We start from the raw sequence: 72,089 nt of genomic DNA on the forward strand, positions 1-72,089 counted from the left end.
GAAGAGGCAGTCATTAACTTGCAGTACAGTCTCAGATTCATCTAGGCAAGCACATGTTACTGCTGGGGAGAGGGGAAAAGGATACCCTCCCTCTCCAAACCGGAAATCCAAGGAAGAGGCCGCCTGAGGCCTAAGGGATGAGAGAGAAAGAGCAAAAGGAGAGGAGGGAAAGAGAAAAAGAGAGAGGGGAGGGAGCAAGACGGGGGTGAAGGGAGATTGGAGAGAGGAGAAAGAAAGGAAAGAAGGAAGAAAAAAGGAAGGAAGGAAGGAAAAAAGAAAGAAAGGAAAGAAAGAAAAAGAAAGGAAGAAAGAAAGAGGAGAAGATGGAAGAAAGGAAAGAAGGAAGGAAGAAAGAAAGAAGAGAAAAAGGAAGGATGGAAAGAAGGAAGGAAGGGAGGGAGGAAGGAAGGGAGAGAGAGGGAGAATCGTTTTTCCTTTTAAGCTCACTGAGTGGATGGTTTCTCATCCTCTTTGGAATATTCCCACCATGCCCCCCCGGCTAACCATAAATGCCCTACACTCAGGGCATAAGGTCAGGGCACATGTGTTACCAGAAGTATCAGGAGTGCATACTTAAGACTCCTGATACTCCATGAGGTTAGCACCCACAGCCCTTAGGCAAGAAGTTTGCCAGGAGGGCTCCCTTGATTATTTCCATTTCTCTAGGCTGTATTAAGACAGACATTAAGACAGACATCCTGACAGAGAGGTGGTGGGCTCAGAGTGCCAAATGAGACATACATTCTCTTTTAGGACACAGCCAGTGCAGGAATTTGTTTGCTTAACCATCCACATATGTTACAAGAATTTTGTTTTTCTTTTTTCTTTTTCCAAAGAGGGAGAAGGGAAGTAGGAAGAAGAGAAAATAGATTTTTGTTTGTTGGAAAAATTATGATGCCATGAACATTCAGGATCTGTCTGTAATGATGAACTAGGGCTGGGACCAACTCTCAGTATTCTGAGACTTAAATTATATGGCCCAAAATGGGGGAGGAACTTGCCCAAGATCACTTTGGTCCAAGGTCAAGGACTAACCTGTCGATCTATGTTATCTCAGGTCAACCTTCCTACAATGGCCCATAGCTCAGACATTCCCAGGTGGCTGGGCCTTCCCTGGGAGGTCCTATAGCCCTGTAGAATCGTTCCCACCAAATTCTATTACTGACTGGTTTCCCTCCTATTTTTCCCCAAACACATCTCAGTCAAGCCATGAGTGAGTCTTGGCTTTTCCACCCTTCCCCCTACTTTCCCTTCCCTCCCAAGCTTGGAAGTCTATGGTTCTAGTCCAAGCACCATTCCATTGCTTCAGAGTTTAATTCTAAGGAAAATCAGTCATTTTTCAAGAGGAGGTGAGGAACAGTGAGAAGAATCCTGAAGAAGTCATCAGGAAACCTGGGATCCATCCCCAAATCAGCCACTAAATTTAGGCAAATTCCTTTCCCTCTCTAGGCCTTCATTCTACAATCTGTCAAATGAGGAGATTGAGCTAGTCACTAAGGTCCCTTCATGCTTTGACAATCCTTGCCTCTTCATCTGTGTAATCAGGAAGGGGAAGATAAATTAGATAGTCTCTGCAAGTCCCTTACAGCTCTCAGTTCTGTGATACAAAGTATAGAATTGGGTAAAAGTCCACGTGACAAAGATCTGGAGATCTTAGCAGACTACAAGCTGATTGAATCAACAATGCTGCATGATTCCATGACCCAGCAATGTGGGAAGGCTTCGATGCTTGCTTGTCATCCTGTATGACAAGCCCCTCTGCTCCATAGAGGACTTACACCATATTTTACAGGCATACTGTCTCCAAGATTACCTTCCACCTACTCTATATTTTTATGTTCTGTTTTATACATGTCATCTTTCCCATTAGAATATAAGCTCCTTGAGGGCAGGGGCAAGTTTGTTTGTTTTCAGTTTATCTCTAGCACTTAGCATAGTACATGGTACATGGTAAACTTAGTAAGTGTCGATTGATCGAAGGCTTCTAGTAGGTCTTTTAACCTTTCATGGGTACCATTCCAGACCTCGGGTTGGCTACGTTATTCCTTACTCACAAACCACCTTCTTTTCCAATCATTATTTTTTTATGTTATCCTTAACACCATTTTTTGAAGCCGAGTTCAGCCTACTTACAAACACATTTTCCCCATCGCCCTTTGAGCCACTGGCAATTGAGATTCTTCAGAGATTGGAGTACAAGCCTTATCTTTGTAATTTAACTTTTTTTTTCAATTAACAAGCATTTCATGTCCTTTCCTGCCCACCTGCCCACCACTGGTATGAGGGGGAGAGAGGAAAAAGAAGAATTAAAGAAAAACCCTTACAACAAAATATACATAATCAAGCAAAGCAAATTCCCACACTGGCCATGTCCAAAAATGTATGTCTCATTCTGCATCCTGAATTCATCACCTGGGGGAGCAGGAACATGCATCACCAGGAATCCTGGTTAGTGATTACATTGAGTTCCTTACTCTTCCAAAGTTGTTTATCTTTATGATGCTGCTATCATATAATTTATTCTTCTGGCTCTGGTTACCTCATTCTGCTTCGGTTATTAAAAGTCTGCCCAGGCTTCCCCGAAACCTCTCCTTTCATCATTTCTTACGGCACAATAGTATTCTATTACACTCATCTGCCACAATTTATTGAACCATCCCTCCATTGATGGGCATCCCCTCAGTTTCCAATTCTTTGCTACTACAATCAATCAATCAGCATTTCTTAAGAGCCTACTATGTGTCAGGGACTGCACTAGAGATATAAAAGAAGCAAAAGATAGTCCTTGCCCACAAAAAGCTTACAATCTAATGGAGGAGACAACAAGCAAACAAACATATAAAGCAAACTATATACAGGATAAATAGGAACTAATTAACAGAAGGAATATACTAGAATTAAGAGGGGTTGGAAAAGATTTCCTGTAAAAAATAGAGGGGGAAAAAGGGCCATCATTACAAACAAATGCTTTTGTACAAATAGATCCTTTTTCTCTTTCTTCAGTCTCTTTAGAGTATAGACCTAGAAATGGTATTACTGGGTCAAAGGGTATACACAGTTTAGTAATTTTGGGGTGGTAGTTCCAAACTGCTTTCCAGAATGGCTGAACCAATTCACATCTCTATCAACAGTTCATTAATCTGCCTATTTTCTTCCAGTATTTGTCATTTTTCTTTTTTGTCATCTTTGCCAATCTGATAGATGTGAAATGGGACCTCAGAGTTGCTTTAATTTGTATTTCTCTAATTATTAGTGATTTAGAACCTTTTTTTCATATGGTTATTAACAGTTTAGATTTCTTTCTTTGAAAACTGCCTATTCATATGTATTGAGCTTTGATCGATCGAGGAATGGCTCTCATTCCTAGAGATTTGAATTATTTCCTTAAATGTCGTAGAAACGAGACCTCTGTCAGAGAAACTTGATACAAAGATTTTTTTTCCTAGTTAACTATTTCCCTTCTAATTTTAGGCATATTTGTTTTGTTTGTATAAAAACTTTTTAATTTTAATTTAATTTTATGTACAAGCTTCATTAGGAAAGCATTGCAGAGAAGAATCATGAGATTAAGAGCATCATTATTCAGAGAACAAGGAAAAGAAGAGAGAGGGAAAATGAGTCTCCAGAGAAAGCTTGGTCTGAAACTTAACTAAGCTATATCAGCCTAACAGCATTTATAGGTAACATTAAGACAAATAAGCAGATGTCACGGGTTTCTCAGTATTGCTTTAATGGTCTGTCCTGACCATTTATACACATCTGGATTCTACCTTCTCAATACTTATTGTGCTACATAAGATAGTCAAAATGGCCATTAAGAAACTCAATCGAAGGAGAGGCTTGGCCTAAGTACACGCAGAATAAATCCAGGCTATTGTGGAAAAACCATTAAAGATGAAGTTCTAAGACATCTCAAGAAAGGAAAAAGACCAGATAATTAGGAGGGAAAGAAAAAAAAATAACAGGCAGAAGTACAGCATAGTAACCAAATAAGCTGGTTTGATAATAAAGGCAGCTGGGTGGCATAGTATCAAAGTTGGTCCCAGAGTTAAGAAGACATGAGTTCAAATCCAGCTTTAAATACTACCTAGCTGTGGGACTTAGTGGAAGTCCTTTAACTGTCTGCCTCAATTATCTCACCTATAAAAGAGAAATAACCATAGCAATGACCTCCCAAGGCTGTTGTGAGAATCAAATGAGATGTTCGTAAAAGTACTTTTTGAACCTTAAAGCAGTATATAAATGGTAGCAATCATCATAGACTGCATCGAGAGGTGTGATAGCCCATTTTTTATTCCCTGTCCTTCTTGCCTGGAATGCTGTTGTTCTTCCTCACCTCCCCCTTTTGGACCCTCACAGATCCCTTCAAGGCTCAGCTCAAGCTCTATCTCCTTTGAGAGGCCTTTTTAGCTTCCCCTGGTTGTTAGCAACCCCTCTAATCACTGCGTATTTTTAAATGTATCACCTATTAATTTATCTGTGAACATGTTGTATAACTTATTTGAATGTAAGTTCCTCGAGGGCAGGGATTATCTTACTTTTATATCCATATCCTCAGGACCTAGCCCAGTGCCCGGACTACAGCAGATGTTTAATAAACGCTTGTTAATCGACTGGTTGAATGTCCAGATGTCAGGAGATGACAGTGCTCTTGTTCTCTGACCTACACGGACTATGTCTACATTATTCTCTTCAGTGCTGGGTGCCATATTTTTGTATGCCACTCATGGCTCTGTGTTATATTGTATGTATATCATATGACCCTTGGGGCATTGCAGTAGTGAGCTCTTCCAATATTGTGGGCTCCTTGAGGGCAGGGACTGTCTCTGGCCTCTTTTTGTATCCCTAGAGCTTAGCACCCTGCCTGGCTAAATGTTTTTTGATTCCTTGATCGATTGATCTCATATATTGCCTTCCTTAAGCCTATGCAACAACAAGAAGAAAAGTAACGCATCACTCCATTAACCCAGAAGACAGTGCAATATCTGATTGTCCACCAACTGACATTCTCCTTGAACCATCAGCCCAGGAGTCACCTTAGTTCTCTGGTCATGTATGGTGCAGCCTCCCCAAAAGGCTGCAGTATTTCCACTGGCCACCAGAGGGCACTCAACCTGCAAACCCCTGAACTACACCAACCATTGTCACTACTGTTGGGCCAGTAGGCTTCAAAGGTTAAACAAAAGGATGATATGAAATGTGGCTCCAAATGATTAAAAAGAGGAAATAAATAACTTTCGAGTTCACACTCTGAATTCCTTATTGGTCGCGTCTGTCCATATCCAGTACCTTTCCATCAGGGGTACTGGGTACTGATCCTGGGTATTTGAGGCCTTCTTCCCTTCTTGTATTCCAGTCCTTACTTCTATTTCACCTTCCCTCTACAATGCTGTCCTCTTTTCCTCCTTTGGTCCTCATCATCAAAGATAATCTTGGGCCACAGCAGCCTTAAGCCACCATGCCCCAACAATCCCCCCTCCCAAATTAAGCTGCCACTGAACTACTTGATGGGCAGAAGGCACCAGCTGGACTGCAGGAGCTCTCTGCACCCAATCCCCTGCTTGGCAACCAAGTCTCTATCTGCCGGACAAAGGGAGAAATAAAGGGAGTCCAGATCGGTCTGCACACCCTCCCAGGCCTTGTTACTTCTTCGTTCTCTTGAACATTGCAAGGTGGTGCTCCCCAAGAGTACTGTCAAGGGGAAGAAGGAAGGACACTGTGACCATCAGAGACCCTGGCAGCTGCTCTCTCCCTGAACCATTGCCATTATCCCCTCTGGGCCCAGGATGGGAAATGATGATTCCAATAGATGATAGAGCAATGCATAGGCATAGAAGAATTTACCAAAAAGGTTAATGTGATCATGGGCTGTGTTAGAAGGGTTATAGCTTCCAGAAACAAGGGAGTGGTCGTGTCCCTATACCCTGCCACTATTAGACTTCATCTAGAGGATAATGTTGAATTCTGGGTGCCATAATTTTAGAAGGACATGGATAAGCCAGAGAATGTCCAGAGGAGGGTGGCCAGGTTGGTAAAGAGTCTTCTGTCCATGACATATGAGAATCACTTAATGGAACCGAGAAAAGAAAACTCAGGAGGAACATCATAGCTGAATTCAAGTATTCAAAAGTCTGACGTGGAGAAGACACTAAACCATTTAATCCCAGAAGGCAAAACCAGAAGAAGTAGTAAAAGTTTCAAAGAGGGAAATTTGGATTCAATATAAGGGAAAGCTTCCCAGCAATGAGAGCTGCCCCAACATGAAATGGCTGTCTTAGGATGTGGTGGGCTTGGTGCCCTCGGAGGTATTCAAGCGGAAGCTGTATGACTACTTGTTTGGTAGGTTATACCAGGGAATCCTTCGTGTATGGGATGTACTAGATGGTTACCAAGGTTCTTTCCAACTATTAAATTCTGTCAGATTGGATTATTGGATTGTTCTTCTTGGGAGGGAGAGCTAGAGGGAGTGAGGCAAATCTATGTAGGAATCACAGAGAATCAGGTCTAAAAAAAGTAAGGAAAATATTCATGGAATCAGAGAATTTCAGACCTCAGAGGCAGCCAAGTTCATCACATTGAGCAGAGGCTGAAAGTCCCCTCAGAGATGTTGCCTATTCTTGATCAAGTATGCAAGAATGATCATTATCCTTAATGGGTCATTCAGCCTCTGCTTGAAGACCCTCAAGTAGGAGGACCCACTACTTCCTAAAGTAATACATTGTAAGAAGTTCCTAATAACTCTGATGCTACTGAGTATATTCTACCATATTACATTGCTGAGTATATTCTACCATATTACATTGCCAATCTTTTCAGAACAATGTCTGTCCATCCATGCCTCTGCCATCTTATCTGGTTGTGACATTGATTTCTTGTACCCAAGTACAAGATTTTAAATTTATTCCTATTTAATTGCATCTTCAGTCAGCTCCCAGCTCTGACATCCTATATTCTAAGAGCCCTCCCAGCTCTGACATTTTGTGTCCTAAGAATCCTCCCAGCTCTGACATCCTGTGTCCTGAGGGCCCTCCCAGCTCTGACATCCTATATTCTAAGAGTCCTCCCAGCTCTGACATTTTGTGTCCTAAGAGTCCTCCCAGCTCTGACATTTTGTGTCCTAAGAGTCCTCCCAGCTCTGACATTTTGTGTCCTAAGAATCCTCCCAGCTCTGACATCCTGTGTCCTGAGGGCCCTCCCAGCTTTGACATCCTATATTCTGAGGGTCCGTCTAGCTCTGACATTCTAAGATCCCTTCTATCTCTGACAGCCACGTGCCCCACGACGGCCCATCATTAAGGATTCTCACCAGGGAGCTAGTCGTTGCCTTGGTAACTTGTAGTCCTCTCCTTACATTTATTCAGCAAATATTTACGGATAGCTCTATCTGTGAGATCCAGTGGGCGGAAGGTGTCTGAAGAAAGGAAAGCTGGGACAAGCATCAGAGTTTCTGTTTTCTAATCCAGCCTCTAGACTCCTGGCTCCTGAGAGTCCCAGAGTCCAGACTGCATCCTTGCCCAATCGTTCTTTATAAATCTGCCAAAAGCACCCTTCCTAAGGCACACATCTGACTGGGCCATTCCTCTGCTCAAAAACCTTCAGTGGCTTGCCCTCAGGATAAACTATAAAATGCTCAGCCTGGCATTAAAATTCCTCCACAAATTGACTCCTACCTATCTTTCTAGACTTATTTCATAGCCCTTATCTTCATGGAACCTCCACTTCCCCCAATTCACCCAAACTGTTAGGTGAATGGCAGCATCCCCATCCCCCATCATGACATCTTTGCAAAGGCTGGTGCCAATCTCTGGAAGGAGGAAGGAGGGGAAGGGAACAAGCACCCACTAAGCACCAGGCCCTGTGCAGAGCACTTAACAAATATTATGTCACGTGACCATTTGATCTGGAAAGCAATTCTTCCTCACTTCCACCTCTTGAAGTCCCTTCTTTCTTTCAAAAATCAGTTCAGGTACTTCCTCCCCAAGGCAGGGATTTTTGAACCTGAGTCCATCAATTTTTTTAAACATTTTGATAACTGTATTTTAATATAATTAGTTTCCTTTCCAATTCTACATGTTATTTTGTGCATTTAAAAGCTGAGAGAAGGTGCTTGGGCCTCATCATCCTGCCAGACTGGTTCAGTACACAAAAGAGGTGGTGATGGTGGTGGTGGTGGTAGTCGTGGTAGTAGTAGTAGTAGTGACAGTAGCAACAGTAGCTAGCATTTATAGAGTATTTTAAGGATCTCAAAGTCTAATAGGGGAGATAACATAAAAACAATTATGTAATAGTAATAATAGTTAGCATTTATGTAAATATATATACAAATATATACAAAAACATTACAAAATGTTTTAGCATTTAGAAAGCACGTTACAAAATATCACCTCGTTTCATCCTCACAATAACCTTTGGAAGTAGATATTACTATTATCCACATTTTTACAGATAAGAAAACTGAGGCAGAGATTCAGTGATTTACTCAAGGCTGCACAGCTAATATGTGCCAAATTTGAACTCAGTACTTCCTGACTCCCAATCTATCTACTGCACTGAGATCTTACAAGCAAGATAAATTGTAAATAATTTTAGAGGGAGGGGCCTGAGACTGAGATCTAAGGGAAGTAAAATGGAGATGAGGAGGCATTCAGGGTATGGGGGACAGTCTGTGAAAATGGCTACTGCCCTTCATTCTCAAAGAGGACCAAAATGGATGGAGAGTTGAATTCGAGGAACATCAAAGAGGCCAGTGCCACTGGATCACAGAGTATATGAAGAATAATAAGGTGTGAGAAGAATAGAAAGCAAGGAAGAAGACAGGTAAATGAAGGCTTTAGAGACCAGGAGGCAATATGGAGCTGCTGGAGTTCATCAATAATGATAGCTAGCATTAATATAGCAATTGACAAATACTTTATCATCATAATCCTGGGAGGTAGATGCTATTATAATCTTCACTTTGCAGAAGAAACTGAAACAGACAGAGGTTAGGCCATACAACTAGTAAATGTTGGAGGTTATATCTGAACTAGCATCTTCCTGATTCCAGGTCTATATTCTGTGCCACCTTCACTATCAATAATTCAAAGGGAATTGGGGGGGATGACAAGGTCAGATCTATCTTTTAGGAAGTTCACTTTGACAGCTGAATAGAGTGTGGACTGGAGTAAGGAGAGACTAGGTAGGGAGACAAACCAGTAGACTAATGCAATAGTTCAGGGCTTGCACCAGGGTGGTGGCAGTGTCAGAAGCGAGAATGTGGGTGTATACAAGAGATGCTGTGAGGACAAAATCAACAGAACTTGGCTATGGATTGAACATAGGTTTGAGAAAGAGTGAAGAGTCCAAGAAGATGCCCAGGTCGCAATGTCAAAGGCTTCAGAGAAGTCAAGAAGGATGAGAATTTTTAAAAGGCCATTAGATTTGGCAATTAAAAGATTATCATCAAATTTGGAGAGAACTCTTTCAGTTGAATGGTGAAGTCAGAAGCTAGACTACAAAGAATTAAGAAGAGAGTAAAAGGATATGAAGTGAGGGCACCAACTGTAGACAGCTTTCTCAAGGAATTTAGCCAAGAAAGGAAGAAGAGGTCTCTGAGGTCAATAGCTAGAGGGGATGGAAGATCAACTGAGGGATTTTCGAGGATGAGGGAGACTTGGGTGTGCTTTTGGACTGATAGGAAAAGATTGAAGAGAAGTGAAAGAATGGGGATGATAGAGGGGACAATCTGCTGAAGATGGGATGGAATGACTCAAGGATACATGTAGAGGGCTTTGTCTTGGCAAGAAGGACCACTCTTTGTGTGAGATGGGTGAAGGAGGAAAGAGTGGTAGAAGGCATCTGAGAAATGAGATGAATAGGGGAGAAACTGGAGCCCATGGCAAATGACCTCAATTGTTTCTGTAAAAAAAAGAGATTTTTGTATCTAGGGAAAAATAAAGTAAAAAGCACACAGCAGAGAACAAAAGAAAACCTACAAGGAAGCAAAGCTGGGTAGCTTTGAAAACAATGTCTAATATTTATTATATGGGTTTTCTTGAAATGGGAGTTTGTTTTATATTGAATCCACTCTTGTGTTCTCCTGTAAATTTACCCCCCCAAAAAATGTGGCAAGGTTCTCAACTGAGAGAGTTGGGGATGGGGGAGCCATGGGAGTTTTGAAGAGGGATGAAAAACTGCTGTGGAGAATGGGATAGTGAGTCAATTAGGAAGGTCAGAATGTAGAAGTGTTTTTAGGAAGGGGTGAGAGACGTGGAGACAATGAACAAAAACGATTTTTCCCCAAGATTTTGACTAACAAAGGGAGGAGAGATAAAGATGAAAACCATCTGAAATGAGAGATCTATTGAGGAATTTTTTTTTTTATTTTATTATCTCCTTAGCTGCTTGACCTTTTCTTTCTGCTGACAAACATGACCAAATCTTCCCCATCTTTAAAAAAATTCCTCAATAGATCTCTTTCATTCTTTGGATACTGCAATTTATACTTCACATAGCCTCCATGAAATTTATAGTCTTATAGAGTTGTTTGGGGTGAAACTAAGAGATTAAGAGACTTGCCCAGGGTCACACAGACAAGATCAAGGAAATATCTACAACCAAAAAAATGTGGGAATTTGTTTCTTTGACAAAGAAGCTTGAGGTCTTTAGAAGTACTGTACTGAACAGCTCTCCAACCTGCTTTGCTCTTCCTGTTCATTTCTAAGACTCGTTCACTATCTAGTTCACAGCCCTTCCCTGGTGTCTGTCCCAAACATACGTATGAAAGGGATCTGGGCTGTTCATTCAATTGCATATCATGGTCTGTATGATGGACATTCTTCATTTATTTGGTTTTTTTCCAGTGTGGATAGTTAAGATTGAATGAGTTCTTGAGAAATTATGGAGAAATTAGGAGGCTCAGCCATGTTCCAGGGCTTTATGCCATCGGCACAATGTCATCCACAAAAGGAGAATGTGAAGGAGCTTGTCTCTGGAAATCCCTTCCACGTTTGGACTCTGAACTTCCTCTATGAATTGTGTGAACACTCTTGGCAAGTTTGTTTCCCTATTTCATACCTTGCTTATTGTTATTAATCAGAGAGTTGTTGAACAATATTATCTCCATTATTAAACATCTTTCAAAGAACCCTGTATGATTTTCATGTATACCCACATATTTCAAAGAATCCTGTATGATTTTCATGTATACCCAGTAGATACCTGGTGGGATAAGAGATAAGGTGACATTTTGGTCTTGTAACAGGACATTAGAAATAAGGTCCAGTGGCAGACAGAATAGTCAACATCCCCCTCATCTTCTGGAATTTTGCCTTGAACAAAAGACTGGCAGAAAGATAACTTCCTTCCCACCCTGAAGGAGATATGAGGCAGAGAACCAGGAAAGTGGACAAGTATGAGAAAAAAAAAAGTGCATAGGAGGAATCAGCCCAAACAAACAGCTTGGTTGGAGAGCAATCACCATGGAAGCAGAAACAGAGATATAGCAATGAGGTTGCCAACACCAAACTCCAAGGCCACAAGGCATGTTTGGGCAAATCCTGTTTTTGCAGGGCTCACTCAGGGGCAGACCCAAGGCTGGTGGCTCATCCCTCCTCCCTCCCCTCTTCTCTTTGGCATCTCCTTTCCTTGAAGAGAATGTACCTGTTTCCTAAATTTCCTGTTTATTGAATTTGTTTGCTTTTTAAGCTTTTCTGTTTACTTTTTCTTTAAGTATAATAAAGGTAGTTAACCATTACATTTCTAGTTACTAGGCCATATCACTGCACAATTGTGGCAGAGAGAGACAATAAAACTTCCCTCCCTGGGACAGAAGAGATTTAAAACTGTGGCATTTGCTTGGAGCCCTATCGCCCTCGTTGAAGATACAGAGCAAACAAAAGAGAAGTATATTTCATTTGTTTTTGCTTTAAACTTCAGAGGTCAGAGACAGAATCTTGGACTTAGCTCTTTCTAGGCAAATGTATCAGGTTTGTTTGTTTTTTTTTTTTTTTGGCTTAGACTATGACAATTTGGTTAACAACACTAGAAAGCCAGACATTGACTACTTCCTTTTCCAAAGAGTGTTTGAATGTAAAATTCAGCAACAGTATAACTGACAGTATGGTGTCTGTACATATTGCTAAGACCCTCAATAAAAAAAAAAGGTTTTGCTAAGAAATCTTAGTCCTCATGGAACATATAAGTTAGCAGACTGATGGAAAGCTATCCCATAACTAGTTTTAGAGAGAGTGAACAACTTCCACATTTACAAAATAATCCCCTTTATGTCTTTAGACAATAAACTGTAACCACTTATTGTCCATAGGTGAATTACTTGGCCTTTTGTCAATTCTAATTATGCAGCCTTTCTTTGACACACTTGATCACTCTTTCCTCCCTGGTACTCTCATCTCTACATTTTCAGGATATCACTCTCTTGGTTCCCCTCCTACCTCTCTGACCATTCTTCTTTGTTCTCCTTTGCTGGACCCTCATCCAGGTCATGCCCACTTACCACAAGTGTCCCACAGGACTCTTTCCTGGTACCCCTCTCCCTCTATGCTACTTGGCAAACTCATGAGCTCCCATAGATTTATCATCTTTATGTTGATGATTCTCAAATCTACCTGTCCTGCCCCAAACTTTCTGCTGACTTCCAGTCTCACATCTCCAACTGCTTTTCAGACATCTCAAAATGGATATCCAGTAGACATCTTTAACTCAACATGTCCAAAACTGAACACATTATTTTTCCCCTAAACCTTCCCCGAGCCCCCCAGGATGGAAACCTGTTTCAAACTCAATTCTCTTCCTTCCTCCTCCACACCCCCATCCAATCTGTTAGCAAGGCCTGTTCATTTCACCTCTGTGGCATCTCTCCAATATGACCCCTTCTCTCCTCTGACACTGCAGCCACTCTAATGCAGACCCTCATCAACTGCTGGGGTGCCTGGCTACCTCAAGTCCATCTTCCACTCAGCCACCAAAATGAATTTCCTAAAGCACAGATTTGACCATATCACCTCCCCCACCCAGTGGATCCCAACCACCTCCACGATAAAATCTTATTTGGCACTCAAAGCCCTTCATAACAGACTCCTCCCCCTGCCTTTCCTGTATTCTAACACTTATAGCTCCTTCCTCTTCAATCCAGTGACACTGGCCTCTTGGCTATTCCTTCAACTTTTAGACACTCCCCTTAATGTGTTGAATATTTTCACTGGCTGTCCCCCACACTTGGAATGCTCCCCTTCCTGTCTTCTGCCTTCCATAAAGTCCCAACCAAAATCCTATCTTGTACAAGGAGGCTTTCCCAACCCTTCTTAATTCTGGTGTCCTCTATTAAAATGATTTCCTATTTATACTGCATGTAGCTTGTTTGTATATAAAAGTTGTTTGCTTGTCCAATAGATTGTGAGCTCCTTGAAGGCAGGGACCATCTTTTGCCTCTTTCTGTATCGCCAGTACCTGGCACACAGTTGGCACTTAATACAAACTTGTTGTCGATCGGTCATATCTGGCTCTGCGTGACCCCTTCTTGGATTTTCTTGGCCAAGACACTGAAATGGTTTGACATTTCCTTCTCATTTGACAGATGAGGAAACTGAGGTTAAGAGGCTTAAGTGACTTGCCGAGGGTCGAACAGCTGTAGTACGTGTCTGAGTTCATATCTGAACCCAGATCTTCCTGATTCCGGGCCAAGCACTCTTGCACCACCCAGCTGCCCATATACACACTTGCTGACTACTCCTAGACAGGGTTCAGACTTATCAACACTTCATTTAACAAAAAGATGACTGCCTCAATCAGACAATTTTAGTCAACATTCATTAAGCAACTATGTACTGAGCTGGCTGCTTAGCTATTCTCAGCAATACGATAACACAAGAAAATTTTGAAGGACTTTCGAGGAAAAATGCTATGCACCTCCAGAGAAATAACTGATAAGAGTCTGAATGCAGATCAAAGCACTTTTCAAACTATTTTTCCTGTTGGTTTTTGGCTTGTATTCTCTTTTGCAACATGGCTAACATGGAAATGTTTTGCAAGACTTGCACATGTATAATCTTTGTCAAAGTACTTGCCTTCTCAAAGGGTGGGGGGGAGGGAATTTAGAATTCAAAAAACTTTTTTAAAGATTTTTTACATGTAATTGAGAAAAAAATAAAAACATTCTTTTTGAAAATAAAGCTGATCACAGAAAAGCTCAGTCTATTGATATTGACCAGACCAGTGTAGCTGGGGAATTTAGAAAAGGAGCAGGTAAGCTAATATTGACATACATAAGTAAATGTCTGCATGTAATTGCATGTTCAATGATGCACATTAATTATTGCTTGTTTTAAATATGCTTATTTAATTTTGTCTACATGAATGAGCTTCAGGGTTAGGCACAAATCATGTATACAATTCTTCTCTTAGTTATGAAGTTTTATCTTCACACGTAAGTTAGCTGTTATTCTGCATATGGGCCTATTGTCATTTAGGGCAGCTAGGTGGCTCATTTGAGCACTGGGCCTAAGATCAGGAAGACCTGAGTTCAAATTCAGCCTCAGATACTGGGTAAGTCACTAAACCTGTTTGCCTTAATTCACTGGAGAAAGAAATGGCAAACTGCTTCAGTATCTTTGCCAAGAAAACCCCAAATTGGGTCCTTCACAACTGAAATGTTTGAACAAAAACTAGAACTGCCTGCTATGCATGTTTGCTTGCATTGTAACACGTGCACAAGTATGTTGCATGATTTAGCCCCACAGTCACTTGAGCAAGTCCATACATTGTTGTCTGAAGAGGACCATGATGACATCAGGGAAATGACGACATGACTTGCAGTTGATCGGAACATTTGTTAAGCACCTACTAAGCGCCAGGTGCTGTGCTGTTGCTAAAAATGCAAGTCTGAAAGAGTGCCTGACCTCAAGAAGCTTATAATCTAACAGAGGAGGATAATGCATAAAGAAATGGTCCCTTTCTTTTGAGGCCCCGGGGCCCATGGTCCTGCCCTCAGAGGGGTAGAAGGTACCGATGTGAGTACCAGGTAGATTTAATCAAAGGCTGTTCTCCACACAGCTGCCAGAACACACCTTTATCCACACACAGGGCCACACTGATCTTCTCCATCTTCAGTAACTCACTTTTGCTAATCAAGGCTGAACTCTTCTGCTGACATTCCAATTTGTGTCTGATTTATTTCTCCCAGTAGAATGGATAACCTGTGGTTTGAGGAAAGAGACCCTTTGTTCCTTTAGTCTTTGAATGCCCAGCACCAGGCACATAGCTATGCAAAAAACTGACATACAATCTTGTTCAGTTCTACACTGGTTTCATTTTTGCTTTGAGTAGGCGCTTGATTTTCTTATTCTCTAGCAAACCTTATTGCTAGCCGACACCCATTCCCCAAACACACTAACTTTGCTCAGAGACCTCCAGATTTAAAATTGGAAGAGACCTGGTTTATTACAACTACCTCTTTTAATCGATATCCTAGGCTCATTTGTCTCAACATTTGCTTAGTGATTTTCCACAATCATGTCAGACCCTATCACCCCTACTGAATAGACTAGAGGGGACCCCATTAACTGACCCTACATACACTCCTCCTTGATACTTAAACCTTAACAAATCAGCCCCTTCCCTTTATCCTAGTACTCATCACTCCTTAAAAGGTCCACATCATACTCGCCTGCTATCGCTGGTACAGCTGCTGGCATACTAAGAATTTGACATGCAGAATTACATATGTAGTTCAAGTGACACAAGTTAATATGCTAAGGCTGGGAATTGAATCTTGGTTTTCTAAACTTAGTAGCCACCTTTTCCAATGCACCTGCCTATAAATTCCTCCTTCGGTCTATTGAATTCCCTCCCAAACTTTACAAGTCCAAGTCAACCACTAGTCTTCTCTTCTGAAAGCCTTTCCTGACTCTTTCAACCCCATAGCATTTTACACTGCTAATCCACTGTTCTGTATTCTAAAGTGACCTGCTCCAATTGTTTCCCACTACAAAAAACTTAATGGGTATTGTTACTGAGACCCCAGTTTCCACATTTAACTTCTCTACCCTTGTGTACCCTGAGTTCTTACTCTTTAGCACCACTACCCACTTAATGCTATTATTCAATCTCTGCTGGGGGTTTGCTGCCTGGGTGACATTGGACAAGTGACTGATTTATGTGGAAATGTGAAATTCATGCCCTCAATGTTCTTTCCATATTAGGAGCCAGGATCTAAGGCTGATGGAAAGAACCCCACTCTGGCTATTATTGGGGGGGGGGGGGTTCCCACAACTAGTGAGGACTGTCTAGAAAATGATGTATTTCACAGGTGGAATTCCAGGATCCAAGAAGAGAAAGGAGAATACATTAGAATACATAAGAATGGAGACTGGGTAAAGATTGGGGGAAAACTGCACAGCCCATTTATACTTTGGGGCAAGTTTTTCTTCTACTCAATGAGTAGCCAGCTCCCACTACCCCCTATTACGACTTCTTCAGGACAAAATGTTGATACTACCGAACTTCTGTAGAGGCTAAGACAGAGCAACGCTGACAGCTTAAGAAAAGAAAAAAGGGCAAGGAAGTGGCTAAATCTGGAGAAAATATCCCCTGTAGCTGTAACTACTGCTTGGTCACCTAGGCAATCCCTAAGACCAAAAGTGCAGATGGGCTGCATGAACACTCAGCTACAGAGACAACCTGCAAGGTTCAGTCTCCAGTAAAACAGCTCCCTTCAAAGGTATTGACTATTAAAGGACCATTTACTATCTTCCCAGATTTTAAGATCTGTCTTGGGTGTCAAAGCAATGCCCACTCCACAGGAACTGCCCTTGAAAATTTCTTTTTAAAAAATTTCAAAGAACATTCATTAACATCTCTAATATGAAGCTCCAGAACAAAAATATAAACAAGCATAAAATACATTCCAGACATGGAAGGGAAGGGAGGGGACTCTGAAGACTGACTCACTGATTATCAGAAATAGTGTGACTAGTACCCAAGCCAGACTGGTCATCTGATACCAGATCCAGAATTCTTTCTCCCAAATCACACTGTGCTGCTAATGTGTTAGTTTATTTTAAACACTTTAAGACACACATTATGAAGCTGAGAAGTGTTAGATGGACAGGTCGGTTAAAAATCCACTCATTTCTTGACTCTGAGCCTGATGTCATGCAAGGGTGGTACAAAGTTGGTGGCACTCAAGCAGAATCAGAGGCTCAGTAGATGTAGTAAGGGAGGGAGGCAAAAGGACAAATATGTGCATTACTCCCCATGACCATAAAATTGTATGTCAGAAAATAAAAAGTTTTAAAATCCACTAAACTAAACGGGAGGCAGCTGGATTTACATTTAAGAGGAAGAACAGTAGCAAAAAAACAAAACAAAAACAAAAACAGGCACAATAAAAAGATAGGAAAATCAGAAGCAAAGAATACGAAGAAATTTATTGAAGCACAAAGTACAGACTGGCCAATAACTGCTTTCTACAATCCCAACAGTAAATAAGAGCTACAGGAAGGTACAAAGTTTGTTATAAAATAGTTTTAATTCAATTCTTTTCGCATTACAAACATTCTCTGAAACAGGCAATGGAATTTGTTTGTGGTCACCCTCCCCCCACTTTCACAATACTGAACCTGGAATAGCTGTTATCAAAATATACAATACATCTGTTCACCATAAAAAAAACTGGGTTTTGCTGCCCCCTCATGTCTTACAACAGGTATAAAAAAATTATAAATATGTACACCCTTTGTTACTCACATTCTTTACATGCAAACACAGGGATCCAAAAGACAGACCCACAGTCGCCTGGGTGCTGGCCTTGCAACAGATTCACTTGGTATCTGGCAAAAAAATAAAAACCCCTGCCTGCTTGCTGGCTGAGTTATTTTAATGCAAAATCAAAAATCTTACAATAGAGACTAACTTCCTCACTTGCATTCCAACGGAACAGCCAATAGTAAAGCCAAATTAAGTCTGAGAGCTTGTCTCCAGCTGTGCATGTGGGTTCACATGAAATTGCTTGGGGGTGGGGTGGGGGAAAAGCAGGCCAACCAGGAAGGCAAGAGACTTTATCCCAAATAGTTGGGGAGTGGTGATGGGGAATAGGGCAAGCAGTAACAAAACAAACAAACAAAAAACCACAAAACACAAAACTGAAATGCAGATTCCTGCAAAAATCAGTTCCCAAAGGTGACTTGGTTGCTCCTAGAAGCCTTTCAGCTAAACCAGCACAGGGGATTAAGCAACAATTTTTTAAAGGCTGTCACAATAAAATATCACTGCTCTTACAGTAAATTTAGTATCCCACTCCTTCCTACCGGCAAGATGGAAACAGACAACTACTACCCACATATTATGCCAGCAACCCAAGACAAACTCTCACTTAGCTATCACATCCTTCCTTCCAGCACAGTTCACACCCACAGGAGTTTAGGGAGGAACTAAAAAAGGTTAAGACTTCAAACCTTCAGTGCTGGGCCAGCCAAGAGATCATGACTACCAGCACTAAAAGGCAATTAAAAAAAAAACAAAACTTTGGTCCACAATTTGCAGAAAAAAAAACCCTGAAAAATGTATTAAGAGATCTGTTTTGCAAAACAGGTTAAAAGTTAAACAAAGATGTAAGGCAACATTGGATTTTGTGAAAATAGAAGGCAGAACGGTATGGGGAGAAGCAAGGACCATACAGTTAAAAAGGCCACCTGAACATAGTACAAGTTGGCTCAGCCCACTAGATGTACTTATCTGCTGCAGAATTTACAGATGTTTCTTCCCTAAGTTCTGAATCTGAGGGGGTGGGTATTAAAAAAAAAAAAGAGATAGAGAACTTCAGCCTGGGTCCATTCACTCAATCCAACTCTTCAGAAGCCACTGTTGTTTGCTGCTTTGAACATTTATATCTACTTTGCCCAATCTATCTTGAAATCCAATTAGTTTCCCTTTACTGATCAACCTCACAGCAATGACCGCAGCTTGATAAATCAAAACTAAATTCCTGCCCTACAATTTCACTTAATTACCAAAGAATAAAATAAAAGCACAGTATACAAGGGTAATACCACAAGAGTAAATTTAGATTACACTTATACCATTTTTAATCCTCTTCTATAAAAGTTACTTAAACTATCTTTTGCATATAAATGAAAAAAAAAAAGATTAGAATATTTGGTCAACTGGAATATTGCTAGGCACAGATGACAGCAACTGCATCAAAAGTATAATACAAGGATTCAAACAAATGCTGAAGACAAGCAACAGGGACGATGGTAGGAACTACTTGGTTTCAAGAAAGGTCAAACTGGAGTCATAAATATGCCTCAGCTTAACATATCACTAATGGGGGGCTTTACCCTACAAAAGAAATCCCAAGAATCACTAAATGCACCTACAAATTTGGAAAAATTCATGCTGATTCATCTTCAAAAGGGTTCAATCAATGATGAAGAAAGTATAAGAAGCTTGATCAAGTCATAAAAGGCAGGGGGCTCAACTGCTGTCAACACTGGAATAAAAACGTATGACAAGGGAAATTGACTTGCTTAGACCTATTTGCTTGGTCAATGTTTCTAACCAACCCCACTGACTTCTGCTGGAAACAGAACACCGATGGAGGCACATTGGAAAGATACATGATACTATGTAGATTATGAGACAATTCACGGACAGTAGAGACAATGCCCAATATTTTCTTTATCCACTTGGCCAACTTCTCATCTGCTCTGAGCAGAATGAGCTTCTCCTCATCCCCCTTCAATGCTCCAAGCTCAAAAACCTATCTTTCTGCTGATATACCATGGTAGTTCCCTGCTTCCCCACTCTCCCAAAAGAAAAAAAAAGTTTAAGGCACAGGATAGCAGAATCCAGGATTAGGAGCATGATCCTAAAACCCAGGACTGGACAGGTTAGAGGACCCATCCTATACTTTGCAAGATCCTGACTCTCAGGCGACAGAGTGATCACACAGTGGTTTGGGGTCTTTAAAGGCTTGACTGGGTAAAGAAAATTAAAAGGCATCAATGTGAAACCTGATAAACTTGTTAGGATTCTTTTAAGGGCATGGGGAGAAAATTCCCAGAGCAGTTTCCAAAAAAAGCGTAAACTTAACTTGTGATTTTTTCATCATGTAGCTTTTGTACAGTCACCAAGATTGTTATCCCACCACCGCAAGGTTAACAATGTGAATTAGATTTAATTTTTTTAAAAACAGGTAAACTGATTCACTTAAAAAAATAAAATCTCTGGTCTTTTAAGGTCACTTCAGCTGCTTTTAAAGTGGCTTTTTAAAATCTGGAATGATGGAAGTGATCCCAGGTGCTCAGCCTTTTACAGACCAGGCTGAAACCCTGGGGTTCTCGTCAGTCAGGTTCATTCTGTCTCGTGCCTTCCCAAATTTTAAATGGTAGACTTTGAGAAGGACACACGAAGGTGGTGGTTTTCTCCAAGGTCATGGTTATGAAGGTCAATAAGGGACTGAATGGCCTCTTCCACTGAACCCATCTGGATCAGAGCCATCTTCCGGTCCTTTCTGCCAAGACAAAAAAAAAAAATCACAATTGCTTCATTAAATTGTAAAACGTTGGGAAAGTAGTAGATTCTCCTCAGGAACCTGTTTCCTCCTGCATCTAGCAGTGCCTGGGACAGGTGAGCACTTAATTGCCTTGATTCCAACTATGAGAGAGCTTGTGAAAGGTTTTGTTGTTTAGTGGATATCAATCGTAGTTGATTCCTGGTGAACCCATTTGGGGTTTTCTTGGCAAAAATACTGGTATAGTTTGTTATTTCTTTCTCCAGCTAATTTTGCAAATGAGGAAACTAAGACAAGCAGAAGTTAATTGCCCAAGAACACACAGCTCATAAGTATCTGAGTCTGGATCTGACTCCAGGTGCAGCACTCACCCACTGTACTTTCTCTGGGAAGTTATTTTAGGAATTCAAATGGATTACACACAGGTCCCTATTGTGCTTTCCTCTCAATATGCTAATTTCTAATTTGAAAGATATTTGTTTAATATTTGTTTACTTACTGGAAGAACTTGAATCCTTTGACCATTCCACCATTACTTGAGAACAACATCTTAAGGTCTTCTTCAGATATAGAAGGCCTGAAAGTGAAAAAGATGATCTTTTACCATTTGCTACCTTTACTTCATTCCCATCCTCCATCTCGGCAAATACTGAAGAGAGAACTAGACAATCAAATCTCCCTTCCTTGATAGATGGCCAGTTTCTCACTTAACTCCAAGTAAATTACACTTTGGCTGACCTGGTCTCTTAAGCAAGCTCCTCCTTACATAAAATCCATTAACTCCACCCTCACAACCCACCCCTTGTTGCAACAGCTCATGTGTTATCTTGCCCAGGACCTGGGATTATGATGGTACAAACCAAGTCTTCCAATGAGCTCAAACATAACCTTGAAGAGCTGACCCCAGTACTGAAAGATTAACTAACCTGTCCAAGGTTTAAGCAGCCAAGTAGCAGAAGGAACTAGCCCCTTGGCTGCTCACTATTCACTGAGTCATGCAGCTTTTCTTTGGCTCTACTGGGGGAAATGGAGGACTAAAGAGGGGACAGAACCCTTTGCTTTCGTGGCTGCAGACAGTGGTAAATTGAGAATCTCATGCTTTGTTCACCTGGTCAGACACAAGGCCTTAATTCTACTCAAAATTCAAAAGCCCTTCCCCTGCTGGAAGGTGAAAACATTCCCCCACAAAATACGGCTTTAGTAGAAGATCTTTAGTAAGAAGCATGCTTCCAACCAAACTACTTTGATAGCAAGTTCTGAAAGTCATTTCCTAATTTCTACTAAGACTATTCTCACCCAGTAGTAATATAATGGTTGTTTTGTAAATACAATGTCCGTTCCACCACATATAAAATATATTATTATATATATGGTTTTCCCCCCAGAACAGCTTAGATTGATGACTAAATTCAATTTCTGGTGTTCCCATAACTTCCCAAACTGCCCTACCTCCTAGTCTAAATGTTTTGTGAACTGTGGTGTGTAATTCAATTCTATAACCACCTTCCCAACACAAGGCACTGAAATAGACAACTCAAGACATTCCAACAAATGTTGGTGTATACTTACGGTATATTAGAAAGGTGCAGTGTAGCAGATGGAGGGAAGATATTTTGAAAGTTTTTGGAGCCCGGTTTCTTGAAACGGTGGAGGGGTGAGTTTCCATAGTCTTTAGTCAAACCTTGGTCTTCCTGTCCTTCACGGGGAAGTTGAACTGTCTGGTGCTTGGAAAGAGTGATTCTGATTGGCTTCCCATGAAGTTTCTGTCCATTTAGATGACTCATAGCTGAAAAAAGTGAGATAAGAGTAGGTTGTTTGAAGACCTCCCTTTGTTTCCAATATGGAAATGTCATTCAGTATCTTTTGAAGAAAATCACTAAGCTTGGTCTATAACAAAAGACTTCTTTATCTTACTTTACCATCAATTCAAAAATTCAAAGAACAAAATTTAGTCACTACAGTAATTAATGCCCTGAATTAAGTCATTCAAAAAGTCCTCCAATAAGACCACTATAAAATAGAACACCAGGTCTACACTATGCCACATTGGCTAAAAGCAATCCTCCCCTCCTACCCTATAAAAATGGGGTCCATTTCTGAGGGTTTTCCAGATTATGATGACAATGAATGAAGCAGCCTTACCAAGCTGGGCTTGGTTTCCATCTGCCATCTGAACCAAGGCATTCTCTTTCTTATTGAATAAGATCTTCACTCGCTGGACATCACCATAAACGCCTTCAAAAATTCAGGAAACAAGACAATCCTTAGGTAATTAACAGGCTAGCAAAACTTGTTTAATTACAACTTCTATGAATTAGCTCGAAAAGGAAAAATAAAAACCCCAAAAGAAAATCCCATTCACAACATGACGAGTCGTATTTCAACGAACTTTACAAATTTATTCTGCTAGTTGTAGAAACCTCTATGTAGCAGAATTGTAGAATACTGGATTTTAGTAAATTAAAATGTAAGCCTAACTACCAGAACTGTCAATCTAGCATGCTACCGATATACTTCTCTCTTAAAGACATGCAAAGCAGTAAACCATGCACATCTAAGGGATCACAGTAAAATAAACATAAAAGGCAAACTATGATAATATAAATGAAATTATGCATTCAAAATGGCAAACTGCAAACAACTGGACATTTGAGGCATCAAAAGTAATCTCAAATAAATGAAAACAAAGTAATAAAAAGTGTGAATAATAACATACCGAAAAGAATAAAGAGGCATTGGGGTGTAACTCTCTTTAGAGAACAGCAGAGCAAGGCAGCGGAGGGACAGGGGAGAAGGTAAGGAATCGAAGGGGAGAGCGGAGGTTGCACAAATCGTCCACCACGAGGAAGGGCAGTCCCCGCAGGAAATGGCGAAATTGGTTGATGGATGATGAAGTTTTCAAGATGGTTAATATTGAAGGGCAGGTTGGTTTCCGAAGAGCAGGGTTTTTTGGAAGGGGAATTTTTATTGTGTGTTTTGTTTTGTTTTGTTTTGTTTGTTTCAAGCAACAACAGGAAGCAGAAGTACCGTGCAGTCAGTTGGCAAAGAAATTCCGGATCAAGGGTAGGAAAAAAAAATTGGGAAAGGGGAAGGGGAGAAAAGAAAAAAAGTAGCAAAAAACACAGGTCAGTAAATACATAAGGAAATATGTAGTGTTCCATCAGTAAGATATAGAATACTCTATACAATACTTGTTCACAGAAAGTTATTAGGTTTTTCCTAGTGGAACACAATGATAAAGAAAAGTATCTTTACTTGATATACACAGAGGACAAGAAACAATATTGGTGCAGAGTGACTTTCTAAAACGCCAAATTGTTTTTCATAAAAGTGGCCCAAAGCATGACTCCTGCTATAAATTTGGCTTCTTGCGTTTTTTTGATTTTCAAAGAATACTGTTTTAAAACAGTGCTGTAAGATTTTGCATGCACCAACGGCACAATGCAAGCTGAGAAAAACTGGAGTCATAAATTAAGTAGGAAGCACTAGCTTACTCTTCCTTTAGCTCCCCCAGAATTCGATGTTTTAAGCAGGTCACTAGATAAGCAAACTCAGTTCTAAGATGATCCCACTGATAACCCAAGTTTGAGTTATAGGGAAGAGGGGCAGAGGGAAGAAAGGGCTAACTAGCCCCCTTTCTGATACTTTCATCTTAACTTAATTTTTCCAGTTGAGTTCCCACCTACATCATTAAACTCACTCCACAAAAACATTGTCTCTTACTAACTGGTTACGAAGATAAGTTTCTAAAAACATCGATTACACAAGCGATGAATGACAAGGTTCGAGTCTGTTAGTTTACAGCTTCTCTACAAGTATCTGTCTTTCTAGCTCAAAGATAAGCTGGATGGATAGTAAAAAAACTCAAATGTAAAAAGGCATGACATAGTCAATGGTTCCTCTTACTAAAAAGTAGAGGCTCGAATCTTCTATTAGCAGATAGCAGATTGGACTCATGTTTAACCCAATCTAGCACTGAAGCAATTAACAGACCAGGAAAAACGAATTTCAGTCATTTATTACTAAGGAATCCTGGCCCTCTTCTAAATACTCCATATCTAGTGTGTGCATAAAGCCATGAGGATCATGATCCCAGATGGAAAGGGATCAATTAGAAATGGGGGAAGGGAGAAGTCAAGGAAGGAAGATGTGTTCTTCAAGAGCAATTGCCCTATCTCATGCCTTATGGAAAAGTGTCAGAGAAATGAAAAGAGTGGCCTGAAACATTGATTAAATGTTAATTCCATCAAGAGTTAAATATTTTGAGCATTACCCTCTCATCCAAGCCCTTTGAGACAATATATTAATCTGACTAAAAATTAATACATTTGCTTTCATATGCAGTCTATATACTTTCAACTATCACCAATTCCAGGTCTCTTCCCCTAGTGCTAATGGAAATTTAATACTTTCAATTCAAAAAAGTTTTATTTGGACAGAAAGTCACCAAATAATAAAGTTTGGTTAGACTGCATCCTTTGGTTTAATCTCAATTTTGCCTTCACTGAAAAATAAAAAATATTTCAACTCTGAATAAAATTATAGAATTGAAAATGTCAATTTCAAGGTGTTAGGGGAAGAATAAGAAAACTTCAAGCAATCTTGGGAAAGGAAAATAAATGTGAGCAAATGGCCAGAAGGGAAAAACATGGCAGGAGTACACAAAAGCCAAGCTGGCAAGGTTTAAAGACATTTACAGAGAGTAGAGGGCAGAACAGACTCTCTTCATACTTCAATGTTACTTTAAAAAAAAGTCTTGTAATGAAAAAGAAGTTTCACTAAGAGGACTCAACCATCACCAGTTGGAAAATTAAAGAGGCTAAGGGTCAGGGTTCCCTTCTTTGGAATCATGAAAATGAATGATCCAGGATTGTGATTATTACCCCATTTCTAAGGAAATTACTGCTCAGCTGAGCAGGACCAACCCTACTTGCTTTTCTAGTTTGGCTGCTTCCTTAAAGGCAATGAGATTTAAGATAAGGTGAAACATTCTCTGAAAGTTTCCAGAAAGTGAAAGTTAAGAGCTGACTGGAATAAAAGGGGATAACAAAGCTCCACTAACCTCTGGGTTCAAGTTGCTAACCAGCAAGACAGAATTCCCTGCCCCTGTGAGGCCAGGAATAGCAATTCGCCCGGCGGCAGCCGCAGCAGCAGCTGCTGATGGAATCGCCAGTGGAGCAAGGGCTCCATGAACATTTGGAACGGAGAGTCCTGGAAATTAAAGAGAAGGAACCAATATAAAACCAGTACATAGTCTATAGTTCCCTGGCTGCAGCTGAGGGAAGAAATTTAAGTCTTCCCAGTGCCATGCAAATGATAATGGTTAAAAGCCCGTTTTCCTATAAAAAACTCTAATACTAAGGCTGTTAAGTAATTTCCATTATTTAAAAACTCAATGATTCTTACTTTTTGATTTTAGACACAACCTTACTAGCTTCAGAATTTTTAATTTCTACATGCGATCAAACATAGCACAAAGCTTTGGGTCCATGAGTGCAAAACAGAAGGAAAAAAAAAAAACAATTACAAGCAGCGTGTCTGTAACCATACTGACCAACTGCATGCTGAGTACGCCATTCTTCCATGCATATAATCAAATACATTAACACAGATTATGCAATTGGCCCTCTGGGGGCAAAATGAGTCAATTAGTCTTGGTCCTCTGTCATGTAAGTAAAACAATCTTCCACTCTTATGGGCAACAGCATGGATAAACCACCCAAAGGGCACCAGAATGATTTCCAAAGACGAATGGGAGAAAGCATAAGGAATTGCCACACGGAAACAGGCTACTTGAATGAAAATGTCTTTAGGTGTGCCCATTGTCATCATGCTTCTTAATCTCATGTATGCTGTTTGCTTACCAGGCCATTTATTCAATTTACTATGAATAAACTTCAACCATTCAGTTCAGGCCATCTCCCCTGGAAGCTTGAAAGGGAACCAGAACCACAGAAACTATCAAGTTAACTGGCGATGCGCGAGGAGGCTCTCGCCAACATGAGACTACAAGCATTAGCATCTTCAAGGCCCTCTATTCACTTACTGTCATCATTAAAAAGATCAAAGTTACCCTCCATGTATTTCACTATCACTTCAATTATTACCCTGGTGCTGCTAAGCAAGTCCTCCCAGGAAGTTGGCTTTCCCTCAGTTACCTGTGCACTCAGGACTGTTTAATTAGGAATAGTTCTAAATTGGTTTTTTTAACTGTCATAGGCATGGGTTTTTTTTAGTGTGGTGGTGGTGGTGTATGTGTATGTGTGTGTTGGGGGGGGAGGGGTTTCTTTTGTTTTTTATTTTGCTTTTACAGTGAAATGGGCATGCATAATCAAACTACGGGTGAGGATCACAAAATTCATGAATACCTGCAGCTTGAGGAATTGCAAAGGTGGGAGGGAAACCAGCTCCTGCGTATGGAGAGGCAGAGATTATACCAGGTGCACCTAGAAATAAACGAAATACTAATCATCGCACCCACAAACCTCCAGGAGAAAATGTCAGAATGAATCCCAAACAACAAGAGATTGTATTGAATATACACCATGCTTTGCTTTAAAGGGAGAGGCTCAAAATTTAAAAGCACCTTTTTATGTTCTCCATACGCTTTCCCCCCAGTGTATTTTTTTAAATAACCAGTGAGTCAAAATAAAATTTCTCTAGGATTCTTAATGGTACTAGAGCACACTAGACACAGCTAATTAGAAGGGGGCTATTATTGTACGCTCAAATGAGAGCAGGCATTTAAAAATCACTTGTCATATTTATAGGATATAAAGCCATCTATCTAGGCCCTTGTTTATTTCTTTGCTTTGTGTAAAAATGTTAAACATTCTTTCCCCCACTGATTCCTATGTAAATGTCAAAAAGTCAGGATGTCATAAAGCACAGAAGCTGTCCTTGCCTGGGCTCAAGGGTTCTTTAGGTGTTCATCTTCGGAAAACCCTATATTTTGGTGCCCAAACTAAAATGTGATGGTGGAATAAGCGTGGCGGGTTTTTCTGCTTTACTGCTTTAAGTGCTTCACAGGGCTTATTGTTGTATATATTAAACATTCCTTTCAGCTGTGCAGCAGGGAACTTTAGCCAGTGACAGATATGAGCAAGTTGTTTCTTACTAATACTTAGCACATAAACAGTATCAGCAGGTTGGCATTTCAGAACAGAATATGGCCACCAGGCTAGATCCAGAAGTTGCTAGGATGGGGAAGAGTCCTTACCAAAGGCTGCTGCCATAGTCTGGTCAAGAGAAGGCTGGCTGTCACCAGAAGGCAGATCTGGGCGGGTATAGTCTCTGCTTTTATCATTGTTGTATTTCACATTGAGGCTGGTGAGTTTAGAGAAGTCAATGCGCAATGTACAACAGGCATTGTAGATATTCTGCCCATCAAGAGACTGGAGAAAGAAGCCAGAGAGAGCAATAAGCAAGTCATATCATAAGGTCAAACTATTTCAAAGGAGGAGGGAAGAAGGCACTAAATAATAGTGGGTACACTTACCAACTTAGCATGCTGGGCACTCACTGGGTCAGAATATTGTAACAGAGCCTGGAACTGGTTGTTCTTGGTGAAGGTTATTATTTTCAGCACTGTGCCAAACTTAGAGAAAATCTGTAAAGAAAGTATACCGTGGCAAGTTATCCAACAGTTCAAAGGCTGACTCAGCATCTGCTATACAAATATAACCAATTATGACTTGCATTCAAACTTGAAAATCCTAACCTAATCTTTAATTCTTTAAAGAAAGGAGGTTGGCTTAAATAGCAGAATGAATGTTCTGGAATTTCAATAAAAGCCCTGTACAAAAATCTACAATCAAACTTTCACTATACTACACACCATTCCTTTAAATAATCATCTCTAGGGGTTCCTAACTTTGAACCGAGAAACATGTTTCATAAATGTAATAATATTGTTAGTTCCTTTGTAATCACGTTGTATTTTGGTCGTTTTATGAACATTCTTAGAAGGGCTCCATAAGTTGTACCATACTGAAAAATGGGTCCATAATGCCCTCCCCCTCCCGAAGATTCAAGAAAAATCTTCACTTTATGAATGATTATGAAAAGCCAGAGGGAATATGTCTTTATGCTAAGAGTCTTAAACAGGTAAAACACACCAGAAGCAGTGCCCCAAGGGCAAGCCTAGAATTCTAGGAACAGCGCTAACAAAACCTATGGTGTTTATCTCCAATATGTTGTTACCCATAGTTCAATCTCACCTGGTGAAGTACATCCAAAGTGACTGGGTAGAAGAGATTTTCTACGATGATCCTCAAAACTGGACTCTGACCAGCCACTGCCATTCCTGCATCAGCTGCTGCAGCAGAGGCAGAGAGGGCCAAATTTCCTGACTGAACAGAGTTTACAGCTTGAAGTGCTGCCTGGGCACGCTGTGGAAGACATTCCCATCTGGTTAGTACTTTCCTTGTACTATGTCCAAAACCTACAGGGTATTCATACTATTTCATCATGTGTAGCCAATTCTTCATTTGCATACTGCTACTACAATCACTACCACAAGCTGAACAACACAGCTCCTACTTCTTGACAGGCAGTCCTCAGGGACAAATGGCAACACTTCCTAATGCTGTAATTTCAAGCCAAAAGTAGCAAACTTATCTTATATGCCATCAAACATAAGATACACAGTGCACCAAAACTTTCCCATAATCACTTGTAATTTTCAGTGTTTTCCTTGGGTTCACCCGAGGCTATGAGTTTATGACATATGACATATGACAGCCTTAACATGGTAGACCCATAGGACAGTCAGTCATTGTTATTATACAGAAGTTTCACACTGTCTTTCAGTATTCCTGTCAGAGGCACAGGGAGATACAAGGAGAAAACTGCAGAATTTCCAATACAATTGTATTGACTAGTATGACATTCTAATGTACACATAGAAGTCAATTCAAAAAAAAAATCAAAGCAAAGTAAATATCTGATGGTCAAAAACTACATGAGATTACTAAATCAAATGTAGCTTTTCCCTGAGCTTTCCTATTTCTAATAAAATATTCTTCCCTCCCCAATCAACATCAATCATCTTGGCATTTTTAACCGGCAAGCCAGAGACTGTATTGGAACCTGGAACAAGAATCCATCCTCCTCTTGCTCATTCCCAATACTTCAAACTCAAGAGCAAAAGCTTCCTTATCCCCATCTAGATTCATTCCTTCCCCTGATACCTATATTAAGGCCCCAGGATAATCTCCCTGTCCTCTATATTGTTCCACAATACATCAAAGCATTTCCAACAAATTTCCAAAGCAAATCACAACTATATACCTTCTCTAAACTCTTTTGCACAGCTTCAAGGTATTCCATGATCTGGTCCTATCCAACCTATTCAGCCGTCTTTGCTAAGTGCAAACATCCCTTTGTCTTCCTATCTGCTTTTTTCATTGCCATGCTCCTGGTTCTTATGAGTTAATGAGACTGACTACCTTTGATCATTCGTACTTGCTTTCACCATCTAAATCTACCTACCTTATCCTTCCAAGGCCCAACTCAAACTCAAATCCTCTTTTAAGAAGCCAGAGCCCAAAAGCTCTCTCAGAAACCTTATGCTGGTAAAATCATTTTTATTATATAACTGCTTTGATTTGCTTTTAGTCTATTAATCCTGGAGTTTTGGGGAGGGAACACTGATCCTTCTCTTGTGTGCGGGAAACACATGTTCCCAAGAATACCTAGTAAGAGACCAGGACATGTAGATGGGGTGGGGGAGAAGTGATTGAGACTTAACAGTAATGAGAATTAATACTCACTGCTTGGTTTGGAGAGTTGTCTGTTTTGAGCTCCTTGTGGTTTGAGAACTGAATGTAGATAGGCTGGCTTCGGAGGACAGGAGTCACTGTGGTATAGTAACTTACCATAGTGTTCGATGCCTCTTCTGTGTTCATTTCAAGGAAAGCCTAAAAGTCAAGGATCCTTCCGTGAGTTGGCATAAACTAAATCAAGTACACTGGGAATGGGAGGAAAGAGGGGGAAATGTTCTCTTGTAGACAGATAACCTCGTCAACTCCTGAGGCCCAGAAGTGATCAGATTTGCTCAAGGTGGTAAAAAGTATTTTAACAGATGGCCTATGAGTAAAGACTCAATTCTCAGATCTCAAAGCCAAGAGAATGTGATTATTTAACACTGGAAAAAAAACCAGTCATAAAAATTCATTTGTTTTTACTGGCTACTGGACAAATCTCACCTTCATAAAACCCATGGGCAGTCATTCTACCAATGGACTCATGAGCCCACCACACAGGTAACCTGGTGGTCCCAAATAAGTAAAGTCAGAAGGGCCTAAACTGGAAAAGCCTATAGTCTCTAGAGAGAACCACAAGTGGTTTATCTTCCTTAGTTAGCACTGCCAAGATTATTTCCACACCAGGATGAAGCACGATGGTAGGACTTATGAAAACTTCCCCATTTGCTAAACTTTAAAGCAAATAGAAAGGAAGCAAAAAAACAAAAAAACCACCAAAACCCAGAATGTGAGTGGCTCATAGTTTGAAATGTTACCTAGTAGATAAGAATAAAAAGCTAATCTGATGTTCATAATCAAAATCTACTCAGGACTCAAACTGGTCTTATTCATGCCCCTTCCTATCAAAAAAGCTGGAAAAGTAATTTTCCTGGGATTAAATCTACTTCCCATATTTGAGATTCTATCACCAAGCAGAGCTGCACACTGAGAAAGAAAAGGGTATGTGCTATCTGAAAATAATTGGAGTCAAGAGGAGTTAAGTTAGAATCTACTACTTACTACCTGACCTTGTTTTTTGTTATACTTCCATATCTAGGTCTGTTTCTTCATCCATAAAATGTGATGGGGTGAGGTCTAACAGTTCTTAAATATTCCATGCCTTTCTCAACAATGAAAAACACACAGAAGGTAAAAATTGGAAAAATGGATGTAGTTTTAATAGTTTGCATCTGTTTAAAAATTGACTTTACCGTGTTCACATTCTCATTTGATCCTAATTTTAGATGTGAAGCTATTATCACCACTACATTTAAGGCAAAGAAACTGAAGCCTAGTAAAAGTAATAGGGTATAGATTTGAAAGTCAGGAGCAGAGCCAGGAACAAGAGATCTGAAGTTGAAATGGCTTGTTTGAGGAAAGAATATCACCTCCCTTCACATATGCCCTTATGCAGATAAAGGTAACATCAGAAGTGCTGTTAGGCCCACTAAACACCATAATGAGTTGACTGTAAGCCAGATATACACAACTTTTGGTGAGATTTTAAATTGATTTGGTCAATTTTCTAAGCCTTAAGTCTAAGGTTAATCAGCATAATTACATTCCAAATATACTTAACATAACAGAAGCATCAATACCTGGTTTTTGCCTTTCAGCATTAGAAGATTGGTGACCTTGCCAAATGGTAATCCCAGGGAAATAACCTCAGCTTCTGTGACGTCACCTGGGAGCTTTCTCACATGGATTACTCTGGAAGGGACTCCTGTGCTTCTGTTATCACCTTTGAATTTCTTGCTGTCATTTCCATTAGCTGAAAAGAAATGTTTTTATAGCCCTGAATATTAAGTGAACTGCACTACAATTAAGACCAACTATCAGTTCACATGAAGTTTTGTAAAAAGCTGTTTTATTATCGGCCCATTCTAGACTAGGACTCAAATACCAAAAGCTTTCAGCACAATGTTAATTTAAGACTATAGAATATTTTGTTTCTTGTTTCTCATAAACCCTTCAGAACATTATGCAACCTCTTCATATCTGGAGCACTCATATAAATCATTCCCCACAAGACTTGACTTGAATAAATCCTGAGGTGACCTATTCTCAAAAAAAATTCAATGGACAATTTCTAACCACCCCCCCCACCTGCCCCGCAGGTATCCCAGAAAGCACGCCGTTTAGACGGAAAAACTTCCAGTGTTCAGATTTGCAACATACTAGTTTTCCTTTCTTTTATTGTGTTTTCTTTAAAAACTGAAAAACTCTGACTCCAATAGTCAAACCAAACTCCAAACTGTTTGTTACCTATTTAAGAAAACCCAAAGATGCTTAGAATCTATAAAGTACCATTTACTCACATGTAAGGAAAAGAAATCTTTTAGTACAAGAACTTTTCTAAAAAATTTCCTAAAGTACAAGAATCAGGAAACGTCTTAAGAGTCAGTGTTCCATAAAAATCACAGCCTTTCCTTGTTTCTTTCATGCTTCAAGGTTCAAAGGTCAAACTACAGAAAACTAGCAGCACAATTCCTAAATCAGCTCAGACCACATTGGACCAGCTGAAACTGACTAGATACAGGTTATGCCATCTGCTTTAGTGAAATAAGTCCAAACCATGAATTTCAAGAAAAGAAAAAAGTGATTTATCAAGGACAATATTCATTAATTCCCATGTTCATGATTATATGTTTCTATAGAGTAATTCCTTTAGCTTTCCTAAGTTCCTTAGATCAACTGTGGGCTCTCAGCAAACTGATATTTGCACACTCCAAATTCAGTTCCCAAGGTAAGAGTATGAGCTAAGAAAAAATGAAAGTAGCCTTATTAAGGTAGGTCTTATTTACTAGAAAGATTCCCAGCAAACCAATTAGAATGATGAGTGAAGAAGAAACAAATAGGCTACTGAAACCCTTCTCCATATCTGAATATCTGGCCATAGGTTTCCAAACACTTTGGCTAGCAATTTTACCTGCAGAAGCAGAGTTGCTGCTCATGATAAAGGGTCCGTTAGTAACACAAGTAGAGAAAAGCTCGTCAGATCCCCGCTGGAAGAAAAAAGGAAAAGGGTGAGTTGTATTTACTAAATTTAAATATAAGTACTTTGAGAACAGAACAATTCTGAAATCAGATGTATAGGACCAAGAGATAACAGGTATAGTAATTATTGTAGTGCTAGCTTAAACCTTGCAAGTAGACTTCAATGGACTGCAAAACCTGTGTTCAATGTTATCTGAAATGTAGACTAGCCACAAGGAATAGTAGGATGCAGGTTCCCTGACAGGAAGTTTAGCCAGAAAGACTTGACAATCCCAAAAGACAATTAAATTAAATAAAATGTTTTCACTAAAGTCCTGATATAAGGTAGACTATTTCTTTGGAGGTTAAAGTAAGCATGACAGTGGGTAACATTTGAGGTCCCTCTCCCTGATTTACAAGATGATGTGATTAGCTAGAAATTACTAGGAAGTCGATAGATGGATGTGACCAGAGGGTGGCCTGGGAAGAAAGCAGATGGACACTAAAATTCACTTTAAGTACCCAAGTTCTTTCTGTCAGTTTCTGAAGTCAGCTATATTTGGGGTCCACACCACAGAAGTTCCTAATAATCCTAACTCCTACCACTGGAATTTCTTTAAAATTCTGTCCTTTAATATGAAGTAGCATACAATGAGGCTCCAAACCACAGTGCAAAAAGTATTTGTCCACTTATGACCAATGCTCTGCTAAAAATTTTAGCTGTCTTGAATTACCACATAAGCTAGACTGCAGCGATCCAATGAGTGACAAAGAACTCCTTGTGAATAGGAAGCTGGCTACCTCCATTTCCATAGCCTGCAATGCAGCCAACAGGAAGATGCCCTATTTTCCAGCAGCTCCAATGGAAACTATACCCTCTGCTTTGTCACACTTTCAGAGATTACTCGAAACACTATCTCTTTTATCAAGTACTATCCAGTGACAAGTGGGGTAACTGTATCACTTCAAAATACAAGTGCTATTTATTCAGCCATTCCAGCGTCTAGGATACAAACTAGGTCAAAAAAAAAAAGAAAGAAAAAAACCAAGTTCATAACTGTCTACAGAGAAACTGAGTCCCCACCTCCAAATGTGTGGAAAAGATAAAAAATACAACTTATTTCTTTTTCACTAATTCAATTTCAACGAAAAAAGGCTGAGGTTGAGGCAATGAGCAGAAAGCATCTACTAATAGAAGATCAGTACAGAAACCCAAAAAGAGCAAAGAAATATTCCACTCTCTCCCTGAATTGGAGAGAAAATACTAGAATGATTATCATTTCACAAATCACACTGAAACTAAACTAAAGCACCTGTTTACTTTGAAGGCTACTCAGATTTTGTTGGGGGGGAGAAAGAGTTAAGCTAAAAGATATCTTTTATATCTAAAAAATATGTTATAAACATATTTCCTGCAAAATTTTAAATTGCGTAGAACAAGGCACACACATGCACTCCAATTTACTTCTTCCATAGCTGAACTATTGTATTAAAGGTACCGCTATTTAGAAAAGCAAGATCACTTAAGCCTACCAGATAACTGTACTGATAATTTTTCAGAAAGCCCCCAATCCACTCCATTACTAGCATTATCTTGGTGGACACATGAAACATTATCACTCAGCAATTACAAATTACAGGATATCTTCTGTATGACATATCAAATGGAATTTTTTAAAAAGGGAGAAATGAAGATAAGCACATGTGAGTGGTTAATGTAGCTAAGACAAATTAGCTTAATTTCCCTTAAGAGAGCTTCAAAAGTTGATATTTTTACTGCCAGTTTAAAAGCTGTCCATATTTTTACGAAACAAAGCAGATGAGGTACTAAATTTACAAAAACAGCTCCCATTGTGCACTAACATCCTAGCCAAACCAAAAGCATGGTCAACAATTTAGAAGTTGGGGCAGCTGGGTGTTGCAGTGAGTAGAGTACCAGCCCTGGAGTCAGGAGGACCTGAGTTCAAATCAGGCCTGAGACACTTGATAGACTTACTAGCTGTGTGACCTTGGGAGTCACTTACCCCTAATTGCCCCGCCTTCCCCCTTCAAAAATTAAAGGAAAAAAAAACAATTTAGAAGTCAAGGACTATCCATGGTGCTTGCTTTTCTCAGCCAATGGCAGAATGAAACATAGCATAAGCAGAATCCATGTGACAACTTCGTATCTCCCTTCAATATCCTTCCCCATCCAATTTTACTGTCATTTTACTTACACAGCCCTACTTGTACTCTGAACTAATTTAATGGTCTAAGGTCTGTTACCTACTATTTCACCAACAGCAAAACCCAAAGCCTTACCAGGGTCCTAATTATCAAATTCATAAACCTTTACAAGTGAAATTTTATCCCAAATAAAGGAAACAAAAGAAGCCTTTAAAAAAATTTTTAAAAGCTCTCCTCAAAAATCACAAAGGTGAAAACAGGAGAAATGTCAACCAACTTTAACCAAGATGACTGGTTGAAAATATGTTATTTTTATTAAATTATTATTATTATTAAATATTTTAAATGCAGGAAAACCTTTAGCAATTTTTACTGTCAACACAGCTGTCAATTGTCTCATTACCTTTGGCTAGAACTGATTTTTGCCATGAGACCCCCAGAAGCAGAGAACTTTTCCATAGTTTTAGGCAGGCATCCTTAGACAAGGATCAATAATGAAATTCAATCATATCAACAAGCCACCGAACAGGTCCTTCAAATGCTAGTGAAGGCCATGTAGGCCAGGGACCCTGGAGGTTTTCCAATAAATGCCACTTTCCCAGAATTGCCTCTCAGAAAAATCCTGGTCTGTACCAACTATGTACCTCCAGACTTTCAAGATTAGGATGAGATCCTGGATTTAAAGAAAAGGCAGAGAAATCTAGTCCAACTGTCTCACTTCATAGTTGAAGAAACTGTCCAAGGTGACAATGATACTAACAGGGGTTAGAATTTGAACACAAATCTTTGACTCCAAATCTACTTTTTTCCACTGTACCCAACTGTCTCCAGAGAAAACAGCTTTTTTTCTTTTTTAAATGGGTCATCTAAGGTAAATTTCAAGAGAAATGTATTCAGGATCAGATTTCCAAGGGACCTTAAAGTTATCTACTACAATCCCCTTATTTCAAAGATAAGGAAAATGAGACTGGAATGGTTAAGTGATTTTTTTTGAAGGTCTCCTGCAGGAGGAAATAATCAGCCATTTCACTTTGTGTCTCCAAATCTACTATTTTCCACACCACCACCACCACCAAAGCACTATGCAACTAAAAAGGTACCACTGGCCACAGGGACATGTATATATTTTTAAAAATCAGATCTTTACACCTTTACATCATGTTAAAATGAAGATCGAATCTGTCTGTGTCTTCTGTAGAATTCCTCTTCCTCTCTGGCCCTACTTCCAACTAGGAATGTTTTTGAAGTGAGAAGAAAGCTGTGATCTGCAGAAATTTATATTAGACGTTGCTTCAATAAAATTACTTCATTCCTAAGTCACCAAATGCTATCAAAAAAGTGAAAGAGGAACTAGTATAACTAAGTCTTAGCTGTTCTATGTTATGGAGCTCATTCTAGTAGGGATATTAAAAGCACAGGAGACATTAGCTTTCATTTATGGTAAAAATAAATCCGAGCAACTTGCCCCTACACTTCTGACAGGTGATAAACACTATTTAACAGCAAAATTGAATTGATAGATTATCTAGTTCAGAATAACACAGAATAGAAGAAATCTGCTGAGCTAGGAACTTTTTTTGAAGGGCACTTTTTCTATCCTAGGAATTTCAGGGTTGCTCCCACAGAATTTATTATCAAGCTAATCTTCAATTAGCTAACCTTCTGTTCCTTCAAATTTACTATCAGCTGAAGAAATGACTAAATAATCTATATGTCACACTAATACTCTCAGTCCTGCGAGGGAAGGAACTATGCATTATTCATCTTTATATCACACACATTACCCCCATTTAGAACATATGAGGCAGGAATTCAAAGAACTGTTGAATGAAATCAATATTAATTCAATAGGGCTAGTAAGCCAAGGACAAAAGAACTTCACAGCTTAATTAGAAAATTGATATTTGACATTTTTAATCTCAACATTAAAAAAAGGCACTTTATTCCTTCCTATTTAAGTCCACGTATGACTGCTCCTGAACCAAAAAATGTCAGAATTAGGTTAAATGCTGATGGATGTACAATGCATAATGGATGAGAGGACCTGGGTTTCAACCTAACCTCTAAAGATTCTATGTACCTTGGCTAAATCACTTTTCTCTTCGGACCTCAGTTTCCTCATTTACTGAAAAAAAAATAGGGGGGCATTTAGGGAAGTGACAGCTTAGCTTTTTCCAAAGCTAAGGTTGAGGATTCTACAAGTGGTACTAATATACAATTTGCTAAATCCTGTCTACAAGCCAAAGAACTTATGTATGCTAACTACCCCTCACCATAACAAGAGCATCAAATCTAAGATCAAGTGCTCATACAGTATTCTAAAATCAACAGACTATTCCCAACTCCTGCAGGTATCTAAGAAACATAAAGTAAACTAGGATGTAGCCTATCCCTAGAAAAACAAAAGATTTATGTAGCATTTTCCCCATATCTATTTGCTGCCCATTGCTAGATGTCCTAAGTGTAGAGCTCAAATTCAAATCCTGATCTCTCCCAATTCAAGTCCTGCAGACCTTTTCTATCCAGTATGCCAGAAGCATAAGCTTCTTAGGAGAATTCTCATTAAAAAGGCAAAGATCAGACCTGTACCCCCAAGCAGAGTCACATGAAAAAAACAAAATTACTATATTTGGTCAATGATAGCTATCACTGGTCTGTTATTTCTCGTGCCCCGCCCCGCCCCCAGCTAAGGGAAGTAGTGGTAGTAAAAGCAGCTATGATTCTAAGTAAGCCCTGTGTTAAGAGCTCTACAAACACTATCTCATTTGACCCTTACAACAACCCTAAGAGGTAATGCTATTATTATTCTCATTTTACAGATGAGAAAGCTGAGGCAGATAAAAGTTAAGTGACTTGCCCAGGATCACACATCTATTAAAGTGTTTAAGGCACAGTAGAACTCAGGTCTTCTTAATTCCTGGATCAAAGACTATCCACTGCACCAGCTAGCTGATTTACAGGGACTTTCCTGGTTATACACCAAACCTATGACAGGTCAACTGCTTTTTTTTTAATAACTGCCAGATTTGTTACTCGCAAAGAAGCATTGGGGGGGGGAGGGTGTGAACAAATACTCACATAGTACAAGATGAGGAACATGCAAGAAAGAATAAAATATATTTTCCTTTTTGGTTTTTTCCCCTCAACTCTGGCTTAGAAACTTGTGACAAAGAACATTTTAATCTTCACTATAGAATGAGACCTAGAAATGTTTTGCCTTTCCAGGAAAAGATCAGTCATGGATTCTATAGACCCTAGTGCTCCCTTGTCATAAAATGAAAACTGAAAAGACCAGCTTCAGCACTTGGAACTTCTGTCAACCCAAAACCTGACTAAATCTGTTTCTCATCCCCTTACTAATTCTAAAACACTGAATACAATAAGAACGAGTAAGGTGTGGTGACCTTCAACTGCCAAAAAAATTCTGCAGCCTAAAAGTGAAGTAATGCAGTTCTTCCTGCTTTGTACACTACACTACACACCCAAGCCTACAGCCAGGAGCATAGAGAATCAAGTGCCATTTTAAACTCTTCAGGATTAATGATTTAACTGGCATGTAACTCTCACCTCACTTTTCCTTGGGCACAACAGGATACAAAAATTCTTTTGAATTTAAACTTCCTTTAAAAAGCAGTCAGTCCATGTGTCCCCCAAAAGACCAGATATAATATACAGTGTACAAGACAAGTACGGGCCTCTTCTCACAAAACATTGGTAAACAAATGTGATACTAGCTTTCTTTCTTTCCAGTTCAAAAAGATGTATGAAATTTCAAATAGCCAGCTGTGGTGAAGATAACTCTGGAAGCCAAGGTACAGCTTCACCAAGGGGCACCCTGAAGGAGAAACCTCTACTAGGAAACCCAGGATTACTGGTTTGAGCCAGTTGTTTTTTTCTCTGCCTGGACCTTAAAACTACTGCGGAAATATAGAGGAAGAATTGGATCTAGATGTCTAGTAAGTAACATTTTCAGCTCAAAAATTCTACAAACTTAGGAATCCTCTATCCAAAGCTTGTAATGAACTAATTTACAAACCCTATTTGTAAGATTGAAGTGAACATGCACATGTTTAAGAAAAAGCAGGGACTAACTTTTCAAGCTACTTGTAGTCACTTCCAGAGGTTTCAACATCTCCCCTTCCTCCCCAGAACAGGTTACTGCTTGTAAATCAAGCAATTAGCAAGTATCTGGAGAAGGGGGAGAGCTGTATTAAACATGTGGCATACATGTGTGATCATGTCAGCAACAGCAAGCTTTAAAAAGTTTCAGTCTTTGAACTACAGCAATAAGAGGGGAGATTGGGGAGGTGGAGGGGGGGGAGAAGAGAAGGGTTGGAATTTCCTCACAGCATTCTTGGCTAAGTGCCTTAAACCATAATTGCTGTTCCCATGGCAAAGATCCTGGCTCAATGACAAAAACATTTCTATGCAACTAGGCTACATCACACTCAGATGAAGTGCCTTGGTTGTTTTGGTGCTTTTAAAGGGCCATTTTCTGAAGTTCTAACCAAATTTAGTATATGGCACAGTAATACTACACTTTACAAGCATGTGATGACTATCATGTAAGAGTCCCTTAATTTGACAACTTTCATCCTACTGTAACAAAATTGAAATATATAATTTGTGGCTAGATGCTTTAGGCAAGGTTAAGCTTCTTTCTATCAACTACTATAAAAAATCAATACATTGAAATGTTAGCAACAAGGCTTACTAAGTAGCAAGAACCAATTTTCAGGTACATGTTTAAATAAAGGGGAGAACAAGAGTATACATGCAATGTAATTGCATTTCTATAAAGCTATACAGGATGGTATTTCTCCAAGTCACATTGGTGCAAATCTGTCTGACTGGTTTGATGAGAAATCTTTGCTAGAAAACCTGGGTCTCATCTTGCCTAAGCCAGAAGTGCAACCCGTACTCGTGGCTTTGTTGTCCCAGCCCTCCACTCCACTTAGGCAACCTGGCAGCATCCTGCTGCTGGAGGGGAAAAGGGGAGGGGAGTTTACCCTATTGGTGCCAGACAGTCCCAATTAGCTTAGGCCTGACTCCCAGAACTCCTGAGCTCAAACTATCCACCACCCTCAGCCTTTCTGGGAGCAGGGATTATAAACACTATTTTGAAAATAAGAAAAATTATCCTAAAATATCTGCCCTTTAAGCATATTTTTAAAATACCCCCCCCACAATGTTTATTCAAGAAACTTCAATCCTCCCAAAGGACAAGAATAATCCATCAATTAAGGGTAGCAAAGGTCAAATGATTTAGTTAGAACCTCCCTAACTAGACTAGAACCCCCAGGAGGGCACAAGGCCTTTTCAGTTAAAGATGTAGCTTCCAACGTCCTTTGCATAGAAGTCAATTGATTGAATGAGTAGAAAAGCTTCTACTTTCCCAATCAGCTAGCTGATTGTAATACTCATAGGTAGTGCTTAACGTATGACTCAAAGAGAAGCTCAGGTCTATCTGCAGAAATCTCTTCTTGGGCACCCTGGTCGCAATTTAACCTCAAATTTGAAAATATACTCACAGCCTTTATCTTGCTTCCTGCAACTATAACTCAGTATTCTAGCTCTCTGGGAGTCAATCAAAAACAAATGTACAGTAATTTTTCCACATGACAGTCCTTCAACTAATGTTTTCTCTTCCCCAAGCCAAGTATTTCCAGTTCCTTCACCTTAGTCTTAGCCCTTGTCACCCTCCAAATTGAGGATGTTATTTGTAACACACAGCGAAAATGAATCAACAGTTGAGCAGTATTATAATCTGCTTCTATGATCAATTAAGGCAGCCTAAAACTCAAATGGACTTTTTTTGTCTGACATGTCACACTGTTGATTCATAATAATCTTGCACTTTTTTTTTCAGGAAGTTTTATCATACCTCCTCTATACCACCCCCCCATCTGTATTTGAAACTGATTCCTAAAACCAAAGGACTTTACATTGGTCCCAATGACATTTCATCTCATGAAATTCAGCTTAATGTTCATCTGTTGAGCTTTTTCTGGCTGCAAAGTCATCATTCATACCCAGATTCACATCATCTGCAAATTGATAAGCTTTTTGCTTATACTGAAGTCCCAGATTATGCTGTTGAACAGAAACAGACCAAAGATGGCCCATGTGGCCTTCTCATAGAGAAGCCCTTCCAAATTGAAACTGATCCATTCTGGAACTTTTCAATCAGGTTACAACCCACAATTTTACCCACAAGAATATCATGGAACTGTCAAATAGGCTGCCAAAATCCAGGCATATTACAGCTAAGACTTTCTCTAGTAACCCTGTCAAAGCAACTAAGGTTGGTCTGGTAATTCATTCTTGTCATGCTGGCCCGTAAGTACTCACAGGTTCCCATTAAGGGTTAAAAAAAAAAAATCATACATTTAGCCTTTTGCCAGAAATAAGAAGTCAAGCAATGCAGGCTATACTGCCCTGCTTTAAGTCCTGTGAGACCTCCCCTAATCTTCCCAATTTTTCAAATATTTTCACATAGCAGCTCAACATTCAATGCAACCTCAGTAGTTATGAACAGTTCACCAAGATCCAGTGATTCATTTTAAAATTAGGTGCTCTTACATTTAAAGAGGAAAGCACCTTAGTTTGGTTGTTTAATATTTAAAATATTTCCAGAGTCTTCATGTTTAATTCCCAAAATAGAAGTAAAAGTACCTCCTATAGGCAGAGACAAGTAATGAACTACAGATCATAATGCTATGTATGTAATGGCAACATGCATTTCAAACACCATTTCGAACACCAGGTATTCATGTCTTAAGTGTCTGAGGTATTTCCCAGATTTACTACTCTAGCAACACAATGAACCACAGAAAGTTATCCACCTACGCAGACATACAGCACCCATCCCACCTCCCTCAACACACTTAGGACTTAGAATCCAAGTGTCCTGGTGTCCAGTAATTTTTCTTTTCACTATACCAGATACCTATGATTTATGCCTTAGGCCTTCCAACACCACCCCACATAGTCAGACCTTCTGTGGTTAATTGCTGATACCCTTTTTAATAATGTTATAGGCTTGTCCATATAAATACAATCTCTAAATCTGCTCCATCTCATATATACCTCAGGTCCAACCATACAGATAATTTTACCATGACTTTTAATAACATGCTTTTTTGTGATCCACAGTAGTTATTAATGTGGCACTACTGCCAACATTTATTTCCTGGCCAAATTCCATGAAAGTAAGGTTTAACATTTTTTTTTTTGCTACAATGTAACCTACTTAAATTTCCTTATTCACAAAACAACAACTTTCCACCCCCTCAAACCAATAAGACAACACAACTTTCCACAGTATTACATTTAACAAATGGGCTCAATTTATGATTTGCCAACTGTTATTCTGCAAGTTAGTAGAATTGAGACTTGGCCCTTCACAAAAACACTGGGAGGCCAGGTCACTATCTAGAGTTTAATCAAGGACAAAGCAGTAGCTAAATCCAAGTCCAAATAGCAGCCTAAAGACTACTCCAGGACTCCACCGAAGGTGTTTTAGTGGGCATAATTTACTTCTCCCACACTCAAAGGGAAGTTTGCATTTGCAAGTAAGCAGTAAGATTAATGTGCAACATGTAAACACCAGTAGTCTATGTTTTTTCAAAAGTTAGACTGCAATATTTAAGAAAAAAACTGAACATACATACTGCTGGACACCCGTAGAATGCTTTATCTGACCTCTCTGTAGAGCTTCCCAGACATCTTTTCAACTAAAGACCTAGAATAAGCTACTTCAACAATACCAGTACAAGTGGATAAATCACAAATGCATCAAACAGTTCAGTAAACTGCCAAATCATTTCCCCTATGAAATGCCCTAACAAATGCCCCATCAAAAGGAAATGAAAAACTTTCTGGAGCAGCTAGGTGGCGCAGTAAGTAGCCCTAGAGTAAGGAGGACCTGAGTTCAAATCCAGCCTCAGACACTTAACACACTAGCTGAGTGACCTTGGGCAAGTCACTTAACTCTAATTGACTTGCCTTCCCCCCTCAAATAAAAAAAATCTCCAACCATTCCCTTCTCTCTCAGGCTCACCAGAAGAGCTGAATTCAGTAAATATTAAGGTCCTACTAGGTGCCAAGTGCTGTGATGAGCACCAGGGAAAGGAAACCAAAAATATTCTCTGGAAGCTTATAGTCTACAAGGATTATGAGGCTAGATGAGTTTCTATGGTCATTTCTAAATATTTTTGACTGGACAAAATTTAGGAGATTAAGCTTTACTTTCATCTTTGTTACTTTTAAAGAATACCTTTAACTACTCTTCCTTAAGTTATAGGGTAAGAAGCAGAAATTCTAGATATGAAGCAAGAGGCAGCAGAAAACAGCATCCCAATTCTGTTTGGAAGTGGGCTCTAACGACATTCCACATTGGACAAGTGAAAATGATTATCTTTCATTCCAGCCAAATCATTAGAATATCCACAATTAAGGAGTTTCCCCTTGCTTTTAGCCTCTTTTGCTCAATCACAAGGAAAAGCTGGGAAGGGGCAGCAGTTTCTCTTTTACTACCTCTTTCCCACACACAAAACAAACAAAAAAAATTACTTAAAAACCTGAGCTTCAGAATAATCTAGTATACAAAGCTATTCTAGTGACCCAACCAGGAAAAAACTGAGACCCAGAAGTTATGACACTAAAGTCACACAACTAAGTGACAGACTGAATTATAAAAACCCTGGACCCCATTATTACTGAACCAGTGCTCTTTTTGCTCTATCGCACTAATACTAATGGCAGCATTTTTCAGATAAAAATCAAACAAGAATGAAATATAACAGGGTAAAGAGTTATTCATTTTTAAAGAGATTGCGATATTATAGTTTAAAATATTAAGTGTATATAGTGCTTACAGGTAAAGGAGTTTCCTGTCAGCACTTTGAATTTTAGGAAATGTTCTCCAGAGACTGGAGATGGCTAAAGGTTGCATTCACAGTTAAAAGAAAAAGGTAAGAATTAACTGGTATCACAGGAGTAAAGATACTACAACATACAGTTGAGGATTAAATTAAATGACATCTAGTTCAGCCAAAAAGAATAACATTCCAATATTTGATGCTGATTCAGTGCTCAGGTGACAGAATTATTGTTTGAAATTAAAAGATTCTGGCTTGAAAATTCCTTATTTCCTAGATTCAAATTGCTGAAGAGCAGAAACATTGCTTTAGGACTGGAAAATAAAACAAGAGATGTACCTAAACAGAGAGGTAGATAAGAGTGCTCAATCTTTTCAATTGAAGGCTAATACTAAACTAGATCAGATGCTAAGCAAGTGTAACAGAGAGAAAAGTGAGAAAAGTGCCTACCTTTGTACCAACTGTTATATCTGGGACAATGCTGTAGGAAAAAAAGAAAGAAAAGGATAAAAAGGTTAGATAGGTTTGCCACAATCATCAGCATAGTCACAGCAGTAAGGAAAAAAGCTAGTCAAAAGTGAACAGCTGTCTCCACAAGGAACAAAGAAGAACTTACACAAGAGCATAAAATGTATCACAGATGTTAGGTGGTGGGGAGACCCAAGAATCAAAACCTAAAGGAAATCTGTGAATACCCCACCTAATGCAGAACTTGCACCTTTCTTCTTCCGTAGGGGACAAAGCGAGAAAAGTACCCAAGTACAGTAGAGAAATATAACCAGATCCTTGTTGAAAGGAAGGGCAGGTAAAGTTCATAGTTACAATAATTCTACCAACCACCATTTGTTCTAAAAGTATTAAGTGTACAGACTTTATCCAAATTAAAACTGACTCAGCAATTCAACCAGGATGCTATCTAACCATTATATTCAAGACTTCTTCATGCCCTTCTCCACAAATTTTGTTAAGTCTGCATCATAGATGATTTAACATAAGATTTTAGTGAAAACTTTTTTTTAAAGAGCAATTGAGGCATGAAGGTTAAGTAACTTGCCAAAAAAAAAATCACAAAGGTGGTTGGTCTAGGGATTTCAACCAGGTGCCCTTAGCACTACCCTAATTAGCATACTGAGGCTCCAGGGAGCATAGACCAGCCACTTTATCAGTTCCCTAAAGCAGCATAAACTGGAGAGTGGGAGAAGGGAGCTATCTGGTCCAGTCACACACACATTCAATTCCATTGTACAGAAAAGAAAACAGGTCCATTATGTTGGTTTTAATTAATCAACATGCATTTATTATTGCTGTTGGGAATAGCCCTTAGAGTGTCTAACCCCTGGTACCTCCCTGACCAGTTGATGGCAAAGCTGGAAACAGAAATTTCTCTAAATAGCCAACAGATTTTCATTATACATAATAGTCATATCTCAAGACAGCCTGACCTTGCTGAATATCGCAGCCCAACAACTTCCTCCTTAAATTATTTTATGATTTTTTTCCAACTTAAAAGTTCATTAAAAATTACGTCTTCAAATTAAACCTTATTGTGTCCATTTCACCTGAGAAAACTATGAACAGATTTCGTGCCACAGATGTAGAAGAAACTCATTTGTGGCACTGTTTTTTTCCAACATTAAATGGAGGACGCTTTGCACTTTCCTCTCTAATAAAAAGGTTAAGGAAGGTTCTGCCATAGATGGCTCATTTTGTTTTCAAAAGAACTATTAATGGGGAGGTAGCTCTGGAAAAACCAAAGAAGTTTCCTGAATACTGGAAGTTATCAGAGCCATTTCTTTCTGCTTCCTGTTCCTCAGGAGGGCCTCAGACACAGGAAATGTCTTATATAAAGTAGCCTTTATAAAAAATATTCCAATTGTTTCAACAGGAAGAGATTTCAAACTCATCCTCCACCCCAACTGCTGTGTTTGAATTTATCCGTTAACAAACCACAGAATGTAGTACATGATGTCAAAAGATAAACTCAAGTTGATGCTTCATGTAATATCAGAATTACATTAAGTCACATTCATTTTCCTGTAACATGTACGCATTTAAAAAAATCTGAGGACCCTCCAAACACGTCCAGTTTTTCCATTTTCACAATGTCATCTTTAAAAAGTCTACCTATCCCAGACTCCAGTCAAAACAAAAGTGAAATTTCTCACTAAAGACTTACTGGACTTTTTCCACCCTGGAATACTCTCCAAGGAGAGCTTGCTATATCAAATTTCCCAAAATAGAGCACTTTCTGCATGGAAAAGTCTTAGATAAAAGATTATAAAAACAAATTCCAAAACTGGATATTATTGTCCATTAAGAGTGAGGTGTGTAACTTTCTTCAAGGATTCATATCCACAGCTAGTTCAAATTAGCAGACAAAATGAAAAAGCCTTTTGGTCTTTTTCTTCCAAATGATATAGAAAGGATTCATTTAAGTCAAATATCTCAATGTCACAGTTAACTTTTGTTACTAGTCAGACTACTAGTCTGGCTAAAGTGTAGCAAAACTTTAAGCAACTCAAACTGGCTGAGCTCCAGACCCACACAAGCTATCCTGTACAATGGCAGAAGGGCCAAAATACTTTCAGATTGCAAAGATAAACAGATAAGCTTTTTCAAAACTATTACCCACCCAAAATTTCTTTACACTGGGCAATGTATCTTTTTTTTAACTGACAATGCACTCAAAAGTCTAAAAGTTTACTTTTTAACTTTTAAAAAGAACGCAACATTTTTTTTTGTTTCCCACCACATAACTTCTCCGTAAATAAAATTTTAACCTTGGGACAATACTGAACCCTATTCAATTAGAAGTGAATTTGAAATACCACTCTCCCACAACTTAAGGGGGAGGGGGGAGGTATTGCTTTATTATCATTTGTTTTGTTAGGCTTATTCAAGTGTCTGCAAATACTACATTGGCTACATAAGCACCGGGATTCTTTACCTAGTTCCCGCTCAGGAGTAAAATGAGAATATTTTTCTTTCAAAGAGGTACAACGTGAGAAACAGCTTCTTAGACCTTGCAAAGTTCTGAGTTCATATAGTGATTCTATCCAGCTGCCTCTTTCCCTTCCCTCCTCCACCCCCCAAAAAATCTGTAAAAGCACCCTTGGGTAGTTTAAAAAAAAAAAAAGGCATCTCGACCGCGTGGTGTGTAAAGAGCCGTAGACTTAAGAGAGTAGTCTAGTCCAAGTTTTGCCACTAGGTAGCCACTACCTGAGTGACCTTAGGGAAGTCACTTAACGTCTCAGGGTTTCAGAATTCCTCCTCTATGAAAGGAAGTATGGAACTAGTTCACGAAATCCAATTCAGTGTCTAGGAAAGGGCTTTCTCCAGCTGTACCAGCTGACCTATCTAATCTTTGGGCAAGTTGCAGAATACAGAATAAGAAGCTAGGTTTACCTCTAAGAAACCTCGTGTTCTAGTCCACCCCCCCCCTTCAATTCACAGCTGAGGAAACTGAAGACTTAAGAGATTAGATCACTTGCCCAATTTTTGGCAGAAATGCGTGTCAAATCTCTTGCTAAATCTATAAAAAAGTGGAAATTAACTGCTCTTCATACCCTGGAAACCAAATGAAAATGTGAGTAAATTATACCGGGTCACAAAAGTGCCCCACACGAGATAAAACTGCTCGACTGAAGGCATTCCAACTAGAGCCATCCTATCTATTCTGAATTTTACTTAGTTTGAAAGCCGGATTATCCGGGTCAAAGGTAATGAAAGGGATAGGAAAGGCTTCCATCTTGGAAAAATTAAAAGCCTCTCACAGCCCTGGAGTCCGCAGACTCGTAAGGGGCGTTCCTGGGGGGTGGGGGGGTGGGTATGAGTACAGAGGCACAAAGACCCCGGGGCCTCCCCGGCTGCTCTCTGGCCAGACAACTTAGAGTAACTCACACCTCCCAGCCTCAGTTTCCTCCTGGGGGAAACAGCGAAGGCTAAGGGTGGGGAGGGGAATGAAGGCAGCCCCACCCCGGGGCTGTCGGCGGGCGGGTCCAGTCCTGGCCTCGAGGCCCAGCTTAAGATACGACCCGCCCGCCCCGCCCCGGTCCGTCTCCTTCCGGGCAGGGTGGGTCGCCCCCGGCCCCACCCGCCCCGGCCCGGGGGGCGGTGGGTAAGAGCCTCTACCCCGGAAAAGCACAAGCCGGGCGGATGGGGGTGGGGAGGGCCAGAGTCCAGGGGCGGGAAGACGGGAGGGGCCCTGAGCGCGGGAGGAGAGCGGGAAAGGCCGCGGAGAGACACGAGGAGGCAACTACCGCGTGGGGCCACGAAAAGGGGCGCCAAGAGCCCGCAACCGGAAGGGGGGGGGGGAAGGTGGCGCGCGCAAGGGGCTCTGAGAAATTAAAAAAAAAATCTTAAAAGAGGCTCAAAAGTGAGGGGGAAAGAAGAGCGTCTACAGGGAAGCTCGAGCTCGCGCCGGCCGCCACACCACGCACGCGCGTTCGGGCTCCCGAGGGGGGGAGGGGGAGCAGTTTGTTCCCCCCCTCCCCCCCAACCCTGAAACTCGCGAGGCGGCCCGCGCCCCTCGCACACAGATCCCCGCCTCACCATGGTTACAGCACCCGTCTCAAACTCCGAAGGCACCCGGGCAGCCTCGGGAGCGTGACTAGGAGCGGCCATGAGGAGCGAGCGGAGGCAGCCCCCGCGGCGCTGCCCGCGGGTCGGGAGGCTGAAGGCAGGGAGCGCCCAGCAAAAACCAAGACCACGGCAGCAGTGGACAGAAGTATTCTGGGGGGTGAAAATAGGGCTTACCCGTCCATGGCACACGAGGAGACCCGAAGGGAACGGAGTGGAGGCGCCGGAATAGCAGGAACCGACTCAACGGCTCCGTGTTATAGACTCACAAAATGGCGGAGACGCCCCGACCACGTCCCCCGCGCGCCCTGCCCATTGGCTCCGACTGAGGAGAGGGGGCGGGGCGAGGCTTGCAGTCACCCGCCAGGATGACCAATTCGTTGGTATGTCTCCTGGAGGGTGGGACCAAGAGAAAACAGAGAGAATTATTAGACCAGATGGCTGCCTGTCAATCTCCAAGGCGGAAACAGCCTGTAGGAACGAAAAAAAGGTCGACCCACGTGATCGTCCAGGAGCCACTGAACGGCCATCTTGAGTGTGGTTTTGTGGGTTAACGGTAGCCATCTTGAGAGTGGGTACGTGGCGGCTCAGAGAGCGGGAAGCGTGGTGCCCGTTAGGGCGGCCATCTTGTGTAGGGGCAGGAAGCTGAAAGTTCCCCATCTTGGTGTTAAGAAAGCAAGACCCAGCTCTCCAATCCGTGCGGCGGCCATATTATATGTGGCAAAGGACTACCCTGTGACCATCATCGTTGTGGGAAAGCAGCCCAAAAAGAAGTCTAGACTCCACCAACCCCCTCCTTTTACCACGTGTTAGAGAAACTGCAGGCCGGGCCTACAGTCTGGAGCCCACTGCTTTGTGAGACACAAGTGGAAAGTTGGCTGTGGAAAAGTTTTAAGCCAACTCGGGACACAGATGGGCAGTGGTGATGCCAGCAGTTACTAAGCCAAAGTCCGGGGGCAGGAGAGCCCAGGGAGGCCCTCAGAAAGAGCAAAGTTAGAGCAGTGAGGGCCCTTAGAACACAGGATGTGTGGGCTGGGAGGGCCCTTAGAACATAGAATATCAGAAGTCATAAGATCCTTTGAATAGAGAATGTAAGAGCTGGTAGGTGACTTAATAATGACACATTTACATGGTGCTTTAAGATTGTAAAGCCCTTTACATTTGCAGCAACTCCAGGTGATCCCCAAACTTACCAGCTATTTCCAAAATGTTGCCAAGGCCTGCAGATTTCACCTTTGCCACATCTCTAGGTTACTCATTCCCCTTGCTGTCTTAGTGAAGGGCTTCACTTCACACCTGGACTACAGCAATTGCCTGCTGGGGGGGTCTGACTGCCTCAAGTCTCTCTAATCCATCCTCCATCCAACATCTAAAGTGATCTTCCTAACCCTGGTCTGACTGTGACACCTAACCCCCAATCCAAAAACTCCAGTGGCCCCTTATCACCTCCAGGATCAAATACAAAATGTTCTGTTTAGCATTCAAAGCCCTTCACAATCCAGCCTCCTCCTCCCTTTCCAATCTTTCTAAACCCTATTTCTCCCCCTATATACTCTTCCTTCAATCCAGTGACATTGATTTCCTAGATGTCACCCAAACAAGACTCTCTTGATTCTGGGCATTTTCACAGACCGCTCCCCATGCCTGGAACAGGCTCCCTCTCCATTTTCAACCTCCTGATTGGCCTTCCTTCCTTAAAGTTCCAGCTGAAATCCCACCTTCTATACCAGTAGTGTCAAACTCTAATGAGAAATGGAAGCCACCAATCCGTACACAAGGATCCCTGAGGGACATAGACAGTTTTTAAAATGTATCATGTGGGGTTTTTTGTATTTTTACTTATTTTGTTAAATATTTCCCAATTACATTTTAATCTGGTTCAGGCCCCAATCAGAAGTGTTGCTGGCTATATGAGGCCTGAGTGTTTGACAACTCTGTTCTACAGAAAGCCTTTTCAGTTCCTTAATTCTAGTGCCTTCCTTCTTTTGCTTATTTCCAATTTATTTCAGTAAGTCTTGTTTGTACCTTGTGAGGTGTACGTAGTATATCGTCACCCCTCCATCAGAATGTGAGCTCTGTGAGAGTATGGACTATCTTTCACCTTTCTTTGTATCCCTAGTGCTTACCACAGTGCCCTGGCTTACAGCAGGCATTTAATAAATGCTTATTGTCTGACAGGTAAAATACTACTACTACCTCTACTTTACAGATACAGAAACTGAGGCTCAGAGAGGTTAAGTAATTTGCCCCTGGTTACACAACTAGTGTCTAAGGAAGGATTTAAACCCAGGGTTTGACCACAAGTCTGGTGTTCTTACCACCAGGCTAGCCAGGGTTCCTCTCTAACAGAACATAGAAAGTCAGAGCTAGAATGAATCTTAGAGACCTTCTAATGCAACCTCATTTCCTCATTTCATAGAAGAGGAAATCGAGACCCTGGAGAGGACTCACACATAAAGAGTCAATGGTAGCCTAATGCTAACACCTATTCTGAGGTCTGCTTATCTTGGGCCTTCCTAAGCAGCCCACCAGCTGAGAACCTTCACCCTGAAGGATTGTGCTTGTGGGGCACCAAAGTTATCAAAGAGCACCGGCAGCTCCTCTGTGGTGTTCTCCAACAGGGCACTTAACTCCATCATCATTAGTGGTGTTGGCCTGAGAGAAGGGTTTTTAACTTGGCCTCAGTTTTGTAGTTGAGGCAGCAGCCAACACTTGGCCCAACAGACAGAGACCTGGGTTTTTTGTTCTGCCAGTAACTTGCTGTAGCATTCGGCAAAGTCTTTCCATCTAAGTATCAAGTGTATTCACCTATAAAATGAGGGCTCTGCAGTAGATGAGTTTATTCCTTTATTTTAAATATAAACTGAAATGTAACTTTCATTCTGACTCATAGATACTAAGCTTCCCCAGACGGGGGATTTGAAGCAGGTTACCTGAGTCTCTTGCTCTTTCCAGTGGAGATAAAGGTGTTGAATTCCCTTTTATAAACTATTTATGCTCAATGATATCTCTGATGCCCCAGGGGTCTTTTAGTCCATATGTTAACTGTGTATTAGAAAAAAAAAATGGCACACCCTATTTCAAGAATAGTCAAGCTCCAGTTTCTTTCCCCACCTTATTTGGGTCCTGTCCCTTTAGGGATTTCTCTGTTTCCTCTGAAATTCCACAGCCCCCTCCCCTCCTATTCGCTCCCTCCAGAATGGCCAACATAGCTCTTAATGTGGGGATGTCATTTACATCTTTTCTCACAGTTCTGTCTTGGTATCAAAATATCTCCCTTTTAATACATGTTGCAAAATGATACAAAGGCATTTCAGGGGGAAAACCAAGGTAGTGTGTAGGCTATCAAATACCTTAGCAACAGAGTTCTGGGGGGAAGAAGGGAGAAGAAGACTCCCAGGGTCAGCATTCATGTGTATATGCACCAAAGGTCTCTTATCTTTCCTACAAAGAGCTCACTTCAGGAGATTTGTCTGCCAGCTCTTCTTCTCAGAGGAGCTTTCTCCTTGTTCCTTGTATCCAATACTGACTCCACATCTCAAATGCCGAAGTAGAAGTAATAACAGTATTATTTTGGTAGTTTGGCTATTTGGATGCAGAAGATGAGAGAACTTCATTCATCAGAGATGGGAACTCTGATAAGAAACCCCTCTAAAGTAGTACCAGTGCTTGCCTGACCATCTGTCCATCTAGAAGACCTTGACCCTAGACCTAACAAGAGTTGCACCTATTCGGAATCAGTGGGAAAATGGGGGAAAGAGGGGGAACTAACTCGGCGCATGTTGCCATGGAGGTCACCGCCATCTGGAAGCCTTCCTTGGTAACTCCCCTTGACCCTGATTGGGATCAGAAATTATTTTTCCTTCCTCTGACTGGGGGCAGTATATTGTCCTTGTTCATTTGTCCTTTCTATTTTGGATTTTAATTACTTGTGCCCGTGTTTTTTGGTCATTCAGGTCATACCAAATTGGGAAAAACTTTGAGGACAATGCAAGGTAACAAACTTAGTGACTATTGTCAGAAGACAGTGTAGTGTATTGGGGAGACCAATGGAATCAGAGACCTGAGTTCTAATTGTCTCTAGATATTGTCTAGCTGTGCGACTGGATAAGCTCCATAACCTCTCTGATTCTCGGTGTCCTTGTTTACAAAAAATTATAGTACAAACCTCGCAGGGTTGCTGTAGTGATCAAATGAGATGTAAAGTTATAGGCAGACGTAAACACAATACATGTATGCGTACACATATGTGAATGCATACACATGTGCACTGTTTGTGCATGTGTGGGTGTTTGTACTATGTATTACATAGATATGTGTCTATATAATTTTTAAAATCAGACCTGTGATATCATCAGCACAAGGAGCCCCAGGTAAGAAAACTCTCCCTAACCAATGCAGAATGAGGCACGTTCTCTGCAACTGAAAGTCTTAGAAAGTTGCCTTATCAAGCTCAAACAGAAATGGGGGCCACTAAACCGTACATGAGGTGCTCTGAGGCCCACACATTAACTTAGAAAACCACACATGTTCATGTATTTCTTTTTTTTTATTATTACTACATCAACACATTAAAATCAGACAGGAATTACATTTTAACGTAGTGCAGGTAGGACTCAGAATGATAGGAGGCTGTTTGTAGATAGAGCACCACTGGTCCAGAACTCTTGGAGTTGAAGCAATTTGCCCCAGGGACACACAGCCAAGGTGTGTCAGATCCCCAGCTCAGCTTCTATGACACCCTGCCTTTCTACGTAACTGAGAGTTATTATTGTTCAAGGACCAGCCTAAGTCAAAAGACTCTTCTCTAGCAGGTTAGTCACCAGGCGATGATTTTTTTTTTTTGGTTACACAGGCTCATGAAACTGCTGTCTGTTAAAGCAAGGAGAGATTGTAAAGGAGGAACCCAGTCAATAAAATCACAAGCAGTAATTACCAACATGTATATAGGCTTTAAAAGATAGCTTCCTATCTCTACAATGGATCTCTTCATTAAGGTGACTGAGGGGAGTGCTTAGGAAGCTGAGTAGTCTGGTCAGCTCATTTCCAGAAACATTAAGATGATTGACACACATTTCCTTGAGGGAGAAAGGGAAATTCCCAGCATTTTTGACCCATTGACTCCTCTTTGAGGATGTTTCAATGCAACAAACATTTATTAAGCTTCTCTGAAGCATTGATGAAGCCCTACTATGTGCCAGGCATAGTGCTTAATGGTGAAGATTCAAAGACAAAAAGGAAATAGGCCCTGCTGTCTAGAAGCTCACTTTGACCTGGAAAATATTGTCTCCTTTAGGACAGAAACAGTTTCCTTTTTTGTCTTCCTCTCTCCAGCACTTAGCCTACTGCCTGGTACATAGTAGGGCTAGCTAAATGTTTGTTGACTGATTTACTGACTGGAGGATATAACAACTTCACAACTAAATAAAATGTAAATTTTGAGAGGGACACAGGGTGTTTGGAGCCCTTTTAAGGAATGGGTCCTGAAAGGCTGTTGAAGGAGGTAGTACCTGAGCTCTGGCTTTGAAGGAACCGTTGGAATCAATGAGGTGGTGGGGGAGGGGAGGAAGGAGGGGAAACACTGACAGGAGATAAAATCTGGTACACAGGGAACAGTTTGACTGAAATGGAGACAGTGGAGAAAGATGAAATGAGACTGGAAAGGTTGGTGGGAGCCATGCTATGAGGGCTCTAGATGCCTGCCTGAGGAGTCGGTAGCAAGACTCAGTGGATAGTCTCAGGAGTCAGAGGACCCAGGTTTGAATCCTTGCTCTGTCATTTACTATTTGTGTGACTTCGGGCAAGTTATTGATTTAATCTCTCTGGTTGTCAGTTTCCTCATCTGTAAAATGGGGGAGGGAGGAAGAAATGACTTCTGAAGTCCCTTCTAGCTCTAAATCTGGGAACCTCTAACCTTGGAGACAAAGATGAGTGGCAGTCTAGGAGAGGAGAGACTAGAAGAGAGTCAAGTTCATCTTTAAACAAACCTTTATCAGGACAGATTTTGTGGACATTGACTCAATCAGACTTCACGATTTCATTAGATGTTGGAGATGAAGAAAAAAGACTACAGAGTGATTCTGAAATTGCAAGACTGGGAAGACAATGGAACTAATATTAGGGCAAGTTTGGAAGAGTCAGAGAAAGCTTATATAGAACTAAAGAATTCATTCCATTGACAACTGGTAAGAACTGTCAATCAGCTGCCCCAATATCACCCTTCTGGAGTTGCTTCAACTCTATACTTCTTTTTTTTTTTCATCTTTGAAGATGTTTATTTTATTTTAATTTATTTTTAGTTTTCATCATTCACTTCCATAACATCTTGAGTTCTAAATTTTATCCCTTTCCCTCCCCTAACCCAGGGAGACAACACTGTGTGCAATCTGATATAGGCTCTACATATACATTCATATTAAACATACTTTTCACATTAGTCATGTTGTAAAGAAGAATTAGAACCAATAGGAGGAACCATGAGAAAGAAGAAACCAAAAAAAAAAAAAAAAAGCAAATAGTATGCTTCGATCTGCATTCAGATTCCATAATTCTTTCTCTGGATATGGATAGCATTTTCCATCATGAGTCTTTTGGAATTGTCTTAGATCATTGCATTGCTGATAAGAGCTAAATCTATCAAAATTGGTCATTGCACAATGTTGCTGTTATTGTCTACAATGTTCTCCTAGTTCTGCTCACTTCACTCAGCATCAGTTCATATAAGTCTTTCCAGGTTTTTCTGAAGTCCACCTGCTCATCATTCCTTATGGAATGATAGTATTCCATTACATTCATATATCTCAACTCTATACTTTTATCTCTCCCTTTTAGAATGGAACCTCCTTGAAGGCAGGGGCTATCTTTTTTATTTTTATTTTTTAAGATTTTTATTAATCAACAAGCATTTAATTAACCATCTACTGGGGAGAAAGGAAAAGCAATCCTTGTTCTAAAGGAGCTCAGTCTATTATTTTCATATCACCCACGTATTCTCCTCTGTCATTCTCCTCATCATCCTCCCAGAGCCATCCATTATGACAAATAATTTTTTTCAAAGACAAAGAGAAAGAATGGGGGAAAAATTTCAGCAAACCTATCAATGCACTGAAAAAAAAATCATATACAATGTTTATTGTTTTATTCCCATGGATCTAGACTTCTGCAAAGGACTGGAAGTGTGTGTGGGGGTAGGGATGGAGACTGAGGGGAGAGGGGGGAAGTTTTCTATCTCTTCACTGAACCCACGCTTGTTTTTTTTAATTTATTTGGTATTTGTATCCTTGGCACTTGGCACAGCACCTGGCAAATAATAATTGGTTAAGAAATGCTTTTTGATTCATTTACCTCGAGTTTAGGATTCCAGGGGGACTTTGCCCCACAGAGCAAATCAGATGCAAAGTCCTGTCCTTTGAGAAATCTCCCATACAAGGCCCTCTTCTCTCCTCTAACACTGCCACCCCTCCAGTACAGGCCCTCATCACCTCACAGCTGGCAATAGCCTAAAGGTACATCCCCTTGCTTCACATCTCCTCCCATTCCAAGTCCATCCATCATTCAGCAGCCAAAGTGATTTTTCTAAAGTGCAGGTCCAATATCTTGCCTCCTATTCAATAAACTCCAGTGACTCCCCATCACCTCCAGGACCAGATATAAAATCTTTTTTAAAGCCTTTCGTAATCTAGTTCCCTCTTCCCTTTCCAGTCTCCTTACACCACTCCATGTACTACAGTATTCTAAAATCCAACTATCTAAAATCCCTCTTGCAGTCCCTTGTACACAACTAACTCTCACACTCTGTGTCTTCTTCCCCAGGTGGTTTCCCAAGCCTGGAATGCTCTCCCTCCTAGTTTTTGCCTCCAGGCTTTTCCAGCTTCCTTCTGGACTCAGTCCATATTCTCGGAACCTTCTCTTGGAGATTAACTCCTATTTACATTGAATATGAATCTCGTATGCAAATAGGGGTCTCCCCACCCCCTAAGATACTGAGCTCCAAGAAGGGGGAAGGAACCGTCTTTTGGCCTTTCTTTTTATCCACATCCTTAAATACTGTGTCTGGCTCATAGTAAGCTAGTAATAAATGTTGACCAAATGACCAAATTCTTTTATTCTAGGTTCTGACACTTTTCTTCAATCCTCTCTTCTCTCTCTGCCTCTCTGCCTTCAGAGTCTGCTTACTCTACACTCCAAACCCTAAAGGCACGCACAAATATACCCTTAAGAGTCAAGAGTCTCAGAGAGATCCACATCTCTTCCATCTCTAAGAAAAAAAAATGAATCTCTGAGTCTCACTGGTAAAACTGAACTCTGCCTTCTCCAGCACAGGAAATGAGTCAGCAGGGAGAAACAGTGGAGACAGAAACATGCTGAAGTCACCGGTGGAGATGATACTCCCCTGGCCATCGGGCAATAATAGGAGAACTAAACTAGCCTCTCCTGGGCCTCTTCTGAAATCTGGCCACTTTGGGAGACCCCCTTTGGAATGCATCTGTCGGTGGACAGGACAAATACTGTGTAAGAAGGGAGCTTTATAATATGTAGCTGTTTCAGGGAAAATAATTTAACCCAGACACTAGGCTATCCATTGAACTGTGTTCCCATGGCGTCTCTTGTGCTTTTTGCCTCCTTCCAAGCCCAATTCAACTTCCACCTTCCCCAGGAAGCCTGGGAGACCCAGCCTAGTGAAATGAAGACAGCACCCAACAGGGCCCCAGGAGCCCTGGATCCTACAAGAGGCATTTTTGGTATAGACGTTTCAATTTCTGTCTCTGTACATGAAAAAGTTGGGTCCCCCCAGCTATGAAATCCTAAAATTCTCTGACCACTCTAGTACACAGGAAGCATTCCCACTAAACTATTTTTGGGCTTAATATTTCTGCCATGAGCCAACATACAGTGGACAATTGTCTTATTTCTTAGTTATTTTCACTTTCGTGTGTGTCTGGCTTGTTGACTTATAGATGCTCAGTGGCAGAGAGTGGGGGTGTTTTACAGCTTCCTATCCCCCCACATTGCCTAGCACTGAATTATAGGATGTCAGAGGGGGCAGGGAACACAGAGATCATCTGGTCCAACTCCCTCATCTTACAGAGAATGAATCAGAAAAGGGAGACAAGCCTCCCAAGGTCACACAGAGAAAGTTAGTGGTAGAGCTAAGATTAGCTCTCAGGTCTCCCAACTCTCTACTCTGTTGCTTTTTTTTTTGTCCTTCTACTATTATTGTTGGTCATTTTTTTCCCCTACCTCTTATCTCACCAGTGCGGAAGGCTCTTATTCTCTAAAGTTAAAAAAAAAAACCCAAACACCATTCTGGAAAACAATTTCAAATTACACTTGAAAAATTACTAAACTGTCCATATCCTTTGCCACAGAGACACCAAAGCTGAGCACAGATAGCCCAGGAGGTCAAGGCCAGAGGGAAGGCTCCTTTAATTTCTGACAGCATTTTTTTGTGGTAGCAAAAAACATGGAAAACAAAGTGGTTGCCCGTCAGTTGGGGAATGGCAAAATACAGTGCAGCGTACAAATGTAATGGAATAGAATTTTGATGTAAGAAACGATAAGCCTAAGAAAACATTCCTACCTCCCTTTCTTTTTTATAGAATAAATGAAATACTATTCACAAAGATTTTCTCATGGGCCAAGCACTGTGTGGAGCACTTCAGATAAACATACACAAAGCGAAACTCTTTTCCCTGTCCTCAAGGAAACGTATATTCACATAGGAAGAAAAAAATGTAGAACTAAGGCTTGGGCATAGTGACAATCCTGATATTTTGATGAACTGCTTTTTCCTTTTTTTTTTTCCCTCCCAATCTTTCTTTTTTTCCTTTGTTACAACAGTAGCCAACTCTCTGATGAAGTTTTGGCACAGCAGCTCTCTCCCCAAAACACATCCCTGATATGAGGGATTAGGGGAAACCAGTGGACTACTCAAGGTTTCCTGAGTCATCCCAAAGTACCAAGGCCATTAGCAGAGAGCACACATTACTGGAAGTGGCCCAGACCCAGGTCTGTTCTTATGTCCCAGGTTATGGCCTTGTTTACACAAGAGATATGTATTTGGGGAAGGGGGGTTGGAGAGAAGATGGTGGTGATGTAAAAACAGAAGGTATGAATAATTTTTAAAAATAAATTTTATTTCTATCTACCCTCACCCCACCCAGAGAGACACCTCTTATTGGTTGGTACTACGTTAGAGTCAAGTTACAGTGTCCTACTATGGCTGACCAGTCCAATATGAGCTGGGAATGTTCTACCAGGTAGGGCACAAATAGTCCATGTGAACATTTTGGGTGGATTATCCAAATTTGTGCATCTCGAGTTTCTTTTGAGCTACTTCAATTCTGCTTTGCTTATAGACCACAGCACCTTCTCGGATGAGGGCATGCCATGCTGGGAGGGTCCTATGCCAGCATCTCCCAAGTCACACAATCCATTCCAAAGTTCTTGAGAGAGACCCTGAGAGTAACCTTGTATCGATTCCTTGGACCACCATGTGAGCACTTGCTATTCCTTGCTACAGAAAATAAGAAAGGAAAAAAATTTCAGCACAACTAACCAAGGCAGATGTGAAAAAATGTCACATATGCAGCGTCCCACACCCATAGTCCCCAACTCTGGCAAAGAAGTGGAAGGAGGTGCCTTTTCGTATCTTTTCTCTGGGGCCAAACTCAGTCATTCTAATTTCCAATCTTTCAGTTTCCATTCTTAACTATTTCAATAGTTATTGTACTTCCCATTTACACTGGCATAATCCATATATATATATATATATAGTTTTCCTCATAAGTATTTGTTACCCAAAGCACTTACAGATGTTAACTCAATTGATCCTCGCAAGGAGGTGGGTGATATTATTATCTCCCTTTTACATCTTGGGATAAGGCGAATGAGGCTGAGAACAAGGACTTGTTCAATACCAAGTATTGAAGTATCTGAGTCACAATTTGAATCCAGGTCTTTCAAACTCCTAAACCAACTTTTCCATCTACTGCACCACCTAGTCGATCTTTAGTCTCTAAGGAGAATGGGCTTAGCACCATTTCTACATAGCATTGGTCCCACCGAGTCCACATCCAAATGCCTGCCCGAAGAGTCCTCTCAACTATCACTAGCTGGGTCCTAGCTCCCTGGGATTCCACTGCTCTCCTGGCCTCCCAGACTCCCTGAGGCTTAGTCTCCTGACCTTTAAAAACTCACAAGATTGGAACCTCCAGACTAATCTCCTCTACCTACAATGAAAAAAAACAAAAGCTGAGCCAGACAGATAACCAAAGCCTGTATTCACATGGCTCCAGGTCTGTCCTCTAGAGAGAGGGCCAACCTTCAGGGACCTGCTGAAACCAGCTGGAATCTTCAGGGTGAGTATTTAAACCTCAGAAATCAGCAAGCACTACAAATCAGGGCTTGGTTTATATTGTCTGATTTTTTTATTTGCCTGTTAATAATGTAGATCCAACTTAAAAGTGTATCCTGGATAAATTTTTTCAGAGACTCTGTTAAACATATATCGACATATAAACATTTATCGACACACCCTAAAGCATTTTCCTCATTCTGCTTACTTAAAAAGTTCATAAATTATCTCATGTTTCTTCATATTTGTTGTTTCTTACAACACAACAATATTCCATTACATTCATGTACCACAACTTGTTTAATGATTCCCCAGTTGATGGGTATCTGTTCTGTTTCCAAATCTTCGAAAACACAAAAAGTCCTATTGTAAACATTTTGGTGAATATGAGGCCACTTTTTTTTGATTATTGATCTCTTTGGACAGCTAAGTGGCATAGTGGATAGAGCACCTATCCTTCCTGACACCTAGTGTCAGGAAGACCTGAATTCAAATCCAGCCTTGGAAGTTTACTAGCTGTGTGACCCTGGGCAAGTCACTTAACCCTATTTGCTCAGTTTCATGGCAAATCATTCTAGTATCTCTGCCAAGAAAACCCCAGAGGGGTCATGAAGAGTCAGATGTGACTGAACAACAATAATAGCAATTCCTTGAAGTCAGTAAAATCTTTGGGTCATACAATATGGATGCTTTACCACTTTCTTTACAGAATTCCTAGTTGCTTTCTGGAATGTTTAGACCAATTCATAGCCACCTAGACTTCCACCCAGGCCATGTCAACACTGGCCTGCTGCTGCTCGCCTGCTCCTCCCAGCTCAGACCAGCACCCTCCACAATGGATCTAAGGTTTAGACCTCCACATCTGATCTGGAATGTCTTGAATCCAGGCCAGAAATCCCAGAGGAAGTTAATCCATTCATCTTTGGAGCACCTGTCCTTGGGCCCCACCCAGTTGAAAGGTGGTAACTGCAAATGGGCAAATGACTCCCCATCATCCATTTATATCTACTGACTGACCCTAGACTCCCGACGGCACTGCAGCCACATATTCTGTCCGGCTACCTGGCCATCCAGCCATCCACTCAGTTTATGCCACCATCTCTTGGCTGCCATCCCTCTAAAATTCTAGAATATTATGCCATATCTAATAATCTGTGTTCAAAGGGCCCTTCCAAAAGCAACATCCTTTGTTCCAAGGGCCCTTCAGCTCTAACAATATCTCTTCTAAGAGCTCTTCTTACTCTGAGCTCTAGCTCTAAATTGCCAACTGTTTGTTGGATTTATCCAATTGTATATTCTCTAGGCAAACACACAGACACACACACACACAACCACACATACACACACACACACACACACCCCTTGATATGTCCAAAACAGAAAACATTATCAGAAATCCACCCTCCTCTAAAATTCTCTATTAGGTAGAAGACAACTTCTTTTTAGTCCCAAGTTCACAACCATGGAGTCATCCTCAACTCCTCCTCTTCCTTTCATCCTTGGTCCTCTTTGAGAGTGAAGGACAACAACCAACCAACCATCGAAATAGCTGTTACATCTCGTTCTACCTCAAAACATGTCTCTTATCTGTCCCCTTCTCTCTACTTACATAGCCACTACTTTAGTTCGGGTCCTATTCCCTGGACTATACTTCTAATAACTTGGTTGTTGCTCATCGTGTTTGACTCTCCATGACCCCATTTGGGATTTTCTTGGTAAATATCCTGGAGCGGTTTGCCATTTCCTTCTCCAGCTCGTTTTACAGATGAGGGCACTGAGGCTTGCCCAGCTAGTAAGTGTCTGAGGCCAGTTTTGGAGGAAGAGGAAAGAGTCTTCCTGATTCCAGGCCCAGAGCTCTATCCACTGTACCACCCAGCTAATGCTAATAACTAGTGCCTACATAATGTGTCAATGTTTGCAGAGCCCTACACAGGGTCTCAGCAGCCCTGGGAGAGGGATGTTATTATTGTCCCCGTTCCACAAATGAAGAAACTAAGGCTGAGAGAAGTCAAGTGACTTATCCTAAATCATTCAGCTAGTAAGTTTCTGAATTCATCCAATTCCAAGTCGTACAATCTATTGTATCTGCTTTAGTCAGAGCGCTAGATTCTTGTCTCTCCCCTTTCCTAAGACACAGGCCTACCTGTGTTTCCCCCCTTCATGGCTCCCTGTGGCCTACAAGATGAAGTGCGAACTCCTCTGGCATTTACAACCCTTCCAGAATGAGCCTCCGTTTACCAGGCTTACTGCACATCACTGTCCTTCACTGTCTCTCCTTTCCGGCCAGACTGGTCTATTTCCAGCTACCTGAACAGGACACGCCATCCTCTGTCCCACTACCCTGACAATCTCTCTCTCCTGTACTTCTCCTCCTTATCTTGGAATCCTTAGCTTCTTTCAAGGCTGAGTTTATATGCCGTCTCCTAGGGGAGGTCTTTCCTCTTTGTTGTTCTTGCTTTCTGCATTCTTGAATTATCCCGAATATCCTCACTTGTTTAGATGCCACATTCCCCTCAACAGAATATAAGCTCCTTGAAGGCAGGAACACATCTTTTCTTTGTATTGTATACTCAGGCCCTAGTATAGTACCCTGCACATACTGTAAGCTTTTAATAAATACTTCTTCTGTCACATCAGACATTCTGTTCTTTATTCTAAGGTTCCTCCCGGCTCTGATGTGCTATAGCCCACATTCTAAGGTCCCTCCAAGTCACAGGACAGCTTCTTAACCTTTTTTTGTGTCATGGACCCCTTTGGCAGTCTGGTGAAGCCCCTGGCTTGCTGCTAAATGCATCACAAAAGAAACCAATTATATTAAAATAGTTATGAAAATATTTAAAAATACAACCAACTCCAAGGACATCCATGAAGAACCCTTCATCTAGGTTCTAGGTCCTATCCCCCACTATAATTTTTTATTTGTTTGTTTTTGAGGCAATTGGGGTTAAGTGACTCGCCCAGGACCATACATCTAGTAAACATCTCCTAGCTCCAGAGTGGGGAAGTACCTCCAAGTCCGTCTTCTCAGGGTTTAGATTCTAAAGCATCTTCCCTTTCCAACATTCTAGTTTCTAGTTTGCAGCCCTGATTTTCTGTATTCAAAAGTCCATTTGGACTCCGTGAGCAGCTAAGTGATACAGCACATAGAGAGTACTGGACCAGCAGATGGGAGGATTTGAGTTCAAATACAGCCTCAGACATTTATTGGCTGTGTGACCCTGAGCAAGCCACTTAACTTCTGCTTGCCTCAATTTCCTCAACCACAAATTGGAGATAACAGTAGCACCTACCTCCCAGAGTGGTTGTTGAGATCGATTAAGAAAATATTTATAAAGTGCTTAGGACAGAGCCTGGCCACATACAAGGTGATCAGCAAATGCTGGTTTCCTTCCTTCTAAGTTTTTTAGCTACCAGGACCTGACCCTAGGATCCTTCTTTTGAAATGCTGATTTTAGCAGGGATGAACCTTCAAATTCAACATAACTTGCTTAGCTTATTACTGAAGGAGCAGTATACACACACACACACACACACACACATATACAACACATATATACATATATACACATATAAAATATACACATATACACAATGCATACACAGGTATACACATACATAACAATATATACATATACACATATATATACGTACGTGTACACATATATACGTATACACGTATGCACATACATACAAATGCACGTATATACACGTACATCCATATATACACATATTCATATATGTATATATACACAGGCTGAATAAACTGTGGGAGAGAACGAAGAAGCAGTATATATTATAATCAAAGAGGCACTGCATTCCCATAGAAGGCAGGGATCGATGAGTAATAAATATCTGTTAGCGGATCACAGTCCCATGACTGTTGCCTGTCCGAGGGCCTAAGGGAACAATTATAGAGGGAGAGAGGAGAAAAGACAAGCTCTTGGGTCTTCCCTTACTTTCATGAACTTGCAAATCTGCATGCAGGCCAAAGGAACAATGGGACAAATCCACCCCCAGACTGCTTCCAGCCTCTGGGGTGGCCCAGCTTCTAAAGTTCCCCAAGTCTGTCAATCCTTCTACACAAATGAACAAAAACAGGAAAAGATTACCAGGAAGCTTGGGGTGGGGGGGGGGGGGGGGAAGCAGAGAAGGAAGAGGAGAAGAGTGGCTAAGTCACCCTCCTAGGAGGCAATATGATTGATAAGGCAACCACAAGTTAACGAGGAAGCACCAACCTATGCTGACATATCAGCTCTCTCGTTTGTCCATAAATCTATCAGAGAAAACGAAATTTATGAGGTCGTCCAGCCCTGTTTCAAAAATCTCTCTCTATTTCTTAACGCAAGGCTAGTAAATAGCAACCACCCGTTACGTGAATATTCCATCCTAGAACGGCAAAAGTATATCCGCTCCCCCAAACTAACAGTGGGTCCCTAGATCCTCCAAATATATCTATCCCAATTTTACCAATAACATCCCCCTTAATAACACATTTAATGTTCTGTTTCCTTTCTTAGGGCTGTCGTCTTTTGAGAAAAGATGTCTCCGTTAGGACTTGCGGAGGGGAACATAAATTCATCTCGAGGGTCACTGCCCCCGGGGCATTGCCTTCTCAGCGAGCTCTCGAGGACGAGGGAACTGCCTCAAACGCGGTCCCCCAGTTCCAGCCCCATCAGAGCCCTCCCGGGAGCCTGCCGGAGGTTTCCCAGCCACGCGGTTTCTAAGTCCTCCCAGTTCAAGGTCCTTTTGGCATTCAGAGCTATGCAGAGCTTTGTAAATAAACCTTTGCTTGAAGCTGGAAACAAAGCGGGTGCCCAAGGATTGGAGAATGGCTGAACAAACTGTGGGAGACGAATGTAAGCGGATATTATTGGGCTGGAAGAAGCAACAAAAAGGGGGAGTGCAGAGAAACATGGGAAAGCATGTGTGAACTGGTGCCGAGTAAACGGCAGAACAAAGTAGCCGATCAGTGATGTGACTAGGACACCAAAAGGCGGCTGCCTCCCAGACTTGACTGATTAATCTTGTAATGGGAGTTCCCCAAACAACCTACGGGGAGGTGAGCTTTCGTTTGTACTTGATGTATTTATCATTTGGGGGTCGACCAGCCCACCTAACTCTGGGGAGGGAGGATGTGCTCTTGGAAAATTTGTGGAGGAGACGCTAGGTATCTGGATTAGCATTCAGGGACTGGGGGCAGCCCCCATAATGAACTGCTTGGCTTGCTATTTTTCTTTTTGCAATACCAAAAAAAAAGTGTTTAAATGAGATAAAGTATGTAGATTGCCCTGCAGCCTCTAAAGCGCTGTATAAATGCTATTTAACTCACTCCTGAGTGGGGAGTGGTAGGGGGTTGGGAGGGAGGGAGGGAGGGAGAGAGGGATTATTTTATTGACAATAAATGGGGAAAAATCTCTACACCATGGAAACTCATTTGTACCTAGTTATACTCATTATTATAAATCAAAGAACAGATTCTGGGCTAAAAAATTAGCATGGGGTTGACCATGTACCTCTCCCCACCCCATACTCAATAAACTCTAGGGTGTCTTTATTACCTCCAAGATCAAATATAAAATCTCCTGTTATTTAAGTCTATCCTACCTTCTAGTCTTCCTTTGATCTCTTTCCCTCCGTGCTCCAGCTACACTAGCCTATTTGCTAATCCTCAAACATACTTGCTAATCCTCCAGGTCCCAATTTCATTACTTTGTACTGGCTGTCCTCCACGCCTGGGAATGCTCTCACCCTCCCCTCTTGGGGCTTCCCAGCTTCCTACAAGACTCAGCTCAAATTCCCACCTCCCGCAGCAGGCTTTTCCAGGTTGGACCCTTCCCCTCCCCCCTGTGCCTGCTGGAAGGTGACCATCTTAGGTATTGCCCCAAAGTGGTTTGTTATCTGCTTGTTATCTCTCTCCTCTCCCCACCCCCACCTCCATCTTTAGAATGTGAGCTCCTTGAGGGGAGGGACTTTGTTTTTACCTTTCTTTGTATCCCTGGCCTGGGATTCTTAAAGTAGACCGCCTCTTGTCTCAGGGAGAATCCCTTTTCGTAGACCTATCATGTTTTTAGATCAAAAAAGGGATTTCAGAGGTCATCTAGTCTAACCTGAATCTCAAGGATGTTAAGGAACTTGCACACAATCACACAGGGAATAGTGGTAAGAAGTGGGATTTGAACCCACTTCCTTTGGTGGTATAGTATATTGAGTACTGCACCTTGAGTCAGAGATGTGTGAGTTTAAATCCTGCCTCAGACATCACTAGACATGGGAAATCAGTTAACAGGTTTAATTATTTAAACTGTCTGCCCCAATTTCCTCATCTGTAATGGGGATAATATCAAATTCCTACTATGAGCTAAGTACTTAGGATACAAAGAAAGGCAAAGACATGGTCACTACCTTCAAAGAGCTCACAGCCTCAATAGGAGAAATAACTATATGTACAAGAAATATCGTTCTTGTTGTTTGTTCTTCATTTTCTTTTTTTTTTTTTTGTTTTGAGGCAGTTGGGGTTAAGTGACTTGTCCAGGTTCACACAGCTACTGTCTGAAGTTGGATTTGAACTTGGGTCCTCCAGACTCCAGGGCTGGGTGCTCCACCCGCTTCAGCACCTAGCTGCCTCTGGTCCTTCATTTTCTAAGGGGTGATGTTTTGATTTTAGAGTGAATTGGATTTAAGTGAGGCAGAGTATCACAAAGTCATCAGCCTCTCTCTCTCTTCCGGAGTCATCATAGTCAAGATGACTGATTATGGTCCAGGATTTAACAGATGACTTGGGCATCTTCCATGTCTAACCAAGCTCTGAGCTCCACAGCACCCGCTTAGAACATGGAACAAGTCGTTCTCATCTTACCATTCCACCAGGGAAAGTTTTCACATGTTTGGGGTAGACACCCCCCTAACTTATCAATGGGTTTGAGGCCTGTGGGCTACCCTCTACCTGCTTTAGCCAGCCCATCTGTCTAGATGGTTTTACCAGGGTCTGGCCTGCACATACTACAGCTTCTTGGAGCCACAGGTGAGAGTGGGGTGAAGGTGGACGCCAAAGGTGGGTAAGCAGCCCTGAAGAAAGCTTGGCAAAGCCCTCACACCAGAGGTCTTGTACTTCCTGAACACCCCATACACCTCAGGTGAAACATACAACGGAAGGTAATCTCAGATAGAAGGTACTAGCAGTGGGAGAAGACTTTTAAAAGTTGTTGAAGTCCCTAATGCAATTCTTCACAGTTCTGACCCTGTCACTCCCCTTCCTTAAGAAACTTCAGCTGCTCTCTATTGCCTTTAGGTTAAAATTAAAATGTCTCTGTTTGACATCTAAAGCCTTTCTCAATCTGGCTCCATCCCATCTTAACAGGTCGGTTACCCATTAATCTTCTTCATGCATTCTCTGCCTCCAGTTGGACTGATCTGCTTCCTGTTCTTTGTGTTTGGCACCCCATCTCCTCCCTCTGTACCTTTATAAATGATGTCCTCTATGCTTTGAATAATAATAATCATAAAATTTCTATAATACTCTAAGGTTTGCGAAATGCTTTAAAATTATCTCGTGTTATCCTCACAACAGCCCTGAGAGGTTGGTGCTATCATTATCCCTATTTTACAAATGAGGAAACTGAGGCAGATAGAAATTAAGTGAGTAGCCCAGGGTCACACAGCTAGTGTCTGAGACTGAATTTCAACTCAGGTCTCCTTGATTCCAGATCCAGCACTTTACCTACTGTCCTTACCCCTACCCCCCATCTCTACTTCTTGTCACACCCAGCTCCTACAAGAGACCATTCCTGATTCCCCCAATTGTTAGTCTGCTCCACCCATAACCCAAATGACTGATTTTATTTTGCACATATCTTATACTGTATTTGTTTATCTGTGTACATGAAGAACCTAAGTTCCTTAGAGGCCAGACTAGAGTTGTTTTCCTTTTTACTTTGTATTCCCAGCACCCAGAGCAGTGGCTGGTACACAGCAGGCACTTAATAAATGTGAGTTGGATTAAAATGGATTATAGGATTATAGGCTGGGAGGAAAGGACCTCAAGGGTCATCTAATTCAACCTATTCGTTTTACAGATGTGGAGACTGAGGCTGCCCAAGGTGGTACAGGCAGTGAGCCTCAAGATGGAATTTGAACCCAACGTGAGTCCTCCAACCACAGAGCCAGCATTCTTTCTGCCATAGCTCACAGTTTCCCATGCCTGGAAGGCTGTTCCTCCTCATCTCCACCTCCTGACTTCCTTCAACTAAAATTCCACCTTCTGTAAGAACCCTTTCTAATCCTCCTTAATAATATTGTCTTCCCTCAGATGATTATCTCCAGTTGATCCTGTCTATATTTTGTTTCTACACAGTTGTTTGTAGGTTTTTCTCTGCCATTAGACTATAAGGTCTTCCAGGTCTGCTGTTTTGTTTTGTTTTTGCCTTTCTTTGCATTCCCAGGCTTATCCCAGTGCTTGGTACTTAGCAGAGCTTAATAAATGCTTATTGATTGAATTCATCTAGGACTCAGGAAGTTTTCACCTCCCCTTCCACCCACTCAAAAGATACTCTGGCTGTCCTGTGGCACACCTCAAATGCTGAGAGCAGAGTTTTTGTACACCTTTGCTTTCCTTCTTTTTCCCTGTTCTAAGTAAATCCAATCAATAAACATGAAAGCATTATGCTCCAGACACTGTGCTAAGTGCCTGGGATACAAAAAGAGGCAAAAGATAGTCCCTGCCTTCAAGGAGAGTACAATCTTATTGCAAGATGACATTCAAACTAATACATACAAAGCAAGCTACATATAAGATAAATAGGAAATTATTAACAACAGGTCGCCAGCATGGCCCCTGTGCAGGAAGAAAGTTAGGGGCCAAAGGCATGAAGGAGTAAAAGATCCAAACATGGACTTGTTCTCTGCTATTAACATGACTTCTTCAGACAACAGGCAAGCAAGCAACGAGCATTTATTAAATGCTTACTATGTACCAAGCACTGTGCTAACTTCAGGGGATAGGAATATAAGCAAAAAACTAATTCCTGCTCTCAAGGAGGATGCATTTTAATGGAAGGAAGGAAATAAGCATTTATTAAGTGCTTACTACGTGTCAGAAGGAAAAGGCAAACCATTCCAGCATCTTTGCCGGGAAAACTCCAAATGGGATCACAAAGACTGAAAAAAGACTGACAACAGCAACCATTGTTACCTAAAGGGTTGGTATGGGAGCTAAGAGGAGGCTGCATTTGGGGAGACCTAGACATGAACAACATTAGGAAACTTCCCACAGTAAACTCTGAGTGGAGACATCATGAGCTAAAGTGTTTTTAGAGGATCAGTTCTAGGGTGTAATCTATTCAGTATAAACCCAGAGTTAGGGGGCCTTGGCCATAAATTACAACTTAAATGACCAATCTCAAGCCTGAGGAATAGATTGATGGAAAAAAAAATTCTCCACTTGTTTAGAGAAGTGGGAGACTACAGGTATGGAATGGTGCATATGCTCTTAGGTGGGGTTGCTATGTTTGGTTGATTCTGTTAAACTTCAGGTTCGGTTTTCTTTCGTTGTTCTTACAGGAGAGGCTCCAATACTGGGTATCTATCAGAATATAAAAGACAAAGACAAGATTTTAAAAATCTTTACTTCCAAAATAAATTATCTTTTGCTTTGATCATATTTTACCATGTTTAACTTTCTTTTCTTACCCAGAATTCAAGGTTGTCCAGAATCTGGTGCCAACTTATCTTTACAATGTTATTTCTTGCAGGATTATAGGAGACAATGCTAGCGATGATCTGATCTGGTCCTCTTATTTTAGGATAATGGGATGAAGAAGAAGATAAAGGAATTTCATCCAGATGAAAAAACTGAGTCTGAGAAGAGTTAATGTGCTTCTCCATCATCACACAGGTAGCAGTTAGTAGGGCTGGGAGTGAACCCCGAGTTAGCCACTCAAATCTAGTGCTCTTTTCATCGTAAGACAAGCTACTCTCTGACCCCTAAACACACCCTACCTCTCTTACCTTTGAGTCATTGCCCATGTCATATCTAAAATTAATAAAATGGGGCTCATTATACATGTAGTACCTACCACATAGGGTTCTTGGGGAAAAAGTGCTTTGTAGAGAAGTCAATCAACAAACATTTATGAAGCACCTTCTCTGTGCTAAGCAAAGATACCAAGAAAGGCAAAAGACAGTCCTAATTCTCTAAAAACTCACAGTCTAATGGGGGAGACAACATACAAACAACTGTACAAACAAGATCTAGCCAGGATATACTAGAGATGATCCACAGAGGGAAGGAACTTGTATTAAGGGGGTTGGGAAAGGCTTCTTGCAAAAGATGGGATTTTAGCTGAGATTTGAAGGAAACCAGAGAAGCCCGGAGGCAGAAATGTAGAGGGATAAATAGGACTTATTAAAATATTCTCCTTAAATCACTGTGGAAATCTTCAAAAGCATCAGAAAAGATTTTGTATTGGGTCTCCAGAAGGAATTATGTGGGTAGGTGAGCTGGGGAAAGGAAGGAGCTTTGAGAAAGGTCTGGGTGTCCCCAAAACAAAGCAATGTCTCAAAGTGCCTTACCACGTTTACAATCCTGAGCAGATCATTAGAATTTGGTTCAGGTAAGAGGGTAGGGGATGGAAGGGTAGGGGAGGGCTTGGTAAATATAAGGCCTGGATTTTCTTTTGTTCTTGTGGCAGTTCCGTGTGAACTCTAGTGTAACCTGTGGCCCATCTCTCATCTTTGAGGTCACTCACATGAACCAGGTATGATCTTGGGGCTAAACCCAAAAGGTCACTAAGGCTTCTTTGCCCCTCCACCCAAAGTTTACTCAGGGAAAATTTCAAATATAGCTTGCATATAAATTTAAGCTTCCACAAATGCTGGTCCCTAGAAACTATACAGGTGTTCAAGGTAACATGCATATTCAGTAGAGGTTTTATTATATCCTACAGAAAATGCAGCTAGGTGGCACAGTGAATAAAGCACCAGGCCTGGAGTCAGCAAGACCTGAGTTCAAATCTGCCCTCAGACACTTATTAGGTGTGTGACCCTGGGCAAGTCACTTAGCCCTGTTTGCCTCAGTTTCCTTATCTGTAAAAAAAAATAACCTCAATAAGAATAAACCACTCCATTATCTCTACCAAGAAAACCCAAAACGTGGTCATGAAAAGTCTGAGACTACTGAAAAATGGCTAAACCACAACAAACAGAAAGTGCAGATGACTAAAGGATTCATAGGAACCCATAGATGATGGCAGAAACACATAAAGGACTTAAGAGTAGCTAGCAAGGTTTGCATAATGCTCTACAAATATTGTCTCATTTGTTCCTTAACAACAGCCCTGAGAAGTAGGTGCTGTTATTATCAGCTGAGGAAAAACAGAGGTTAAGTGACTTGCCCAGGGTCACACAGATAGTATGTATCTGAGGTTGGATTTGAACTCAGGTCATCTTGACTCCAGGCGCCATCCTCTATCCACTGGGCTACTTACCTGTCTCAACAATGTATAAACCTTCATTACAATTCTTCTTCCTCTTCTGCTGCATTCCCAGCATCACTCCAGAAGAAACATGGAAAGGAGGGAGTGCCCAGGGGGAGAAAAGGGAAAGGAAGAGAATAAGCATTTATTTAGCACCTACTATATGCACCAGACACCGGCTAAGCACTTTTTTTGGTATTTTTTTTTAAGTGTCAGGTGTCTGAGGTTGTATTTGAACTCAGGTCCTCCTGACTCCAGGGCACCCATTGTGTCACTAGCTGCCCCTGGCTAATATCTCATTTGATCCTCACAACAACCGGGAGAAGTAGATGCAATTATTAAAACCATTTTACATCTGGGGAAAGTAAAGTAAACAGGCTTAGCAACTTGCCCAGCGTCACACAGCTA

At 40.9% G+C, this 72,089-nt stretch overlaps 1 protein-coding gene across 4 annotated transcripts; it reads right to left on the reverse strand.

The window, feature by feature from the left end:
* Window positions 1-17,397: 17,397 nt before the first annotated feature.
* On the reverse strand, window positions 17,398-49,166 carry PTBP1 (polypyrimidine tract binding protein 1). 4 transcript variants are annotated; one of them, XM_036749925.1, is made up of 15 exons: window positions 49,035-49,157; window positions 44,730-44,760; window positions 33,185-33,260; window positions 31,854-32,026; window positions 30,283-30,429; window positions 28,729-28,899; window positions 28,008-28,118; window positions 27,729-27,903; window positions 26,878-26,955; window positions 25,572-25,720; window positions 23,226-23,259; window positions 22,652-22,744; window positions 22,079-22,295; window positions 21,009-21,086; window positions 17,398-20,509 (listed from the first exon to the last, which is right to left on the reverse strand). In XM_036749925.1, the coding sequence occupies exons 1-15, from the start codon at window positions 49,040-49,042 to the stop codon at window positions 20,377-20,379; spliced, it is 1,674 nt and encodes a 557-aa protein (XP_036605820.1). In that variant the 5' UTR covers window positions 49,043-49,157; the 3' UTR covers window positions 17,398-20,376. The 4 variants fall into 4 exon arrangements, with proteins under 4 accessions (XP_036605820.1, XP_036605847.1, XP_036605896.1 ...); XM_036749952.1 differs by lacking the exon at window positions 26,878-26,955 and having other exon boundaries at window positions 49,035-49,166; XM_036750001.1 differs by lacking the exon at window positions 44,730-44,760 and having other exon boundaries at window positions 49,035-49,132.
* Window positions 49,167-72,089: the final 22,923 nt, after the last annotated feature.

Source organism: Trichosurus vulpecula, chromosome 1 (genome assembly GCF_011100635.1).
Source record: "Trichosurus vulpecula isolate mTriVul1 chromosome 1, mTriVul1.pri, whole genome shotgun sequence".
NCBI lineage: Eukaryota > Metazoa > Chordata > Mammalia > Diprotodontia > Phalangeridae > Trichosurus > Trichosurus vulpecula.

What these genes read in the sequence shown, in the direction of transcription:
- PTBP1 (XM_036749925.1), bottom strand. An exon ending in CAGCAACTCTGCTTCTGCAG is followed by an intron (nt 32,027 to 33,184) that starts GTAAAATTGCTA and finishes ATTTCTTTTCAG; the next exon opens with CTAATGGAAATGACAGCAAG. An exon ending in TGCTGAAAGGCAAAAACCAG is followed by an intron (nt 30,430 to 31,853) that starts GTATTGATGCTT and finishes CTTGACTTTTAG; the next exon opens with GCTTTCCTTGAAATGAACAC.